This window comes from Humulus lupulus, chromosome 7 (assembly GCF_963169125.1).
Source record: "Humulus lupulus chromosome 7, drHumLupu1.1, whole genome shotgun sequence".
Taxonomy (NCBI): domain Eukaryota; kingdom Viridiplantae; phylum Streptophyta; class Magnoliopsida; order Rosales; family Cannabaceae; genus Humulus; species Humulus lupulus.
The window spans coordinates 120,189,436-120,261,524 of record NC_084799.1 but is presented as its reverse complement, the minus strand read 5'-3'; the positions used below and the strand labels follow the sequence as shown (position 1 = coordinate 120,261,524).

The 72,089-nt window shown below is 39.8% G+C and overlaps 2 protein-coding genes across 2 annotated transcripts; one reads left to right on the top strand and one right to left on the bottom strand.

The window, feature by feature from the left end:
* The first annotated feature begins 28,745 nt into the window (after positions 1–28,745).
* LOC133788586 (auxin response factor 18-like) lies at positions 28,746–33,076 on the top strand. The gene is made up of 5 exons (XM_062226109.1): positions 28,746–29,308; positions 29,574–30,711; positions 31,476–32,383; positions 32,546–32,611; positions 32,704–33,076. The coding sequence occupies exons 2-5, from the start codon at positions 29,641–29,643 to the stop codon at positions 32,783–32,785; spliced, it is 2,127 nt and encodes a 708-aa protein (XP_062082093.1). The 5' UTR covers positions 28,746–29,308; positions 29,574–29,640; the 3' UTR covers positions 32,786–33,076.
* Positions 33,077–61,834: 28,758 nt separating this feature from the next.
* On the bottom strand, positions 61,835–63,117 carry LOC133792122 (uncharacterized). The gene is made up of 4 exons (XM_062230044.1): positions 62,861–63,117; positions 62,639–62,747; positions 62,417–62,483; positions 61,835–62,229 (listed from the first exon to the last, which is right to left on the bottom strand). Exons 1-4 carry the CDS (start codon positions 63,115–63,117, stop codon positions 61,835–61,837), a joined length of 828 nt encoding a protein of 275 aa, XP_062086028.1.
* Between the last annotated feature and the right edge of the window lie 8,972 nt (positions 63,118–72,089).

The window sequence follows — 72,089 nt, the reverse complement described above, 5'->3', positions numbered from 1 at the left end:
TCCAGAGTCTATTTAGTTCACAACGATCGCTTCATTGACTTATTCTCGATACCAGAAACACATATGAGTCATCACCCCTATCAGGGTGAGATCAGCTTATAGGCCCTCGGCCTAATCCTTGGTACAACCTCTGAATTCCTGTTGAATCGGGAGTCAGAACTCCCCTTTCTTTCCCTAAATAATATACTTTTCCTTGTCTGCACTTACTTGGAGCGATACAAATCTCTCATCTAGGAACTTTGTATTTCAAAGTTAACAATTTACAAGTTCCTATGTCCTTCAGAGAGGCAGGCACTCATGCCTTAAGAATTCCAACAACCTCTTGGTTTTCCCCCTGAACTAATACTGAACCGCAGTATCCACTATCTTTCCCTTCTCTACTTTCTATAGCACTCCTTGCTTTTTATCTTACCTTATCCTATGCTGTGTCACCTTAGCTGTACTCCAGCATCCATTATCGTGACTGTCTCATCAAAGAGTACACTTTCCTTAATATCCCAAACGTTTACACATTCAACACCTAATCCCTTAACATAACTATTAAGCCATCCCACTCTGTTCTCTTTGCTCTCTGGTCCTTTTCCAAAACTTGGAAAACTATAGGGTCTCAATTTAGCGTTAGCAATGCTCTGCCCCATTACCAGTTCAAACGAACCAAATTACGCTAACTCGTTCAACTGAGTTATAATTTTCTCTATCCAACCACCTTACATCTAATAATGTGGTCCATTACTATGATCTACCATCATATCACTTTACCTTTCAACATTTGAGCTTACTAGATTCTGTTACTCGCTCAAACTTCCCGGTACAACATACCCTAGAAGGTGGAACGATATCCATTTAGAATTCCCATCTCCATGCCAAATTTTCATCGGATCGTTCATCCGATCCTGGTACCCTAACTCATAATACCTTGACAAGATTCTTCCCTGTTTCCACCTAACCATCACTTTGGATTCCATTGCCCAAAGGAACACGTTCCCGTCCATCACCACACACTAAGGTTATACCAACTCAATCGTTACCTTGTCCAGTCCATTATAATCCATGACGTTCTTTTTAACTGACACACACCTCCTAAGTAAGAGATCCGCCTCCAATCAAACCTTCCCCTCGTACAGTCGAGGATTTCCAACACCAACCACCCATCCATTACATTTCACTAAATCTTGGTGTCAACGTTATCTTTCTTACAAATGACCAAACGCTCAATACCTTACGCTATGCATACACTGCTTACTTATCATTCCATATATATCAACCATGTTCCCATTCTTTTACCCTCCCCCCCCCCCCCACGGGGCTCGATCCATCCTCTCGTCATTCTAAGCCTGGCGCGTCTCAATCGGTGATGTACCACTCACAGTTTCACATATTTATCAGAAGTTAGGTCCTTTATGCTACCCTTCTATATCCAACCATAACACGTGTATTCCTGCATCACCAAGTGCTAATCAATTCTTACCCTGTCTTCTGAACTTCTGATCTGACACTATCCATTCAGTCTAACTTCAAGTTTTATTGTTCCTTTAATCTCTAGTGTAGCTGTAGACGAAGATACTAATGTGGTAGATGACGCGCTTGCCAGTCTTGTTATGCTTCTTGTCCTTCAGACATTCTTCAGTAGCTTCTTTGTGGCTTCAAATCAAATTTCTTCATACCTGACCCCTCTTATTCTTGTAGCACTATTCTAAATACCCCTGGCGAGACCAAACTGACACTTCATGGAGCCTTACCTGTGACCCTTCTTCCTTAGTACTAACATCATCAGCGCAATAGTCGCTCGCTTCCCACTTCTGACTGGAGAGTAATCCAACATACCGCCCAAAAACCTGAAGGAGACTTGTCCATACCGTTCTTATATTTTCTGCTTGAAGAACTTCCCTGTGTTGCTGAAGCTTGAACCAGTTAAGAACCTTTGTTACCGATTCATCACACCCTACTCGGTATAAGTAGTAACTCCTAAAATGTCTCTTTCCTTGATCTCCAGTTGGTAATAACCAGATCGTAGATCAATTCCCACAATACGATGCTATATCTGATTCACCCCGAGATCAACCTTCTTCAACTGCTTCAGTAATTCTTTCTATGAACAATTACCCTCTTCCACGATGTCCCTGACACTGAACCTACCTGTAGCCCGACCCTGAAGCATACCCAATCTTCCTTGTATACCCATCTGAATCCTTACAAATCAGCTTCGTTTTCATTCAGTCCAACTAAAGTCCTCCAAATAATATCCCCTACAATCCATGGTTGTCTCTTAATAGATTAACTCCCACTCTGACTCATGTCAAGGCTTCCATATGGCAAGTTCTATTATTCTCTCCATGAACCTCTCTATTACTTGTATTCCAATTCCTCTCCCATAAGTGTCTAATTCCTCCTCAACAAATACTAATACCCTTAGCCCCTCGCACAGTACCCTTGAGGCATATTCTCTATATCTGAATCTCTCTTGGGACATTCTCAACTCCGAACTCCTCCAGCTCATCATATAACCAAAAACATGAACCATCCAGTCAACTAATCATCTTCGAGGAACTAGCTTTGGGCTTCGAATGTAACAAGGCATTCCAGCTTTCCGTTCCCTAACCATGGGAAATCCATCCCAACATAACAAATCATTCCATGTAGAAGTTGTGCCCTCACCTAGCATCCCTCCAGGTGGCGTTTCCTGCCTTAGGTGCATACTAAATAACCTCACTGGTTCCCATCACTGTCCTGATGGCTATCTTGTAAATCAGACCCCTTCCTGCCAAAACTAGAAGCCAGAGAACTATCTGGGGTTCTTCTACCTCGACTACCAATGATCTGTCCTTACTGAATTCCACTAATGGAAGTACTGTCTTTTTCATCCCTTGCCCTATGGCATTCTTCTCTATAACTCGTTCCACAGATCTTAAATAACATGGCCCTCTTTGATGTCAAAATACAGACAAAGATCTCATGCATTGGAGCAGCCTTGATGCCCTAGACCATTCCAAGGTTTAATCCTTTCATGGGTTATCATTCCCAGCTACACCCGCCTATACCAATTTCCCAAAATGAATTACCCAACTCACAAAACTCCTTGACATACACTGTCATTATCTTATCATTCCAAATTAAGCTTATAAGCCTATTAGTCTCCGCAACTCAAACTATATCTTCATGACCTCTTTTATCAAATCACCATCTGAGTTCTTTCCAACCTATCATGTCAATATCTCAGTCTGAATACCATTTCTTGGCATCCTTCTGCCTCAAATACTTAGCGCAACTCCTTATTTATGACCTTTCATCTTCATATAACCAAGGATGGAATGCCCATCCACTGACCAATTCTTAGGCAACCTGAACTTTCCTCAAAACTAGAGGATAACGCCTTTTAAGCCTTCCATTTAATACCCTTTATCTGTATGTATCCTTATATTAAACCAACACCGTTTACTCACATGCTAGCGAACATCTCTGCGACTTTCAGGGGCAGATGGAGGTTTCCAAGCCTGACTATCATCTGCAACCCCCTATAATACAATGCCAAGTCTACTTAACCATTCTGGATGCAACGCAATTTGAATTCATCCGCCACTGCTAACTAAACTCCTCAGCCCTGAGGTTCACACTCCGAACCAAACCAAAACCAGATTCAAATAACCACAATATTCATGCACACATAAAGCATAATAAACACTAGTCCACAATTCTATGCATTTAGCTACCAAATTTATTTCTACCACATATATTCACACTCTATCATGCTTCCTGCAAGCCAATAAACAAGTATAACACATAATTTCAACTCAAGCAGTTAATCACATACAATCAGTATGCAAACCATTATTCAAATATTCATTCACATGCAAAAGCAATGCTGATCAGCACGCCTCAATCTCATCACACAATAGTCAAGGACCAGGCCCTATCAGTTTTCATCCTCCCTATAGTCATACAGCATAATACATTCATAATTCAATCAAAATCTTAAGCATATAGTCTCATATATTCAATTATAGAACCTTGAGTCGAGCTTGTCATTATCGGCGAGTGTACACGTCCAGCCTATCTTCAGGAACCCTTAAACCTAGGACGCTCTAATACCAAGTTGCAACACCCTGGATAACAAAGACTGTTACACTGTGTGTTTGAAATAGTGAGAGACTTGCTAACCAAGTCAATTAAATAAAATGTGAACCTAACGACACAAACATGTTAGGTTTAAAAGATTTTGGTTATAAAAGAATAATTTTCATTAAAATAAATGTTTGGTACATGGGATCCCAAACTAGGGTTTAAATAACGTAATTACTGAATTTCCAAATCAAATAAATAATCAAGCCACTCTAATGGCGAAATACACGTTTTAGGATTTTGTTCCTGTACAATCCCTCGACCGTAGCGGCCGAGCAGCTGACAATGTACACCTCGCCCCCATAGCTCTCCAACCCATGGTTAAACCGTCTTACCCTTGCCTTTACCAGCACCACGTAGCACCCGTGAGCCATGGCCCAGCAAGAAAACATATTATCACAATATAATCATTATTAACAACTAAGTAGTTTACAGAGCATAACCAAATGATTTACAAGTCATTAATCAATTACCCAGCAAGCCATAGCATTTATTCAATACAGCACATCAGTCAGTAACCAATGATCTAGTTCTAGATATTCAACATATCATACACAACAATTAACAATAGAATACATGTTAAGCAACAACTAGGGTTAACGCCCGTAGGCCGCACCCTCTATTTAACCCACTGTCTTTGGCTCGCTTAGGCCAAGCCCAGTGTTCACCCCATTGACTCCGACCCGCTTAAACCGAGCTCCGTGATTATTAAGTTGTCCTCAGCTACCAGTGGCCGAGCCGCGCCCTGTGCGCAAGTATTGATACCGGCACTCTCAGGTCGTTTATTAGATGTCCCCATGGCATAATACAACCTCATGACATGCATACAAGTGTAGGGAACACTTAGTCCCAACATGCTCACATGGTTTATCACAATCATATAACAGTGCATACAAACTTAGGGAACACTTAGTCCCATCCTATCCACATAAACGGGTGCAGTTCTCTTACCTTTAATTCCAAGTGCTTTAATTAGGAAACACGACCCCCGAGCACGATCCTGCCCCAAGCCCAAGCATACACCTAGTCACAACCATGATAAAGGATTCCATCAATAATTGTATAAGGATTTCTGGATAGAGTTCTAGCCTCTGGGACATCGAATTCCACCAAAAACGATAGTGGGATCGATCACGAGCACCCTAGGTTAAGTTCCCATGCTTTAAAACCCAAAAACACAAATATCCTTAAGGGTCGCAGCTCAAGCCTCCCCATGTCGCGGCATGGCCCCAAACAGAAACTCAACCTCTCCCAGAAATAGACATGGCCCGCGGCTCACCCTTCCCCATCCCACGACCCGCCCTCCTTCTCCAGTACCCAACTGCCTCAGAGGGCCGCGGCACACCAAGAACTATGTCGCGGCTCAACCCATTTGAACCCAGAAAAACCACCATTTTTTACACTCAAACCTCACTCAAAACCACCCATAACCATCCCAATAACTTAATCCAATTATCCCAACATTTTAACATGATTTCAACAACATAACCCTACAGAAACCCAGTCTAGAAACTCATCAAAACAACATTTCAATCTTTGAAACCCACAAGCTCAAGAACACCAAAACCAGTCCGAAAATCCCAGAATTCAAACACTATATCATTAATTGAAGCTTACCTTCACTGAAGACTCAATCCTCCAAGTAATTACTGAGCTAACTCCCAAGCTTTCTGCCTTAATTCAACCTTTAATTTCAGAACCCAAAAACTCTTAGAATTCAGCCCCAAAGCTGCATAATAAAATGGTCAAAACTATAATTCAATGCTTACCTCAGTTCCTGGTTTGATTCCTTAGCTCCTACTGGGTTAATCTTCCAAAATCTCTACTCAATCCATTGAGTTCCAACCAATTTCCCTTAGCTTTTCTGTAGTTTCCCTTGAGAGAGTAAAAGAAGAGAGAGGAGGGTCGGTTCTAGGTGTTTCTGCTGCCTTCCTTTGTTTTGTTTTACCTTATTTACTTCACTTAAGTTAATCTCAAAGCTCGGGGTGCCAAAAACATCCCCGAGGGAAAAATGGTAAAACTCCCCGGTATTCCCACCTAGGCTTCCTAACCTCAAATATATCTCTAATTATTTATTTCCATAACCTGATAACCCAAATAACTGTCTAATACCCCAAATACCCCTTGACTCGCCCCGAGTCGAGTATCGGGTCCCGTTGTGACTTTCCCGCTACTTGCTCCCTAGGATCGCCTCGTGCTGAAAGCTGCAAACACATATATCCACAAAATGATGTGGTCTCTATAGTTTATCACAAATAATCACGTTTATGCCCTAACGGGCCAAAATTACAATTATGCCCTTACCAACCAAACAGGGCCCGCATGCTTAGCCGCTACGCATAAACATGCATCTCACACCATTTATTCACATAACCTCCAATTATTCCCTCCCGGAACACTAATCAAGGCCCTTAAGCCTTATTAGTAATTTTGGGTCGTTACATTTTGCTTAAAAGAGAAAATCTGGGATCCCTACTACAGTGCACAAATAGCCTTATTTATAAGCAGCCAAGCGCATTGGGTCGGACTAATCCGAGCCCAAAAGGGATGTAATTATAGTTTGCACGCTAATGGATCCATAATACAAAGAATGTAACATAATAAAATGTAGTTAATCTGGGCCCATTTGTTCGGCTTAGGCGTGGCACGAACTGGATCGCGTGGGCTTCTAAGGGGATCCTGGGGACAGGATGTGTCAGAGTAGTGGCAGTACTGTTTCCTAGGAATAGTGTACGTTCTGTGCGTACCCTCTTCTGCAGGTTAGTTGAGGAGACCAACTACCAAATTTCATGGGGACAGGTCAACATCGGGGAAACCTAGGCTTGCCCTACCCAGATGTCTGGTCCAGGTTCATTTACTAATGTCCCGGTTCACTTATAGGAGTCCTAGTTTGTTCACCAGGTCCCGAGTTCATTTTCCAAGATGGACACCGTGACACTGAGTATCTCCCTTGGATTCTTAATAAGGCCTGCCTCCATCGACCAGTTTGTCCGCCACTTCAATTGGCATCTGGAGGATGTAGGTTGGTCGGGTCTGGGAAGATGAGTCGAGCCTGGATCTTAGTCTCAGTTCCTTCATTATGCTCACCCCCATTGAATGTTGTTGGACTCGATGGTGCTTAGGATATCTGGGGTTTCCTCCTTCCCAGTTCACCAGGTTCAGGATGGGCCCAGACCTCTTAAAAGGACCCACGGACCCATTGGGTCATGCCACATGTCACGGGTGGAAAATAGGGAAAATATTTACCCCCCAAGTCTTCATCCATGTTCACATGGTGAACACTTGCCTCACTCGCCCGGATCAATCTCAAATATCTCGGTTCGTTTACCAAGAGCCGAGTTCATTTACTTGGGGGCCATTTGGGTGATCCCCATCTTTTAAAATTCCCAATGTCTCAGACACGTGTCTCCAAGTTGATGGTGTGTCTGCACCACTCGCACCCTAAATATCTGGAAGAATCTTTTGATTGCCTAGGTGACCGATGGGTGTCAGCGCAATTCTCGAGACGTCCCGTCTGTATGAAAAAGGTTTATTGGGTACTCAAGTGGGCTGTTTAATGCTTATGCACTATCCGGAACCATTGGATGGGTGTAGTTCTGAGATCTTTAACATGGCCCATTTGATGAGGTAGCTGCGGATCATGGATTGACAAATCCACGATTTAGTATTCGATTAGGCCAATTAATGCCCATGCATCGTCCGGGACCGTCGGATGGGGATAATCCTAGGATCCCCACTGTGGACCGTTGGATTAGATAATGGATTTTTACTCTATAAATACCTTGATGGGCTCATTTCCAAACTTTACTCATCGCATATATTCAAACTAGAGAGCAAAGAAAGCTTCGTATGTCCAACATTGCCGACGAGATTCTCCGGCGACTGATACACCTTCGTGTCCACTTATTTCCGACGAAACCTCTTTCCATTCAACCAACAGACAATCCTGCCCAGTTCACACATTTGGGAGCGCTGACGAACTGCTGCATCATCTTCTCAAGTTCAAGACTGAGATTCTGCCGGCGTTGTCGCTTGAGATTCTAGAATTTTCAATTCAAATACCTCACAGTAAGTTTTCTAGTCATTTTCTCATCTTTTTATTCCTCTTTAGTTGTTTTTATTGTCACGCTATTTCTGCGACCATAAAACTTTTAGGGTCATGACCACCGTGTAGGGTGGTTCTAGGTAAGATAGTGGTGGACATGAACTGTAGATTTTCTAGATGATAACTCATACTAGTCTGGTTGTCTCGGATCAATTCAGATGCCTCAAGACTGTTTGGGGTGAGTTAGAAAAACCTTTGGCTTTTAGTTCCCGACTTAAGATCCTGGGATCTCTATTGGTCCCAGATCTAGGTCCGGAGGGGACCTCTCCAAGCAGTTTTAGGAGAACCCCCGTACCTTAACCATTTTTCTTCGGTTTTGGCGCTAACTTCTTGGTTCTCATTTTCTTTGTAACTTCCAGGTCCCTGATCATGAGTCGTAGCGTGACTTTATATGCGAAGGATGTTGTCCAGGTAGGCCCTGTAGTCCTGGAGGGGACCAAACTTCCCACTGGAAACACATGGGAAATGGACGAGGAGTAGAATGAGCTCCAGAATACCAGATGTTACACCAGCTAGAGAAAGCACTCGGAGTGGAGTCGATTCCGAGACTTTTCTAAAACCGACTGGCCCAGAAGGAGGAGAAGACCCATACCGGCGTGGGCATGTTCGGGGCTTGGAGCATAGGCCATATCAGCGTGGGAACTACTCTCCCTCTCATAAATATTTTGCACAGTTACTCAAGTTTGTGGGGATCGCGCCCTTCCACCCTCTCCCCCAAGCGTACAAACTGCTAGTGGGATGGCGCATATTCAACGCGTCGAAGGAGATCCCAGCGCCCACTCCTGTAGAAGTGTTGTATTTTTACAAGCTGGAGCCACAATTGAACTCAAAAGACAAGACACAGGATGGATTTACAAACTAAAAGCTCGCGATATCAGTCTGACTCCATTCAGCACATGGAAGCACCCTCTGGATGTCTAGCACTATTGGTTCATGACATCCGTGTTCCTCCTAGAGAAGAACCCCACTTTGGTGCTGGCTTCTAGCTTCTCAGTAAGTCATTCTTCTTCACTTTCCTATCCAACCTATAGTTTTGTTTATTGGACACTCATAATCCTGGAAAACAGGTCCATATGCTCAGACCCAGCTCAGCAAATCGATCTTGGAGTGAAAAAAATTCTATGCCACTCTGAGTGTCAAGGAGCTGGATGTGGGGGGCTTCTTAACTACGAAGAACCTTTGGTTGGTCAGGTTGATTGTCGTGAACCAGTCAATTGATGCACCTAGCTTCCAGGGGTTGCAGTGCAAGAGAGGTCGCAGCCAAGGCAAAAAAAGGAGCAAGCTCGTGAAGTGGAGAGGGCCGAGTCCAAAGAACTGGATGCCCTTCTCGAGGGTAGGCTGCCTAACATCGGAGCTCTTGGGGCTAGCATTTTGGGGCAAGGTAAATCGCCTTCAATTTTAACTTATGCCCCTCATTTTGAGGACTTAGTTAGGAATAGGGAACATTACCGGGCTTATTTGACTGGGACTGTTAGCAACATGGGGCTTCCTTGCCCCATTGCTATAAACACGATGACCCTCATGCACTCGTCCTGGTTCCTCCAATACGGTATCTTTTTGGACCGGGATGACATGGGGGAACGAATACATTATTTCACCCTACGAGAGTTGGGTCGTGCCATTCCATAGATGAGGGCTCATCCCGGAGGACTTTAGACTTAAATGTTCCTTTTATTTTTTACTATTATCCCCATTCATTTACTTTACTAATCAATTTTCTTTTTCTATCTATCTCAGGTGATCCGGAGATGTCCAATCCTGTGGCCAAGATGAAGGAGATGATTGAGGCCAGGGCAGCCGCAGCCAAGGCTTCGGTGAAGATGGCCGCTAAGGGCCCAGCCAAAAAGAAGATCATGGAGCTGATAATCGAGGACTCAGAGCCAGTCTTGGAGGCTTCTGAAAGATATCCAACTGTGGGCTCCATTCCGATGGCGCTCGTCAAACCAATTCCGCCCCAATCTGCTCCTCTCCAGGTTATTAACTTAGAGCAAGAGCCTTTTGAAGGAGGAGGGGTTGATAAAAGGAAAGCGGACTCGGTCGCCACCGAGTCCTCGAAGCGGGCCAAGAAGGCCAGGACCAAGGATCCTACCCTAGCCGATGAACATTCCTCTAGGGAAAGCCTCATTTCCACGTAGGAGGTTCCAGAGGCTCCCAGGCTTCCCATCAACCCAGCCCTTCCTGAGGAGGGGCACTTGATCCTCCTGGAAGAGAGGATGAAGATGGTGTCCCGGGCTTGGGATGAAGGTCGGGACCAATGAGACAAGGTGGCCCAGGCCCTGCTTATCCGACGGAAGGTGGAGTTTTCTGATCATCCAAAGACCTTCCATGCTCCCCAATCGATCGTGGACCGATTGGTAGCCGAGATCAGGTTTCGGCCTAAGTTGAGGCAGGATATAGCCCCGCTTGCTGCGGACCTATTAGCCCAGGTGGGGACTACCATGTCCACCCTCCAGCTCAGGCAGTATGCCACCTTGGCTAGCCAAGATGCCCTTTTTGTCTCCCAGGCCATTCGTCATCAGGCCACTGCGATAAGCCATATGTATGTTTTGTCTTTTATTTTACCTTCGTTATTCCTTATAAATTTTCTAACGTTGATTTGTTCTGGGATGCTTTGTTAACCCATAGGAACGTGGATCTGGTGGTCGAGATGGCGGTGAAGCTGAAGATGGCCCAGATGGAGCTGGAGGGGGTCGTTAATCAACGGGAAGCTGCCAGGGAAAATCTTGCCAAGGAGACTGCTCGGATTAAGACTGAGTGTGAGGAGGCTACCTGAGTTCGGGCTCACCTCGAGGAAGCTTTGTCTATCATAAGAAGTGGCTGGACAACCTTGAGGTGGAGCTATCTCATGTTCGTGGCTCGGAGACCAAAGCCCTTCTGGAGGCAGCTGAGGCCCAACTTCGCCAGGAACAGGAGAAGGTAGAAAACCTTGAGTCCTGGAACCAAGCTTCGGAAGGCATGGTCCAGCTGGAAATGAAGCAAAGCGAGGGAGCAGGCTGACGAGATGTTGGCAATCACTTTGGACGAGGCCATTTACATGGCCTGGCTCCAAGACAAGAACATGAATCTCCTCCTTTATCCGGATCTGGCTGTAAAGAGGGCAGAAAAAGCTGATGGGATGCTTCTAGTTGAGGACCAACAGGGTGAGAATGCTCCTGATGTCCCGGATCAAAACGAAGCCTAGGCCTCGGCCTTTGTATTTTAGTTAGGGCTTCCTTTCTATTTTTGTATTTGTATTAATTTTTATGGATGCGGATGCATCCAAGACAATTTTTATTATCCATATTGTTATATATTGGTTTTCCTCTGCATAATAGTTCCCACTTTGTATTCGTTTATTTTTTTTCCTCCAAATTCACCAAGTGTTTTATCATTCTACATGAATCCGGGTTGAATATTGGGTTCTAGTTCCGACGGTCAAAACCATTAGGGGAAATAATGTAGAAGGTATTTAACCTGTCCCGAGATCCACATTCGGGTCTTGACGGTCTGGACCATCTTGGACTTAACCATTACAACTTAACTAATTTATCTCAACTTTATGGTTTAGGTTCCAACAGCCTGGGCCATTATGGATTTTTTAGATATGACTTAGTTAATTAACTCGTTCTGAACCCGAGGTTTAGTTTCCAATGGCCTGGATTGTTAAGGAGTTATAAATTGTCATATGATTTATCTGTCCTGATTCTAGTGTTCAGGTTCCAACGGTCTAGACCATCAAAGATTAGTTGATTAGCTTATTTCAAACCTGAGTTTCAGGTTCCAACGCCCTATGTTGTTTATAAGACTAACTTTAATCAATTTAAACCTAAGATTCATGTTCCAATGGTTATGGATTATTATAAGGAAAACATGAATAGAGATTTGGTTATCCGAAACCACGTTAGGTTTGGACCAATTTTTAGGAGTTGGGTTTTGAACGCCTGGACCATATAGGTCCAACTTAGGATTAGGCTTTGGGCCTTGCATCCTATTTGTTGGGAGTTAGGTTTTGAACCCCCCCCCCCCCCCCCTCCCCGTACCATGTGGGTCCGGGTTAGGACTGGGCTTTGATCAGTTAGGTGGTTTTGACCCCCCAGAGCATGTGGGTCTGGGATAGGACTGGGCTTTGAGCCTTGCATCCTATTGGGTTTTGAACCCCCAGTCTATATGAATCCGGATATGGACTAAGCCCAGAGCTTTGCATCATTTTTTTGTTTTTAATTCTGGACTTGTATAGATGGCCTTACCCTCTAAGTGACCAAAGAGTGTAGTCTTAGGTCACTTGTGTTGTGTAAACATTGAAGACGGGCGCGAACTTTTTCTTTCCTTACAACATTTCTTATGGTGTTTTGTGAACACCATTTCCATTAAAAAGAAATCGCCCTAGGGTATACATTGCTAGAAATAAAAAATGTTAGAAAGAAATAGAATTACATCCTCCCGACTACTGATAATACCAGCAGAGGTGTTCTGCGTTCCAGGCCCTGGGGACCTCCGTTCCGTCTAGTCTCCTTAAGCGATACGTTCTCGAAAAATACTTCGTTTTGGATTTCATAGGGTCCTTTCAAATTTGGTCCCAGAACCCCTACTCCTGGATCTTGAGATGCAGGGAAGACCCTTTTGCGGACTAGATCGCTGGTATCGAACCTCCAGCTCTTGACTTTAGAGTTAAAGTGCTTGGCGATCTTTCCCTGATACATCTTCAGTTGCACCTATGATTCCTCCTGGATCTCTTCAATGAGATCTAGAGATTCTTAGAGTACGGTGTGGTTCCGGACAGGATCGTATGTGTTCTGTCTGTGAGACGGGACCACCGTTTCTACTGGGATGACTGCTTCACATCCGTACCCCATTGAGTATGGAGTATGTCTGGTTGATGTTCTTTCTGTGGTTCGGTAGGCCCATAGGACGTGGGGCAACACTTTCGGCCACTTGCTCTTGTACACTTGTAGCTTTTTCTTTAATTTTCCCTTCAAAATCTTATTCACAGCCTCTGTTTGCCCATTTTCTTAAGGCCTTGCGACTGTGGAGAAGTTTTTGACGATGCCATGTATTTCACAGAAGTTGGTGAAGTGGATGCTATCAAATTGATTCCCGTTGTCGGACACGATTTTGTGAGGGAGGCTGTATGGCACACAATGTTGTTGATGATGAACTCCAGGACCTTTTTGGAGGTGATGGTGCTCATTAGTTCCACTTTGACCCACTTGGTGTAATAGTCAATGGCTACAATGGCATATTTTACCCCACCTTTCCCGGTCGGGAGGGATCCTACTAAATCGATTCCCCAAACTGGAAAAGCCCAAGGACTGGTCATTAGAGTTATTTCTGTTGGAAGGGCTCGCAGGATCTTTGTATACCTTTGGCACTGTTCACATTTGCGAACGTAATCAACACAATCTTTCTTCATCGTTGGCAAGAAATATCCTTGCCTTAGGATTTTCTTGAACAAGCTGAGTCTGGCTGTGTGATCTCTGCAAAAGCCTTCGTGCACTTCATGCATGATTGCACTCATTTCTGTCCCGGATACACATCGATGATAGGGCATGGAAAACCCCCTGCGATAGAGTTTTCCATCCATCATGACGTATCTTGGAGCATGGTACTGAAGTTTCTTGGCAGCAGCCCTATCCGCGGGAAATTCCCCAGTGGTTAGGTGCTAAATGAGAGGGCCCATCTAGGATGTAGAGTAATCAATGGAATTGATGATTGTGGGGGCTTGAATACTAGGCGCGGGTAGATGTTCAATCGAGACCACCCCAGAGAATTCTGCTTCAACATCAGTGGCCAATTTTGCCAATGTGTCTGCAAACACATTCTATTCCTTGGGGATTTGGCGGATGAAGTATTTCTAGAAGGATTAGAGTAAATCTCCCCCTTCATTTAGTATTCCCCCGAAATCTTCCTGACCACCAGTTGGGAGTTGCTATGGATTCTATATTTGCTGCTCCTACCTCCCATGCTAAGCGTAGTCCGGCCAACATGGTCTCGTGCTCAGCCTCGTTGTTTGATGCTTCGAACTAGAAGCATAGGGAACTTTGCAACTGGTGACCTTGAGGGGATATCAAGATGATCCCAGCCCCCGACCCCATTTCATTTAATGCTCCATCTAAGAAGATTTTCCACAAAGGCATTATGGGGTCGACGGGCTCTTCATCTTCAGTTATCCCAGTGCATTCTAAGATGAAGTCGGCAAGGGCCTGTCACTTGATAGAAATCTTGGGGACATACGTTATGTCAAACTAGCTAAGCTCCATGTCCCACTTTAAAAGTCTCCCCGATGATTTGCGTTTCTGTAGCACTTTTCGTAGGGGATGGTTCGTTAGTACCTTAATGGTGTGGGCATGAAAGTAAGGTCTCAGCTTCCTGAAGGCGGCCAGTAAGCAAAATATCAGCTTCTTGATTAATGGATATCTGGACTCCACGCCCAGCAACCTTTTTCTTACGTAATAAACCAGGAGCTAGACCTTTCCCTCTTCTCACACTAAAGTGACGCTGATGGCGTGTTTTGACACTGCCAAATACAGGTACAATGGCTCCCCATCCACTAGTTTCGACAAGATTGGGAATTGGGCCAAATGTTCCTTCAATTTTTGGAAAACCTCTTCACACTCGGTCGTCCATTTAAACCTTTGGCTTTTGTGAAGTATATTGAAGAATGGGATGCACTTGTCTGTGGACTTTGAGACGAAGTGGCTCAAAGCTGCTATTCTTCCCATCAAGCTTTGAATGTCTTTGTGCTTCTGGGGCAAGGGAATCTTGATCAATTCTTTCATCTTGTATGGGTTGGCTTCTATTCCTCTCGAGCTTACTATGAAGCCCAAAAACTTCTTGAAGGGCACGCCAAAAGTGCACTTTTTTAGGTTCAGCTTCATCCCATACTTTCGTATAATGGAAAATGTTTCTGCCAGGTCATCCGCATGTTCAACTGAGGTCTTAGACTTGACCAACATGTCATATATATAGACTTCCATGTTCTTCCCCAGTTGGTTCCGGAATATCCTATTGACCAGCCTCTGATAGGTTCCCCAACATTCTTAAGCCCGAAGGGCATGGCAATGTAGTAGTATACACCATTGTCTGTCTGGAAGCTGGTGTGTTCCTGGTCTATTACATGCATTGAGATCTGGTTGTAGCTGGAGTAGGCATCCATGAAGCTCAACAACTCATACCCGGATGTAGCATCCACCATCTGGTCAATCCGGGGCAGAGGGAAGCAATCTTTTGGGCAGGCCTTATTAAGATTGATGAAGTCGATGCAAGTCCTCCACGTCTCATTTGGTTTTGGTACCAATGCCAAATTAGCCAGCCAAAAGGGATACAGGGCCTCCCGAATGAAGATGATCGAGGACAACTTCTCAACTTTTAACTTGAGGGCCTCTGCCCTCTCCGCCCCTAGGGCCCTCTGCTTCTGTCGGACGAGAGTTGCATTTTCGTCAATGTTTAGGGTGTGACATATGACATTGTGGTCAATCCCGATCATATCTAAATGAGACCAGGCCAGGACATCCTGGTTCTCCTTCACCCGGGCGATTATGGCTGCCTTGACCTCCGAGTTCAGGTTTCTCCTGACTCGGATTACTTTTGTCAGGTCAGAGTCATCGATGCATACCTCTTCCACCTCCTCCATGGGTTCTAAGTCCCTATCTACTTCTATTCATGGATCCAATTCATCCTCCTCCCAGAGCACCCTTCGTACTGGCTATGGTGGTGGGATGGGATCAACATTTTCCTCTTCAAGAGGCTCTTCGCAGACCATGAAGATTGGTCGAGCAGAGACGTGATTGCACTTTTAGGCACTCTTTTGATCTCCCCGTACAGTTCCCACTCCTCCATTATCGCATGGGAACTTCATGCAGAGGTGTCGAATGGAGGTGATGGAGCTGAAATCGACTAAAGTAAGATGACCAAAAATTATGTTGTACGCAGTGGGGCAGTCCACCACTATGAAAGTGCAATATTTGAATGATCCATGAACCTCGTTCCCCAATGTTACAGATACTTGAATCTTACCCATCGGGAGCAATGAATCCCCATTGAATTCGTAGATCTATGTTGGGAAATAAGCCAAATCTGCCTCTGTCAGGCCAATTGTTGTGAAGGCGGGCTTGAACAGTACGTTGACGGAGTTCCCATCATCCACCAACACTCAGGATACCCTTTTGTTGGCGATTTGGGCATCAATGACCAAGGGGTCATGATGCAGGAAATGAACGTTCCAAGCATCCTATTCCGTGAACGTGATGGGTAGGTTCATCAATTTCGAGCGTTGGGCCGAAGTTTGGAACAAGGAACATAACTCATGGTCATGATCGAGCTCGCTAGGGTATCTTCTTTTATCATTCCGGGATGGGCCTCCCAGATGCTGGCCTCACGATATGGTGGTCACGTGGCCATCTACCCGTGGAGGCGTAGTTCTGGGAGGATATGGAATTCCGCGCCCAGGTGCTTGCACTATTGGGGCCCCTTGGGGTGCTTGTTCTCTCGAACCTGGAGTGTACCCTCCCTGAGGAGGTCAGTACGATCTAGGTGCACCTGGGGCCATAGGTTGTCTGGGAGCTGCTGGCAGTCTTGGAATTCTTGTTGGCATCTTAACCCATTGGTGGAAATGCCCCAGTTTGATCAGGTTCTCGATCTCATCCTTCAGCTGACGACACTCTTCGATCGTGTGACCCACGTCCTGATGAAATCAACGTGGTCTCCTGATGAATTATTCAAGAGTGGCCACCTTGCTGCGCTGCATGTCATCCCAGAAAGGGGACCCAGCTCTAATCCCAGACTGGAGAGCCACTAAGCGCTGTCCGTCATCCACCTTAGTTTTTTAGGCTTCCTCCGTAAAGCACTGGATGTAAGCCCTAAGGGTTTCTGTGGGATGTTGCTTGACATTAGCCAGCGCACTAACTTTCATTTCTAGCTTTACGACGGCCACGAACTGTGTTATGGAATGCTAATTGCAATTCAGACCAATACTGGATCGATCCCGCCTTAAGTCTTTTCCCCCACTCTTCTGCGGGTCCAGCTAGAGTGATTGAGAAACATAGGCACTTGTCGTTGTCGCAAACGTGAGCTATAGTCATCAGGCGATTGTAGCAGGACAAGTGATCTCTCGGGTCTGTGTTCTCGGTATAGGCGGGTAGGTCCAACATCTTGAACCCCTTTGGTAGCACAACATCCAGTATGTGCTTGGCGCATGGCTCATTTTCCTCTTCTTCGGAATCGGAACCTCTGCCTTCTTGTTTCCAGACCAGGCGGTCCGTGACTATTTTAAGTGCAGCCAGTTGTTCCATGAACTGTCTGGTCATTCCATCGTCCACGGGGACTCTTTCGTTCCTCTTGTCGTTGAGGTTATTCCTCAAGTCGCCTCCTCAAGGGCGAATATTTTCCTTGCGGGCCCACTCCTTCAAGCGTTGAGGCCGTCATGCAAGTCTACTCAGGAAGTATCATCTCCCAAATTGATTGTTTTTGGCTTTTCTTCGCTTTTGCGCCCTCCGTGATCCTTGTTCACGGAGGTGTTGGGATAAAAGCGTCGCTCCTGTTCGTCCTATCTAGGGACGTTCTGGGGCTTAATACCCTACGGGCACTTCCCTGCGGATAGTTCGGATGATCCTGTCCTGGGACAGGATTTGTCTGTTCTTTCCTAGGGAATTACCTTGGGTTAGCCTTGGTTCTTGGAATGGGGTGAGCTTTCTTCTGGGGGTTTATGTTTTCAATAGGATTGACCATTTTGGCTTTCTCCGGGATGTGGGGATGGTCCCAGAGGAGGAATATGGCTAGCATTGTTGGGTACGCTAGTCCTGATAGGTGGGATAGGCGGCTGCGTTCCTGGAGGAGGAACGACTAAAGGATTGGCTACCAATCCTTGGGCAGCAATAAAGGCCTAAAGAGCCAAGAGGGACTCTTGCATTTGGTGGGTAGCTTCTTTTTGTTCAGCTATCCTGGCTTCTTGATCCAGGACCTGTTGTCTTAGGCAGACCACCTCTGGATCCTCTTGTTCAGGATCCATATCTTTCTCGTTAGGATCAACGGGGTTTTTGGCCTCGAGATCCTCATATTCCCCTTCATCTTCCTCATAATAGCCTTTGTCGTAGTCATCCCCATCTCCAAAGTTCTGCGAATCATCGGGCAGAGGCCCCTGATAAGGCGTGTCCTCGGGTTGGTCCTAAGGAAACGGTTGGTTGGGCAATGGTTCTCCATTGTCTTGTTATTGGTGGTGAGCAGGATCAAACATGATATGCCTAGTGTTCACCATTTTCGCAGATGATCGAGATTGACTCAAGCTTCCTTCAGCTCTCAATGAAATGTAGAGTCCAAGAACTTTACTTAGCTAATTATTTAGTAGTATTATAGTATGTATAGTATTATCTTTGTAACTGTGGATTTTTGGTTCAGACCGGGAATTATTCGGACACTCATAGTAGTACTTATAGATTTTCTAAGTTTAACCTATAGTTTAAGAATATTAATGTTAACCTAAGGTTTGATTATATGACTAATATTAAGAATAATATTTATTATACTATAAGGTTTAGATGAGGACCAATAGGATTTTAAGCACATGTTATGAATGGGTAATTAAGGATTAAGTATTTTGAGAATTAAATTTAATAAGGAGTAAAGTTTGAATGCAATAGGGTCAGTCAGCAGCTTTGAATACGTTGAGGGCTTAGTCAAGGCTGTTTACTCCATTCAAACTTAGCTAAAAATGTGTAATTTCGTGTTTAATTAATTAGCATGTGCCGATATATCGCAGCTATAGGGGGCGATATATCGCAGCACGTAGATATGGAAAACACGAGACGATGCACGACAGCCTCGGGCATACTGGCCCAGGCGATATATCGCCTCCTTCAGTGTATTTTCAAAAGTTTTTGAATTCTTTTCCTTTCAGCCATCCAACCTCTTGATAAGTCCAGCATCTTTTTGAACGAGTCTTCAGCCTCTGCTGAACGATTATTCAAATTATTTTCACCTAAAAAGCTATTATTTTTATTCAAGTAAAATCAAGATCCTTTCATTCCTAAACTCTATAAATAGGACCTAGTACCCAGCCATTATTCATCTTTTGCTCTAAGTTCAGAGGCTGCAAGTGCTAAGTGAGTGTGAGAGTGTAAACACCTGGTTTGGGGAAATCATAAGCTTATCAAACACTTTGGGAAGTAAGGTTCTATAGTATTTCGGTTGTGGTGTAGATTAGTCTTACAAGTCTTTGAGGTAAACCAAAACTCTAGTTCATTTGTTTTATGTTATTTTCTTTCTCATAGCCTTCTACTCAGTCTCCTAACCTCATTCTTATTTTGGTTAGGAAATCTAAGTTCTTGAGCACATAAGTTTTGGTAAGCATGTTTTTCAATGGTTTAGTCTTCCCCTTCCTTTTCATCTCTTTTTCTTCATTAGACTCACTCTTTTTCATAATGGTTATTAGGAGTGTTCCAAAGTCCCAACGCTGTCCACATATCCCGGTAACTTTGGTAAGGAAAATAGGATAGAATCTATATGTTTTATGCTTATGTTTTATGTTATGAAATATGATATAAAATATATTATGAATATGTATGTTTGTAGGCTTGGGCATATGACCCATATGACTAACAAGACCCCAAATAGATTATGGGCATATGACCTACTTAGCTAGTAGGACCCCACTAATCTCATGGGCATATGACTTGTTTAGTCTATGGGACCCCAAGTAATAATGGCCATTATAGTATGTGTATGATAAAGTGTTATGAAATGTCTTTATGTTTATTATGAAATTTTATGTTTATGACTATGTGTTAGATTTTCCTTGCTGGGCATTAGGCTCATTCCTTTTTGTTTTATGTGCAGGAAAATAGCTTTAGAGGCGGTAAGATTCGTGGACGCTTAGAAAATGTGTATTGATGGTGAATGGAGGCAAGGAGTCGAGAGTTCGATTTCTCGAGGATGTAGTTTTGTTTTACTTTTTATGGTTTTGCATGTATTTTCCGCACTTTCTATGTAACTCCTTTTTACTTTAAGTTATGTTTTGTTTTAAAGACAATGGGTACCCATATCCTACTTATTTTATGAAAGTAACTTTTGTTTCTACAAGTTTCTAATAAATTTATGGTATTTTCGCAAATGTAAGTCTTATTAAGGTTTGTATGTATAGTTTCATTAATGGTCCTAAAGTCTAGAGTAGTGGGTCATTACATGAAAGCACCAAAATGTTTACCGAGTTTTTCAAAAAACTAGAAATATATTAAGAAGTAAGAGCTGAAAACAAAAAATTAGAGATGAACAGTCACAATTTTCACGTGGTTGGGGCGTTAATGAGCCTAATTCCACGAGTCAAAAGTATTAGGCTTTAGAGAGTTTTCTACAAGTTTTTAGCATAACTTTTGCTTACAAGAGAAAATATGGGATCCCTGCTACAGTGCACAATTGGCCATATTTATAGGCAGTCAAGCACATTGGGTCAGACTAATCCAAGCCCAATAGGGATGTAATTATAGTTTTCTTGCTAATGGAGCAATAGTACAAAGAATGTCTCATAATAAAATGTAGTTAATATGGGCCCATTGGGTCGGCTTAGGTGTGGCCAAGCCTTACAGCTGCCCAGTGTACGTTGGCACGGACTGTTCCATGTGGGCTTCTAAGGGGATCATAGGGGCAGGATTTGTCAAAGTAGTGGCAGTACTGTTTCCTAGGAACAGTGTACGTTCCGTGCATACCCTGTTCTGCAGGTTAGTTGAGGAGACCAACTGCCAGATTTCATGGGGACATGTCAACATCGGGGAAAGTTAGGCTTGCCCTACCCGGACGTCTGGTCCGGGTTCGTTTACTAATGTCCTAGTTCACTTATCGAAGTCCTGGTTTGTTCACTAGGACCCCGGTTCATTTGCCAAGATGGACATCGTGACACTGAGTGTCTCCCTTGGATTCTTGATAAGGTCCGTCTCCATCGACCAGTTAGTCTGCCACCTCAATTGGCATCCCGAAGGATGTAGGTTGGTCGGGTCCGGGAAGATGAGTTGGGCCTGCATCTTAGTTCTGGTTCCTTCGTTATGCTCACACTCATTAAATGTTATTGGGCTTGATGGTGCTATATGGGGTTTCCTCCTTCCCCGTTCACCAGGTTCAGTATGGGCCCAGACCTCTTAAGAAGGCCCACAGACCCATTAGGTCATGCCACGTCTCACGGGTGGAAAATAGGGATAACGATTAGTATTAATGACCCCAACCTCTATAAATAGGGCTGGGAGTCTTATTGTAAAGGATTCGGTTTTTCAGAGAGAAAACACCTTGTACTCAGAGCAATCTAAATGCTGCCTGAGAATACACCATTGGAACTTGCCACAACAAGCTTCTAATCCTCTTAATACCAGAGACTCGTGGACTATGACTATTTTATAACCCGAAACACGTAAAAACTTTTGTGTTCACGTTATTTATTTCTTTGATATCTCGTTTTAAGGTTGATAGCGAAAAAGAAAGTCAACATATAGTTTTAATAAATAAAACTAAATAGTTAAAATTAATTAATTCACAATGAATTAAATAATAATAATTATCTCATAATTACCATTTTTCCCTCAAGAATAAAATCTCTCACAAAATAGTTCTTTCTCCCACTAATCTTTCCTTAGTCAATCTTACCCTAGACATGGTAGTACAAATGTGACTTGGGGACCATGGACCTATAATTCTAAGCTCCAATAAATCAGATTATTGATTGAAATCATCAATGTAATAACCTTATTTATTAATTCAATTATTACTCCACTATAAATATTGAATTGCACTCTTAGAAGATAGGGAATTTACTCTTTTGGTACCATTTGTTTTTGCAAAGTATCATTCTGGTACCCTCTATTTTCAATAATACTCATATGGTACCCTGTATTTTGAAAACATAGATATTTTGTATCCTAATTCATAAAATTTTGTCAATATGATCAAACTGTCAACAGTTATATATAATTTATAACTCGTATGATTGAGAATAATTTGATTAAATTGGTAAAATTTTATTAATTAAATTTGAGTTTAGGGTACTAAATATGTACAATTTTAAAATACAGGGTACCAAATATGTACGATTTTAAAAAATAGGGTACCAAATATGTACGATTTCAAAATGCAGGGCACCAAATGAGCATTATTAGTAAACACAGGGTACCAAGATAATACTTTGCAAAAACACAGGGTACCAAATCGTTACGTACCCTAGAAAAATATAGAATTATATTTGCCGAGTTCTAACTAGTAGTCCATTGATATAATCAATATAAGTAGTTCTGTCCTCCAATTTATTAGTTCATAATTAGAGATGGTCAAAATTATCTTTTTACCCTTCTAATTATCTCTTGAATCCTTAAGTACCATTAATTCATAATGAATAGTTAATTTGTAATTCAATTATAGATTTGAGCTCAATAACTAAATTTACTTCCAGAATTAACCCTCAAGGGAACTAATATTCGATCATTTATGGAAAACTTGGATTCCACTGTTGTATAACATGTTCCCAGCCATTCATGTTATTAAGTTCCCAAAACAAAAGTTATTCAGTATCATTATATATAAGATACTTGAACGAGTGAATAAAAAAACCTAATAAACACAAACAAGAGTTCATGAATACTTAGGATTTAGATTGATCTACTAATGATCATCTTTGTGATATAAATTAAATCTTTTATGATAAATGACATGTTAATAAAGTATATTAATTTACATTGCTGACTATGAATTTAGCCAACGACGTGAGAACGTCAACTACGACAACCTTCAAGAGAATTATAAACGACAACAGACAGTTTTTTATGAACGAAAGTAAATAACACGAGGTTTTTATAGTGGTTCAGCCCCGATGATCGGTAATAGCCTAATCCACTTAGAGATTTTATTACTGTATCCGCACTCAAGATCAGATGAACCGTGTCAACTGAGTTTCTTCAGTGTGAGATATTCCAGAACATAAAAATGGGTTTTTCTCAAGAACAACACACTTTCTCTCTCTAGAATATAGATTCACTCTCGATTTTGCCCAAAAGTCCCTTTACGATCCTCCCAAGTCCCTATTTATAGACCTGGGTTCTCAACTGATATCCCCTTTTGATAGGGATATTCTATTATTTACCTAATATTTATATTACAAAATAAACATTCAAAATATAACTGATCCCTGATTTCGAGTGAGGATTGAGTGATTCCCGGATGCTTGGACCAATTCTCACTGAAGTAGTTTCGGGCAGTTTGACGTAGCTTCTCATGCATGTTGACTATTCTTCAAGCTTTACGTAGGTCAAAGGTGGCATACGCATGGCTATCCTTGGACCAAAGGCCAACTACACTCGAGGTATACTCCTCCATTGTGTCCGATCGGACACAATGGTTGTCTTCTTTGGCTTAAGGTGGTTCAAACCATCTTATTTGACTCCTTCAATCAAGGTCCAATATGACCTTACACTTTGCTCCTCGGACCAAGATGGTCCGAGCCCTCTTCTTCCTAGCATATCCTCGGACCAACATGGTCCAAGCGCTCCTGCAGGCGTCCTGCGCGATCGGGGGAGGTCATGTGTGATCGGGGGAGGTCTTGTGCGATCGGGCATAATGCCCCTTGGACCTAAATGGTCCAAGCTTCCTTTGCTTAACCAAGGTCCGATCGGACCTTGGTCCTCTCTCTTCGGACCTAGGTGGTCTGAGCCACCACCTCTCCTTGGATCAAAATGGTCCAAGGTACTCATAAGTACCACGTCCGATCGGGCACACATCCTTCTCCTTGGGCCAACAAGGTTCGAACCTCTTCGCTCAACCAAACGCTCGATCGGGCATTAGGCTTTTCTCCTCGGACCAAGGTGGTCCGAGCCACCATCTACTTCTCCTTGACCTGAATGGTCCAAGGTACCTCCTAGGTGTATGTTCGATCGGTCATAGTCATCCCTTTGGACCAAAATGGTCCAAAGTATCCACACGCATCATGTCCGATCGGACACCTCCATTTCTACTCCTCATTTCATTCAAGCCCAAGTTCACTTCTTCCATATCATACCCGATCGGCCACTATGTGGCTTTCCCCTTGAGTAAAACTTGAGCCTTATTCTTTTTGAACTTATTCGAACCAAGCTTAACAAGAGGTCTCCTAAGCTTAGGTCCGATCGAACCTACTGTTTTTATATCCTGAACTAAAATTCATACCTCCCCTTCACTTTATTGGTCTTGGCACCAATTTAATTATATGGGTCTTTAAACTGAGGTCTGAGCCAAGCAACCCCCAGTCTAAATACTCTCTTCGATTGGGCGTATTTGGCTTGACCCTCTGTCCCATTCCTTAACTAATGTATTAGGCCACTACTAAGCCAGATCACCCTACTAACTCATGCCACGTGTCCATTTCACCGCCACGTCATTCTTTTCAAATTTTTGGGATAACATACATCGATTCAGTCATGTATAATCACTATTATATACAATACATTTACTAAAATGTCTATCCACATTAGTGATCCGAATCAAAATCACATGCACTACTAAGTAGTGCTTAGTAAACCGTACTAGCAACTCTTAATTAAATATTTCATACTTTAATATGTTGCTTATTTATTTTATTTATATTTTATTATCTTAACTCTCATGTACTCTTAGAAGATCATGCATTAGAATATGAATAAAGAATAAAAAAATTTCTTATATTTATTAATTATTATAAATATAAATAATTTATTCATTTTAATATATATATATTTCATATATTTCACAATATATTATCTTTTAACTTGTTTTTAGGACCTAAACTCTAACATATTCTTGTCAAAGATTGCTTGTGGAAGAAACATCTCCCATAAGTAGATTAAGTCAATAACGAGGCAGAGATAAAGGATGGAAGAGTGAAAGCATAGAGAGAGAACCACATTTTTTAGATTTTATTTTAGGAAATTCCACATCAGGAAAATCGACCCGAACAATATTTCAAAGAGTCGTGGATATAAATGGGGTAGTGAGGAGTGACGGACCGCTTATCTACTCCAAAATTTAACCCCATCCTCGTCCAAAGAGATAAAAAAGTATAGAATACAAATAACATTTACTGTGTTTTACAAAAAATAAAAAATAAAACAAATAAAAGAGAATAACATTTACTACAAATATTCTTCATCTTTATTTACATCTACATAGGAATGAGATAGGTTAGGTACCCTAAAGAGAGACTAGAAAAGGTCCATGTGACTTGGAAAAAGAAACGTCAAAGCATTTCATTTTCTCAACCCTTTAATTATTTTCTTCTTAACAGTAAGAGCCTTCAAAGAGTCGTAAATGTCAGAGCGGCCCATAATGTTCAGCTGTGGCGCCTGTTTTCCACGCACCAATAATTCTGCGCGTCAGAAACACGTCAGCTTTTGTACCCAAATCTTATGGCCTACAAAACAAGAAAGTTTGACGTAAAAGAGGATTTCTTTTATTTTATTTTTATTTAACAAAATACTTAGGTTTGTCTCTTTCTACTAATGACTGCTCCGATTTCAGAGCTGCACATAAGCTGCTGTTGTATTATTATTATTAATATTTTTACTGAAAAGTCCAAAAAGTATTATTTGTCGCCTACATTCTTCTTCAATATATCGCGATACGATGTCCAAATGAAAGATTCTATTTATCGCCTCACATGAACTGACAATACTGTGAACTCTCATTTAATATATTTAGTCACAAGTCCATCCTAACTTCATTTTAAATTTATTTTAATGATTTAGTATTTAGTATTAATTTCACTCTTGCCATCCAATCATATATGTGTAGGCTCAGTTTGGGATTTTAAACTCTTTACAATTAAATATATTCACACCAATAAATTAGTAAAATAATTCAATGACCAAGTTTGAAACAAAAACTAATTTAAGAATCAAATGAGACACATCCGGAAATTAGTTGATCTAACTTATGATTAAATTTTGTAATTTTAACCCTAAAGTGAAACTAATAATTTTAATTGCTGCCTGTCTAGAAGAGTGGTGAAGTTAGTGTTTTCTTGGCTGGGTTTCAGAGGGTGGCCGGTGGAGTATGATGGCTGGTTATTGTGGTTATCATTGAAAGCTTCTGGTATGGTGAGACAAATTAGTATAGTCGTTAGTGCAGCAACGTGCTATGGTCTTTGGCTGAACAGGAATAGATGTGTATTTGATGGTTGTTCCAAATCTGATACTCTGATTGCATTAGATGTAAAAAGTATAGTGAGCTACAGATTATTAGTTATTAAAAATAGAAATTTGTTTAGACAAGAGAGAGACCTTATACATAGATTAACATGTAATTAGTGCCTTTATTTTTCGGTTTTGGAGGTTCAGATTGTTGTTCCTCTTGGGTTGGTTTTTTTGAATTGAGGGTGTAATTTGATGGTTGATTAATGAAGTTTTATTCTTGATCAAAAAAAAAAAAAATTTATGTAAATATATATTACATTTTTTAAATATTAATTCTTTGGTTAATTAGAAGTAGATACTTTAAACATTTGATACCAATCGATTAATTAGTAATTCCAAATGTTTAATTATATGATTAAGCTTATTTCAAAAAATTATGTGATTGAATATAATATATAAGTAGTTATAAAAAATATAAGAAAAATAAATAAACTTAAAATGGGAAAAAAAATATAATTCGGTAAAAAAGTTGGTAGACTTTTATTTTTTTAGGATTTATACATTTTTAAACCTTGTGTTTTGATTTATTACTTGTTTAGACCCTGTGTTTTGATAAATTATTTTTTGGACCCTGTGTTTTGTAAAATTGTTCAAATAGGCCCCTAAACCTAATTTTGATGAACAAAAAATTGAATATAACAACACAATTTTTAGGCAGAATGACTGTATTTTTGTTCTAAATTATTAATTTGATGAATTATTTGTAATTTTAGTTCAAAAAACTTTGATCAAAATTGAGTTTAGGGGTCTTTTTGAACTATTTTAGAAAACACAGGGTCCAAAAAGTAATTTGTCAAAATACAGTATCCAAACAGGTAATGAGCCAAAACAAAGGGTCTAAAAAAAAGCATAAACCTATATTTTAAGTTGTGTTTTGTGTTAATGATTCAATATTTTGATGTTATGATATAAGGCGCTATTTTGTTAAATGAGAGTTATGCCATGTTTTTTTTTTCTTAAAGCAAGGCGACACCAGATTAATATTAAGAAAAACAACAGGTACATCAATAGGGGTACTGCTATACAAGCAACCCCAATAAAACAACAACCACATGAAAGAAATGACAGAGAGCAAGCTAACAAAACCTGCAACAACGCTTGCTAAGTGAGTAGCATCAGAGAAAAACAAACAAACAGGAGATAAACAATCATCACAAACAAAGCCAACAAGGCAACACAAGACGAACAACAGATAAACAAGAGTAAAAACACCGAACCTTCTAAACATAACCAACAAGGTAAGGTAATTAACACATAAAGGCATAAACAAATAAGACTACACTAGTCGACCGAACCACAAGTAGAAGAAGAAGAACCCCTTTAAGGTGGATGCCATGCCTTATAGTTGTTGAGCAAAGATTGGTCACAACTTTTCAAGTCGATTTTGCTCTCAATATGAGAGGAGATAACATATTTTGCAAAATTGTGGGCTAAAAAATTGCTCTCAGGGAGTACCTTAGCAATTTCCCAGTGATGCAATTTAGTACAAAGTTGACACACAATTCACCATTGTTGCACATAATTTAGTTATTTAATTAGTTTTTGTACTAATTTTGGTTTTCTTTTAAAATAGTCTTTCAAATATAATTACTGTTTATTGACTGTTGGTTATTTTTTTGGTGTATATTTGACATTTGCATTTTCTTCATGAATGGTTGTGGTATTGCAAATACTACAATCAAACCACCTATTCATCGACATGTTTGAGACACATGTTAAAATGTCAAACTCTCTACTATCAATACTTGATGTATTATTACTCAAGTTGAATGTTGACCTTGTTACGTTGTTCAAAGAACATATAGAGTTAAGAGTCATTTGTTGGGTGTTTTGATAGCTCCTCTTAACATGTTTGGCTAAGTATATTCCTAGTTACTTTACACCAAGTGATGCAGAAGCCTTGGCTCTTTCTCCTGTTTTGGGTTTTTGATCTTGGTTTTATGGTTTCCACAGTAGACACTAGACAGTTGTGATGAATTTGGGCATGTTTCAACACTTTTTTTTTTCTTTCTTTGTGGGGATTTACTCTTAGAGATATTAGAATCTTATTAACTATTTTTTTTCAGGTATTGCTCTTATTAATGTGTTGCAATATTATAATAATGATGTTCATAGACTAGCCAACCCATCCACTTTTAATTGAAAACAAATTAACATGGTTCATTGTATTTTCATTACTGTACTTGACAATTTATATCAATGAAAGTGTCTTTAAAAAATAAAAAGTCCCCCGGTTAAAGTTATAAATATATTATAAAAAGTAATTTAATTACTTTAATTTTTTTTTATTTTTAATCTTTTTTAAAAAGAGAAATGTTGTACTCTGTGAAAGCCATAAAAGTTATAAAGAAAAACACCTCAACCATCGCACTCCTTAAAAAATATTTTTTAACAAAACAGAAAGGAAAGGAAAAAGGAAAAAGGAAAAAGGAAAAAGGAAAATTAATTGAGATCTGAACTAAGAGAGACAGAGAGAGAGATAAGAACAAAAGTTCAGGTAAGAGAGAGATACCTCTGATATTGAAAGTGAAAGCTTGGGTTGTTTTAACTTTTGGAGGTTACTGATGGAAACAGAACCAGCAACTATCTGATTAACTGAAACCCTCTCTCTCCTTCTTCTTCTTCTTCTTCTGCTGTCTTTGCATGTTAAAACCTCGCTGATACCTTCAAACACTGAACCTCAAACTCAATTGATCCTTTTCTTCTTCTGATTGGCTTTTTTCGGGGAGGGTTGCGTCGGACGGTTCTGATTTTTCCTCTTTTCTTGTCTTGGAGATCAATCGTCTGATTTTTCCTGCTTGGGTTCTTATTAGATTCTTCCAATTCTGGGTTTTTCTTCGATTCTGGTTTTGGGTTTCAAGTTTTTGAATCTGGGTGTGAGTCAGGAAGACGGAGGAGGGCATTTTTAATGTTAATGAAAGGAAAGATTTATTTCGGACTCTGAAAAGTGAGCAATTTTTTTAAAAAACAAATTCTTATAATTGATTCTTTTTTTTTTTCAAAAAAATAAAAATAAATTGTGTGATAAATAAGAATTGAAGCGTTTAATGGTTTGTACCAGTTAATTTTTTTTTTTTTTTTTCTTTTCTTGTTTATGTTTCGGTAGGTTTGTTTTTGTAGAGCATTAAATTGAGCATCAAAACCTTGTTTTGATCAGTAATGGATTTGTGGTAGAAAGTGGAAGCCCTTACCTTTGTTGCTATTTATTACAGCTTCGAAACACAGAAGCGCCGTTATTTCCACCATTATTGTGGGCATTCATAGGAGTAGTAGCCCCAAATGAAGGACGTTGAGAAAAGCTTAGATCCTCAGCTATGGCAGGCATGCGCCGGAGGCATGGTCAATATACCTCCCGTGCACTCTAAAGTTTTTTACTTCCCTCAAGGCCACGCCGAGCACGCCCAGGCGCATGTCGACTTTGCTGCTGCCTCGCTCAGGATCCCGGCTTTCGTTCTCTGCCGAGTTTCCGCCGTGAAATTCATGGCAGACCCCGAGAGTGATGAGGTTTTTGCTAAGATAAGGCTGGCGCCACTGGGGATGAGCGAGCTTAGGTCAGAGGATGATGAGGTTGTGGGGTCTGATGGGTCTGAAAATCCTGAGAAACCCACTTCTTTTGCCAAGACACTAACTCAATCTGACGCCAACAACGGCGGGGGCTTTTCTGTTCCGAGGTACTGTGCAGAGACGATCTTTCCAGGTTTGGATTACTCCGCCGATCCACCGGTTCAAACTGTGATCGCCAAGGATGTTCATGGTGAGATGTGGAAGTTTAGACACATATTTAGAGGGACGCCTCGTCGCCATCTGTTGACAACAGGGTGGAGCAATTTTGTGAACCAGAAGAAGTTGGTTGCTGGCGATTCAATTGTGTTCCTGAGGACTAAAACTGGAGATATTTGTGTTGGGATTAGGCGAGCCAAGAGAAGCATTGGTGGATCAGACACCACTTCTGGATGGAACAATGGTTCATCATATGGGGGCTTCTCGGTGTTCATGAGGGAGGATGAGAACAAAATGGCTCGAAACGGCTGTGGGAATTCTGGTCCTGGTGGCAATTTCAGAGGGACAAGAAGAGTAAGGCCGGAAGCAGTCATTGAAGCTGCTACTCGTGCAGCCAACGGGGAGCCATTCGAGATAATTTACTACCCTCGTGTAAGCACTCCTGAGTTCTGTGTTAAGGCCTCATCTGTGAAAGCCGCTATGAGGATTCAATGGAGCTCTGGAATGAGGTTCAAGATGGCATTTGAAACTGAGGACTCTTCTCGAATAAGCTGGTTCATGGGAACTATAGCCTCTGTTAAAGTTGCTGACCCAATCCGCTGGCCTCATTCCCCTTGGCGGCTTCTCCAGGTACCAATTTATATCTCCTGGACTCTAATTCTTTGATTGTTTTGCTATATGCTATATTCATGTTTCTTTTTCTTTTAGTAAACATTTTGTCAGAATTTCTAGTAAGATTGAGTTGTTAACTAACACTCAGCTTCCAATCAAATTTGTGTTTTTGTTATGTTGAGAGCATTGTGGTAGTCGAATGTTGTCTAGTATGACATGTTATAACTTATTGGTATGGCCTAACCCATCTCAGTTTGTATAATTACTTGGATTCTTCCAATTAAGTTACGTTGAATTTCCAAGTGCAGTAAATATGATGGAGTTATTGAACATTGTATCATTTGGCACGTTAACTATTCTTTATTATGTCAAGGAAGTAGTCATTCTTTCAGCTAAGAACCCCATTATTTCGTCTTAGTTTCCTTGTTTGCTTTTATATTTTCATCTCGCCCATTTATATTGAAAATCATTCATCAAATCTTCACTAATTCACCTTGCAACAATACAAGCTTTTGTCACTACTAACGCAGATGCTTGTCTTGTTTCTTCTCTTTTTCTCCTATAGATTTTTGTAAGAAATAGTCCGGATAAAGAAACGTAGAAGGGATACTAGCACAACGCATTTTTCTTGGATAATATTATGAACAGTCAACTCTGTATTTCATCCTGTATATCTGTTTGCAGATGATTTTGTTAGAATGAATATAAGTGTTTTGCTTGATTTTTTGTTTTCCACTTTACATTTTTATTTTTGAAATAATAATCAATTCATTACATTGCAGGTGACATGGGATGAACCAGATTTGCTTCAGAATGTGAAGTGTGTTAGTCCATGGTTGATTGAATCAGTAGCTAATATGCCCATCATCCACATGTCATCCTTCTCACCACCAAGAAAGAAGTTGCGATTTCCGCAACACCCTGACTTTACTTTCGATGGACATTTTCCAGTGTCGTCATTTTTAGGTAACCCCTTAGGGCCCAGCAGCCCCATGTGTTGTCTTCCCGATAACACTCCTGCAGGCATACAGGGAGCCAGGCATGCTCTATTTGGACTATCTTTATCAGATCTCCAACTTAACAACAAGCTGCAGCCAGGGCTGTTGTCTTCCAGTTTCCAGCAGTTGAATCAGCACTCTGGAATTTCTAGTGGACTCAAAAGAGGCTGCTCTGACAGCAACGAAAGCTTATCTTGCTTACTCACAATGGGAAATTCTAGTCCGAGTGCGGAGAAATCTGATAGTGTAAAGAGACATCAATTTGTTCTCTTTGGTCAACGAATACTCACTGAGCAGCAAATTTCCCAGGTCAGCTCTAGTGACCCAGTCTCACAGGAGTCTGTTGGGAACATTTCAGCAGATGGGAATTCGGACAAAGCAAAGTTTCTCTCCAATGATTCAGGATCCACTCTTCAACAGCATGTTTCATCAGAAAAATCATCTAGCATTGGGTTTTCATGGCATCAAGGTCGCCAAGCTACCGAATTTGGTACGGATACTGGCCACTGTAAGGTGTTTATGGAGTCTGAGGATGTTGGACGGACTCTAGACCTTTCTGTTCTTGGCTCCTATGAGGAGCTGTACAGGAAGCTGGCCAACATGTTTGAAATAGAAAGATCTGAGATGCCGACCCGTGTTTTTTACCATGATGCTACTGGAGCTCTTAAACAAACTGGAGATGAACCATTCAGGTGGTATTTCATAATTGTTAACCTTTCTTTTAGTTCTTGCTCATCTACTGTTCTTTGCCATGCAAATTTACATGGTATCTTGTTTGCAAATGGGGTGCATTTGGCTTCATTGTCTTTGTATTTATCAGAATTTGTATTTTCTCAACCATATGCACATTGCAGTGATTTTATGAAGACAGCGAAGAGGCTGACCATTATAGCAGATTCCAGCAGCAAAAATATGGGAAGGTAAGGCTAAATGAACAAATATTAGTTGATGCATTCCTTTCCTCAGTGTGATGGTGCTAACTAGGTAAAATTGAACATCCCGTGTCTTGCAGGACATGGATTACAGGAATGCGAAATACCGAAAATGGACTTGGTGCATCAAACAAGACAGGTCCTTTGAGCATATTCGCTTGATACTGTGTGGGCACTTGTGACTAGTTAAGAAGACTAAACGAGTGTTTGAACATTTCTTAGTTACTGTAATTTGTAAGGAGGAATAGAATATCGAACTCCAATACTCCATCTTTATTTATGATTCTAAGACTGAACAAGTGTTTGAACATTTCTTAGTTACTGTAATTTGTAAGGAGGAATAGTATATCGAACTCCAAGACTCCATCTTTATTTCTAATGCTAAGATTGAACGAGTGTTTGAACATCTACTAGTTATTTATTTTGTAAGGAGGAATAGAATATTGAACTCCATCTCTATTCAAGATGCTCTCCTTAATTTCCTTTCATGGCTTCTTGTACATGTTTAAAATGATTATCATCCTTTAGTAAAGTGAATTCCCAGTACTTACTAAGTTCTATTTAACTTTTATATCTGCTATTGAGCTTTTAGAACTATACCATTCAGGTTATTTATGAAATTGAGGGCTAGCTGAATGTGTTTTTGAGAGGAGAGCAAGAAAACAAGCTTTATTTTACAATTTTAATATGGTAAAGGCACATTTAAAATTTGCAATTCTGAAATATATGGTAAAAAAGAAAAAGTAAAACTAAAACAATTGATATTAGCGGCTTTGAAAGTTCACCTTGTATAATTTTATCCAAGAATTCAATGCAGGGCTAATTCAAAGAACCTCTCGAAGCCTATACTGTTTTTGTTTGTTATTGTTGGCCACACCTTGTTAGCTTGGTCTTTCTTTTTGGGTGGTTAGAGGGTAGTAATTATTTCATTGTGTAGTCTTGTTAGGGTGCTTTTTGTTCCTTGTATTGTCTTCCTACCCCGCCCGCATATATACATAAATTCTCTTTGTTCCCATACAACCGGTCAAAATGTTTGGGAGATACATTCTTCTGTGTGTACGTACACATCATCTAATGATATAAATGTATAAATAAATTAATTGATCCATTTTGGCCGATGGATCTTTTTTAATTGGGATTGGGACAAAAAGCAATTTAATCATTCTTACATTTGGGAGCAAGGTCACTGAAAAAGTTAGAAAAGCCTCTCTGCATTGGCATTTACTAGTTGACTTTATTCACTTAGACACTGGCTTCTACTCAATTGTCAACCAACCCAGATGCTTTGTTTCCAAGTGTCTTTAAAGCTTTGCATTTAAAGACCAAACATAGGAAAATACAGTCAAAACAAATAAATAATATTAAAAAACTAACAAACAACAAAGAAAAAGTCACCCTTTCACAGCTTTTGCTTCACAAGAGAAATTTGTCACTATCTTATGGAATTTATGAATCTCAGAATCTGTACATTAGCATTTGACCAATTAGCTCTCATCCAAAAAAACTTGAAATTTTGACTCGTGCTTTGCTTTGCTTTCAATATAAATTTCAATTAACACAATTTGATGCTTAGTTTTGATTGTTTGACTTAGTTATGAAAAGGGTTAACTTTTTCTATCACAACAGTGCTGTGTTAGAGGTCAATTTGACAAAAGGAGTTGTCTAATCTTTCAATGTTTGTAATCTAAATTATAATTAAAATATAATTGTGACAGCTAGATTTTGTTCTAGAAAAATGGAGTTTGATTTGAATGTACGTGTCTTATAATATTACATATTAAGAAGTAATATAAAATCATTGATGGACCACCTGGGGATCTGAAACCCCAGAAAACATGATCTTAATTGGCTTTAATGTCCCGGCACTTTGACAGCCAAGTTGGGTCGGGTCTGGTCTGGTCTAGTCCCTCAGGTCCAGGCTCTGAACATTGTGAATGAATACAAAAATATTTTAAATCCCAAAAGAAAAAAAAAGAAGAAAAAAAAATTGGCAAGTTGAGATGAGAGACAAGGCACACGTGGGAGTGGAGTCCATGACATGACAATTAGTGAAGAGGGGTTTGATTGGATCCAAGCTGCACGTGCGATCTAGCACATGTGCTGCCGTTTTGATGGTCGGGCCTTTTGGTTGTGCTTGCGTTGCGTTTATTAAGACTTGACTCTTTTTAATTACTTGTTAATTTGTAATGTTATGTTGGTTATATTTCTCACTGAAATCTATGCAATTTTTGGATTAGAAATAATGTAATTTTGAGATCATCAACACTTCTTAGCTTTATAATTTATTTTATTACAAATTTAATTTGTTTGATATTCTCTGAATCCAAACTTTGTTTTAACTCCAAATCCAATATTGAATGCACTTTAATTTTGAAGAACATATCCAGTATTCTTTTTATTTTATTTTATGTATGTATGTTATTGCTTCACACATTGGAATTTACTCTAAATGATGCTAATTATGGTATGATTTTGGATTCACTGTTAGAAGAAAGTGAACTTAAATCAAGTAAAAATATCTCAAACTGTATAGAATTAAGAATAATAGATTGTTAGTACACAGTCAAATAGTCAATATTTTGAAGTGAGGGTCAGATTAAACTATTTTATAATAAATATCACTATTACAACAACACCAATAATAATCATGTTAATGTCTTAATAATTGTTATTATTATATTAAAGAAAAGAAATGGAGGCAGAAACATGTTTCTAAGCACATTCATTTTTCCTCCCTCTTTTTAATGCCCAAATTTCTCATCCATAATGCAATGGGATTTGGGATTTGATTCATTGGGATGGAGATTGGGTTTTCTTGCTCATCCACATTTGAAAGCTTTATATTGAAACTTGTTTGTTTATTGTCATATTTATATATATATATATATATATAAATGTGTATATTTATTTCTCAATATGGCTAAAGTAAGAGGTGCATTAAATAGTCAAAACGCACATTATGATCATCAACATAAACTAGCCTATCGATATACTTAACCATTATATCTATACAGCATGCAAACTTCTGTACAAATACAAAATATAATACTAATTTTGTGAATTAAATTTATTATTTTTTTTCCAAGTGAGCTTAGACTTGAAAGTTGGAAGTAATACATGAACACCGTAAGTTCATTTGAGAGCCCTAATAACTAGTGAAGAAGTCATGATTTACAAATAGGGGGAGCCAAAAAAATATTTCAATAAAAATTATATAATATGATCTATGTTTTCATACTCTATAATCTATAGTTTTTCATCTTGAAAATTCAAGTACACATAATCTAATATATATTTGTACGAAAGTGAAATGTAATAATAGAATGAATATACACTTGTTCAATGACATTATTCTTTTAATGGAAAAAATGATAATCATGTTAAATTCATGTACCTCAAAATATCAAAAAAATTTCTTCATAAATGTAAGTTGTGCTCGCGGATCTTTCATAGATTCAAACTCATCTATAATTGATTTGCTACTAATTTTTGTATCACAAGCAACTCTAGGATATAAAGCAGAGTTCAAAATAAGCAACTCCACTGAATGTTCATATAATATATAATGTAATTCTTGCAATTGATAATCAAGTGTAGTAGTAAATAAATTTACTCGATGATAATGCTCCATACTAATACCATCTTGTTAATTTTGAGATGTTTATTGCGGAAAAGATTGAATCAAGAATGATGAAAAAAATTATTGAATGGAAAGATTGAATTGAATCAATGAAGAGAGCTAAGGAAACTCTCTATTGCACTCTCTTTTACACCCTCCTTCATCCATGCATGACATGTGGGTATTATTCAATTTTTTATATTTTAATATTTTTTCAAAATCATTAGTGGAATCCACATATCATTTATTGATTTAAGAGAGTACAAAAGAGAATGTAACATATAATGTATTTAGCATTTCTCTTGAATCAATTTACAACAAAGGGTCTGGTACAATATATAGGCAACTGACATAGAACTCAGACCACTCACTAACTCGACATAATATAGTAAAAATACAGATTAGCAAATAAAATAGAATTAACTATATCTAAAACCAATTCTAACTAAAAATAGTAAAATGTAATAACCCCCCCCCGGTAGAGGTTTGGTGAAAACATTTGCAAGTTGGTGCTGACTACTGACTGAAATTAATATGATTTTGGATGCTTTGATCTTATCTCGAATGAAGTGGCAATCGAGTTCTATGTGCTTTGTCCTCTCATGGAAAGTGGGGTTGTTGGCAATGTGGACAGCAAAGTTATTGTCACAGTAAATAAAGGCAGGAAAAGGTTGAGCAATCTGGAAGGCATATAATAGATATTGTAGCCATGTTAACTCACTTGCAGTAGCTGCCAAAGCTCTGTACTCTGCTTCAGTAGAGCTTTTGGAGATTTTGGGTTGTTTCTTTAAACACCAAGAGATTAAGCATTCTCCTAAGAAGACACAGAAACCAGTTGTAGAACGCCTTGTGAGAGAGCAAGAAGCCCAATCTGAGTCTGAATATGCCCGGAGGTTGAGTATAGAGGTTGAAGGGTAGGGTAGCCCTTGTCCTGGTTTTGCTTTGAGATATCGAAGATGTTGACGGTGAGAACTCGTCAACGAATTTAAGTTAGAAAAAATCAAAGTCTATTGCTTATCAATGAAAAACTTCAACAATGTAATCAGAGACTTAGAAACTTAGAAAATAGTTGCAGAAGAAAATTGGGGAAAAGAACTTGTATTCCTTGGTTATCTCAAGCTATAGTGTTTTTTCCAACCCCCTTCAATGTTGAAGTGGGATTCCCTTTATAGTGGGCTCTAATGGCCCTTGATACATTGTGGTCCAGGGGACTAGATTGTACACAAGTACATTGTTAGGAGAGTGGTATCAGGTGTAGTGGTGTTGGCCCCAGTACATAGTCAGGGTCCGTTGGGTTGTCTCCGCTACTTATTTAGCATGAGTGTCAGAGGAGTGGCGCCAGGCGTAGTGGTGCAGGTGGTGGTGGTGTCGACTCTGACATCTGGCCAGAGACATACAGGCCACGTCCCCTCTCCCCGTACTCCCACTACTTGTCTGACATGAGTATTCGGACCAGACATACGGGATCTTAAAGGTCGTACCCCGTACAAGATTGTACCGGTATGATCCTTTTAAATTGTACTTGGGCTTTTACCTCTAAATGTTGGAGTCTCTATAGGTCTTCAATAGGAGACACCCACTTGAGGTGCAGGGAGCGAGACACCTGGTGCATGCAGGGGTCGTGGCACGAAACGGGGCTCTTGGGCCCTTGGTGCAAGGCTGGGACCTTGGCGCGAGACGCCCGAAGCACCTCAAGGCCACCCACTAGACGTGGGTGATAGGTGCGCGAGACGCCACTCCTGGCGAGACACATGTTGGTGCGTGAGACGATCATGGGTGTTCGAGGTGACGTGGCCTCACAAAATGCCTGGGCGCGCAAGGCGAGGTACTCCCTCGTGAGGCCCTGGTGGCGCGAGACGCTCGTGGGTGCCCGAGGCAACGTGGCCTCGCAAGATGCCTGGGCGTACGAGGCGAGGCGCTCCCTCGCGAGGCCCTGGTGGTGCAAGACGCTCCCCCGCGAGGCCCTGGTGGTTATGTTGTTTTGAGTGTTTTTTAGCTTGGGTTTTGTAGTTAGATTGGTGGTTATGCTGTATTAATAATTGGTTTTGATATTGGGATTCGTTTGATGAGTTTTGGCTGAGTTTGGATTGAGGAATATGTAGGGGAGCTGGGTTCGCGGGGTCAAGTTGCAACCGAGTTCATGCAAGTCGCGACTTGAGTGAACCCCAGAGCCTTCACTAGGCTTTGTCTAGCAGGCGCGCTGCGACCCTCAAGGGCTAGTCGTGGCCCGCCTTTGGCACCTAGACAGGGGGCTATCTGTCTGGGGGGCGCGCCACGGCCCTTGGGGGCAGGTCACGGCCCACCTATCTCTTTTGGGCCAAGCATGGTTTTAGTCAGTTTTGAGCGCGGGTTTTTGAACCTTATGGCTCAGGATCGAATCTACTAATCGTTTTAGTAGGACTCAAGGTCCTGGGGGATGGTTTTTTTAGTCCATGAATCTTTTATTACTCATTTTATTTATGGGATTTCATATTTGGTTATGATTAGGTGACCGCTAAGGGCCTAAGGATAGGATTGTTGTCAAGGGTCGTTCTTTATTTATTTTATGCTCAAGTCTAAGGTAAGAAAATTGCACCCAATATGTGACATACATGATTATTGATGAGGCATATTGAGTGTTCTATATATGGACATTGGTTGCATTCTAAATGCCTGGTAGCATTGCTTACTTGTGAATGACACTGACTTATTAGTCAGAAATGACAATGGTGTTTAGTACTGGTCGTGAAGCTCTGATTTATCAGTCATGAGTGTCAATAGTACTGAGCGCTGGTCGTATGCAATTGACTTATGAGTCAAGAGCGGAAATAGCGTATTAAATGCGGGCCGAAATGATAATATCTAATCAACATGAGCATTAAATGCTTGACCGACCTCATGGTCGAAGAAAACTAAAGTGCTTGGCTAGTTTAAAGCTAGTTACTTAGAGCCAGGGCTAAAAGGCTCAAGTGACTTGATAGCACATGGCTTAGGGCACAAGACCCTAGAAAGACTTATTAGTTATCTATTCAGGGCGCAGGACCCCAGGATGCCTCATTAGTTATCTATTCAGGGCGCAGGACCCCAGGATGTCTCATTAGTCATCTTTTCAGGGCATGGGACCCTAGAAAGGCTTAATAGTCATCTATCAAAGGCGCATGACCCCAGATTGACTTACTAGTCATCACTTAATTAGGGCTGCGAGCCCCAAAATGATTCCATGATCATTTATTAATACTTGTATACATGCAGTAATAAGTTTTCTTGCCGAGCCTTGGCTCACGGGTGCTATGTGGTGCAGGTAAAGGGAAATAGAAGCTTACCTAGCCTTGAGTGGAGAGCTTAGGTGGCGAGGTGTACATATGCAGCTGCTTGACCACCATGGCCAAGGTGTTTCTCAGAGGAACTAGGGTTTAACCCTATTTTTGCCGCTTAGGTTGGCATATGTAACTTTTGAACTGTAATGACCATTTTGGATTGTAAACAACTTTGTAAACACTTTTATGGGATCCCATGTACAGTTTACTATATTTTTTTTAATAAAATATATTCATTCCTTTTGACCGAGATTTTCACCCTGGCCTATTAATAACACTTAGATACACGTTTATGGCCTAATAACTTGGTTAGCGAGTTAAGCACTATTTAAAGTACACAGTGTGACGGTCTTGGCTAACCAGGGCGTTACACTAACATCTCTATGTAAACTTTCTACGACAGTGTATACATGTGCATGTGCATGTCTCTATACTAACATACATTACACTAGTTGTTTCATGTTGTAGCCACACAATAGAAGTTGACTTACTTAGAGTCCTTAGGTCTTAACAAGATTTCACCCTCCAATGTACAATCTAGTTATGCTTAGCCAATACTGTAATTATTCATACAGTATACTCAGATTAATTATGACACTCATAATTCATTATCATTATTATTATTATGGGCAGTTTGGTCATTTCCAAAATCATTTGTAAGGATTAAAGATCCTTATTTGGTTTTAACCCCATTCAAGAAATTCATACGCAAAAATTTGAGACTAAACCCTAATTCTCATGGAGACCTATCCTATGTTCTCGATACCTAGGCTCAGGTATCGCAATATTATTTCCCATAATTCGCTAAAAATCTTATTCTTTAAAAGTTCCGCCATTAACCCGTACTTTCAACAAGTCCGTTAAATATATAAAAGATTTTAGCCGGTATTATATCCAGAAAATACTAATTAAATTCCTCAATTATTTTCAAGAAAATAATCTCTTAATTTTCCTTTTATTTTTCTTAAGGTTTTAATCTCTAAAAACCATTTTAAGAAAATAGCCTAATTTTAACTTAATTAAGAAAACCGTTAATAATTGCTTATATTGACTAGTTAATTTTTCGAAGTCAATTAATCAATTTTACTTACTAAAAATAATTTACTTAATTATTTTATCAAAATATATGGTTTTAAACCCTCTTTTAATTTATTAAGTTGGTAATAAAATACTGAATGATTTGAGAGTTATTAAGTGCCAAAGTTTGGAAAATATAATGACTTTAAAATAAGGTCATTTTTACCTCAATATTTGAAAAATGTTTTCACAAATAAAAAATGCTCATTTTTACCTAAGATTTTACAGAGACCTAAATGGCATACCAAATATTGAATTGAGAAATTTTGGTGACAATTGGGTACGTAAGTTTTAAGTTAGGACCTAACAAAGTATGTAGTTAAAAATGTGAAAAATGAGACTTAGTGAGAATTATTTTTAGAAAGATACTAGGGTATGCCAAGAACATCTCCACAAAATTTTAGAAAAAACTGAGTTCATTTGCTCTATACAGTTGCTGTCCAATCTTTTCCTCGAAATTAATAATATGAAAAAACAGTTTTTTTACCTAAACTTTGAAATAACATAACTCACTCATTTCTAAACGTTTTTTAGTGTTTAAAAAGCTCAAATTCATGTACTCCATCTCAAAAATATCATTGTACAATTTATTTTTAGAAAATCAGTTATATAGGAGATGCTTGACCCCTTGGAAGTCAAAGCTCAAAACTTTTTTTTTTTTTTTTTTTTAGGGTTTTCAACAAAACCCTTAGGGATTTTGGGTCCCTATTTTCACAATCAATATTCAAACATCATAAAGATTATCAAGCAACTACCATAGCCTTATTACACCAATATGAAACTTTAAGCATTAAATACACAAAATAATGCTTAAAAATAAAAACCATATAAAAACAACCATAAAAAGTAAACTTTTTACCTCTTGTTGTTCTTGCTTTAGATGTTGATGTTTCTACTAGCTTTAGAACCTTCAAAACTCTTTCAAAACCTTAAACCAACTCCCCCAACAACTTATATAGTTAGTTATTGAAAGATCTATCGTTAAAAACTTTATAAAAGTAAGGTTTTTGAAACTTTTACCTTAGGGAAACTCTTCCAAGATCAAGGCTCAAGCTTCCAAGGTTTCTTAGTATCTTTGGTAGTTGAAAATGATGAGAAATCTTGAGAGAAATTTTTTGGACAAGATGAGAGTGAGGGAAGAGAGGAGAGGGTCGGTTGGAAGGATGGAAGAGCATAGACAACTCTAAAAAATATCTAAAACACTTGAGTGTTTTTACTTTATGTTACTTTGTGTCATTAACATTAATTAAATGTGATTAAAAGTTTAAATCAATTTCTATAACCTTTTTCACTCTTATAATTTTTTTTTAACAGATAATAATTAAATTAAACGTCTCTCACATTTAATTTAAGTAATTACACAATATAGTTTAACCTAAGGTCTATTTATGGAATAAAATTCCGCAATTAGGCAAAAATTTAAGCATTTAACACAAAATGCCCTAAAATTTCCATTTCCTCTTAGGTTTATTAATTTTGACCAAACTTTAATTTTTATGAATGTATTTTATGCCCAAAATATATTTGCAATAGTTTATCATTTTATTTTTTGAGATTTTTATCCGATTAGGGTTTTTTTGTCAGTCCAAGACCGAAAGTCTTATCTTGAATTTTAATCACACAATTCATAATTTGGCTATCAATAACTCATGGAAATAAATTCCAAACACATATGCTATTATTTAAAATAATATTCTTAACTCGGGGAAAACAATTCCGACCCAAGTCGTCTAAAGGTACCTGAAACGCAGGGCATTACATATAACATGAGTATTAGAAATAGAAGTAGATGGTAATATAAGATTTGGAAAAGGATCAGAAATGACAGATGTGTTATTGAGCTTAGAAAATGGAAATATAGATTCATTAAAAACAACATTTCTTGAAATGAAAAACTGTTTTGAGTTAATATCATACAATTTCTAGCCTTTAATACCTGGTGGATAACCAAGTAGAATGCAAGGTCTAGCACAGGACTGGAATTTGGTTCTATGGGAAACAAGTGTAGAAGCAAAAACAAGACATCCAAATACATGAAAAATACTATAGTCTGGTGGTTTACCATATAATAAATCATAATGGGTTTTCATGAAAAACAACATTTCTTGAAATGAAAAACTGTTTTGAGTTAATGTCATACAATTTGTAGCCTTTAATACCTCATGGATAAATTAGGTGTAGGAGTCTTGTTTATGATAAATGTAGCAGTAAGAGCACAATCAGAACAAAAAGAGATTGGGGTGTGAGCTTGAAAATGAAGAGCACGAGCAACATTTAATAGATGTTGGTGCTTATGCTCAACTATGGCATTTTGTTGTGGGGTTTCTACATAAGAAAATTGAAGTAGAATTCCTTTAGTAGCAAACAACTAAGTAAAGGTAAGCTCAGGAGCATTATCATATCTAAATTGTTTGATAACAGTTTTAAATTGAGTTTCAATCATTGAAATGAAATTAGGAACAATAGATAAAACATCAGATTTATCTTTGAGAAGATAAATCCAAGTAAAATGAGATTTATCATCCACTAAGGTGAGAAAGAATTGGTGATTAGAGTGGGATGGTTTGTGATGTGGTCCCCAAATATCACAATGTATAATGTCAAAAATAGAATTAACAAACTGATTATGATTGGGAAATGGAAATCGTCTTTGTTTTGCCTTTGGACATATGAAACAAGTAGAATTTGTATGTAAATTTGCAGTATTACATTCTAATGTATTACTGATAAGATCTAGACATTTGGAGGATAAATGGCCTAATTTAGAGTGCCATATATCAGCAGTGATAGAATTGACTATAGAACTTTGAAGCTTCATGTCCAAATTGTACAAGCCATTAATAGAGTTACCCTTGCCAATCACCCTATTGGTTAGAGTTTCCTGTAATAGAAAAGAGTGATTATAGAAAGTAATAGATAGGTGTTGAGAAAGAACAAGTGAGCTGACAGTTATGATGTGATATTGAAATTGCGGAACATATTTGTTGACCATGATTTTGGCCAACGATGAATAGACGTCAAAACTACAGTAAACCTTCAAGAGAAAATACGACACTGATAATTTTATAGTGGTTCAGCCCCAATTTATTGGTAATAGCCTAATCCACTTGGAGTTATGATATATAGATCCTACACTTAAGATCAGATGAACTTGAGCCAACTGAGTTTCTTAAGTGTAAGTAGAAAAATACAGAGTTTCTCTCTCTAGAGAATACAAGCTTTCTCTCTCTAAGCTCTCTCAGAAAATGCCCTAAGTAACAATCCCAAAGTCTAAAAACTAGAGAGTTCTTTCAGTCTCCAAAAAGATCAGATCCCCCTAAATGATGCCATGAGCCATTTATTTATAGGCTCATGGATCGTACATCAGATATATCCTTTTGTCCGGGTCCTTGGTTCTTCCAACAGAATTTAATTAATAAAATATAAATGAATTTAAATTACAATAATACAGCTATTATTCAGGGATATCTGAGAGATTCCCGCGACAGTTGAGAATGGTTCGGGTTGAAGCTGTTACTGAGGCTTTTTTGAAGAGTCACTAGACAGTAACTTCTGAGATTCTGATCCATGGACCAACCAAATCCATCCCCGAAGTGACTGATCAGCCAAGACAACTCACCGGTCGATATAGGCAAGCACCTCTCGTCGGCATAGGCAAAGCACACCTCTAGCACACCTCTGGTCGGTATAGGAAAAGCACTCCTCTAGGACACATGTGGTCTAGCATGACACATCTTTGGTCTAGCAAAACACTTTACTGGTCGGGCAAAACAAATGACTGGTCGGACAAAATACTCCACTGGTCAGCCAGAACATTTTACTGGTCAGTTAAGAATCTTTACCGGTTGGACAAAAATTCTACCTGATCGGTCAAATCACTTCCAAACCAGATAAATAATTTTCATGACCAGTAATATCACAACTTCGAAGAGCCAATATATTTATTGACAATTAATGTGCCATTTACTGACCATGCATTGCCACTTGTCACTTCTGATTGCCACGTCATCGAACTGAAATTTTGGGGATAACATTTGCCCCCCAAGTTTATTATATGATTTACACGTATGATAAACTTTTTCTCTAGAATTTTGTTTTGAGGTCATCCAAAAGCTTCCATCTGGTCAGTAACTTTCACTTTTGTAGTAAACCGACGATTGAACTTTTCTTTTGAGTTCTTCAAATTCCATTTTTTTGATCTTGTTGTAGTACCCCATGAGTAAGAAAAACATGTTTGTGTCCCATGCCCTTGAGATTTGTTGTCCCCTCGAAAATAATTTATTAGGAAAGCATGTATACGGTCGATCGGTCATCTTCTTTTAGAATCACCAAGGGCACCATAAACATGCCCCCCCCAAGCCGCTCGGGTATGCCACCGTCCATTCGGATGTAATGGCACCATCACTCGGACACCACGCATCCGCTCAGACACCACACCATCTGCTTGGATGTGCACCTAAGCCGCTCGGTCATGCCCAATCCACTTGGACACACTTGACACCATCCGCTCGGACGTGCGCACGACTGCTCGGACGCTCGGACATCTGCTCGGACACGCCTGACACCTTCCGTTCGAAAGCGCGCATGACTGCTCGAACGCTCGGACATCCGCTTGGACGCAGCTCCATCCCTCTTGGACACGCACTCCACCCGCTCGGACGCAACGCCCAGCTGCTCGGACACACGCAGCCGCTCAGACGCACGCAGATGCTCGGACATGGAGCTCCTCGGATGCGCGCACACCAGCAACTCCTCGGCATGTCTGCTGAGTCATTCGGACATGCAACCTCGGACATGCGGCACAGCTGCTCGGGCATATGGCATAGCTACTTGTGCCTAAAACTTATCCCCCCGAAGACCATTAAAACACCTTGTTCGAATCTCTCAAAAGTATTTTGAGAGATTGATTTCTCTCAATCAATCTTGGGGAAAATTGATTTCTCTTCTCAAATAAAAATTTTCACTGTGTAGTAAATATTTTTACTTTGCATTCATTTGTTCATGTTTGTTTGGTTCACTCCAGGGACTCATCGCTGTTAGTCATGCTCAACAACAGAGTTTCCTACTCGACCAGTGATATATGCTTAGCCGACCAGGGAAGTTGTATCTGCTCTCTCGACCAGGAAAACTTTGCACCTTATCAGCTAAACTTTGTACCTGACCAGTAGTTTACTCTTTTTTCTTGTGAAGATAATTGTTGCTTAGCTGCTTTGATATTTTTCTCGTACAGCCGAGCTGTTGGCATTTATACTTTACTTTTCTTTGCTAACTTGAAACATTCTAAGTCTTTTTAGACTTAAAACATTATAAGTTTTTTTTAAATAGTAAAATCACTCTAATGTATGCCTTATATTTTCGCATGAGTGCTTAGTTTTCTAACTTAGAAATTCTAGATATTTCATAAGTCCCTACTAAGTATGCTTTCTCACACTCTTATTGCTCTAACATTTTATGAGCATAATGTTTATTGTCACACGAATATCTGCTTCTAACTTGAATTTTTTTTTTTTAAAAAAAAATTCCAAGTTACTTAAGCTTTGTCAAACAAGTTAGCTTAATGGCCTTTTTTGACTTCAAAAATTTACAAGTCAGCCTAAAAATAGATATCTTAACTCGTGCTCTTATTGCTTGTGTTAAATTATATACCAGTGTACCTCATGTGCCCCCCAAGTGATCGAGGGTTGAAAGATCCTTAGTCACTTGCTACTTGATCGAATCTGTTCGAGCAGTTAATTGCTTGTGAAACACATAAAATATATTGAAAATATTCGAGCAGTTGAACACTGTTTGATCGTACCGACTAGTTGAACACTGTCCGATTTTATCGACCAGTTGAACACTGTTCGGATAATTAACACACATGCACATCTGTAGCAAGAATCGACCACGCTGCGCGTAATCTCTTTTTTTACTCGTAAAAAAAAAAGGACAAAACGTGTCTAATAACGAGTCTTAAACAACAAAAATTGTTCAAAAATAAATAAATGACTGGTTAGCAAATAACTAGCTCATAAACCAAACTCAAATAGCAAGTTAAACAACTTGAAATTAAGCTACCACTCTTAAAAGCGGTATTTTAGTGATAATATATCCTCAAATGCTCGCCATTCCAGTGGTTCCTGATCAGGCTCCGTTCACCAAATCTGATCCTAGCACTCCCGCTCATGTCGAAGTGTCTGGGCATACCTCTCCCTTGCTTTGTTGCTATCCTCAACCAAGTGTGGACCTCCACATATAGTGTCTAAGGTAAAGTCCACAGGCCCGGGTTGCAAGGGTGGAGATCTTTGTCGTTTGAACCCAAGATTGCTACTGCCTCCTTCTCCTTTGGGTGTCTCTGCCCGGTACTTTTTCAACTGGCCCGACCAGAGAAGAAATTCTATCTCGTCTTTGAGGTGATTGCATTCATTCGTGTCGTGACCATAATTTCCATGGAAACGACAAAACTTATTCATGTCTTTCTTACTCATCTCTTTGCTGATGGGTGGAGGTTTCTTGTTGGGAATCTCTTCATGAATAGCAAGATATATTTCCGCCCGGATGGCCGAGAGAGTGGTGTAATTAGTGAAATGAGGCTCATACTTGGTTGGCCTTTCGTTTGAACTCGACTTAGCCTTTCTTGACCACGAAGTCGAGGACTCTTTTTGAGGTGATTGTTGCCAGGGGCTCCGCTTCCGCCCACTTCGTGAAATAATCAATGGCCACCACCGCATAGCGAACTCCTCCTTTCCCTGTGGGCAGGGCTCCAATTAAATCGATTCCCCACACCGTGAATGGCCATGGGGATGAAATCATTTTCAGGTCGACTTGTGGAGTTCAGGTGACTATGGAAAATCGCTGGCGCTTGTCACACTTTTGGACATAGGAGATGGAGTCCTTTGATAATGTTGGCCAAAAGTACCCCTGCCTTAATATCTTTAAGGTCAGGTTTTGCCCCCCAACGTGATCCCCACAGAAGCCTTCATGCATCTCTTGCAAAATAGTTTTGGCTTCCTCTGGTAGAACACACTACAGAAGGGACAAGGAATGGCCACGTCGGTACAACGCCCCGTCCATGATTGTATACCTTGGAGCTTGATAGAGTATTCTCCTCGCGTCTTTTCGTTCATCATGCAATTTCCCTGTCATAAGATACTCTATTATGGGAGTCATCTAGGTCGGCTTAATATCAATCATCTCAACCTCCATCGCACTTTCTTCCATGCTCGGACTTTCCAAGAATTCCACTGGTACTATGCTCAAAGTCTCGGCATCTTTGGAGGTAGCGAGTGTAGCCAAAGCGTCGGTGTTGGAGTTCTGCTCGTGAGGGATCTGCTCGACTAGGCCATATTCAAACTCAGACAGCTCCTTCTTTACCTTGGCCAAGTAAGCCGCCATCTTGGTCCCTCATGCTTGATATTCCCCAGACACTTGGTTTACCACGAGTTGGGAATCGCTGTAGCATCGGACAACCCTGGTTTTCAATTCCTTCGCCAAGCTAAGCCCGGCCAATAAGGCTTTGTACTCGGCTTCGTTGTTGGACGCCACGAATGTGAACTGTAGCGCGGAGCAGAAACGATGCCCTTCTGGGGATGTTAAGATGAACCCAGCTCCGGACCCGTTCTCGTTAGATGACCCATCCACGAAGATTCTCCATAATTCCTGCACTGGTTCTCTCAAGGGCTCCTCCTGGAATCCAGTGCATTCAGCCATGAAATCAGCCAGGCTTGGCTTTTGATCGCAGTTCGGGATACGTACAGTATCTCGAACTGGCTGAGCTCGACCGCCCATTTCAACAGACTTCCCGATGTCTCAGGTTTCTGCAGCACTTACCTTAAAGGCTGATCGGTCATGATGTGGATTGAATGGGATTGGAAATACGGCCTAAGCTTCTTGGAGGCCGTAATAAGCCATAACGCCATCTTTTCCATTAGAGGATACCGAGATTCTGCTCCGAGAATTCTTTTGCTTATATAATATACTGGCTTTTGAACTCGGTCCTCCTCCTGGACCAGCATGGCGCTGGCCGCACTTTCCATCACAGCTAAATAAAGGAAAAGGGGCTCCCCTGCCGTTGGCTTAGACAAAACTGGTGGCTCGGCCAAATGTGTCTTTAGATCGAGGAAAGCCTGCTCGTAATCATCAGTCCATTCAAAATTTTTGTTTCCTCGGAGCAAGTTATAGAATGGTAAACACTTATCGGTGGACTTAGAGATAAACTGATTAAGGGTTGCCACTCTTCCTGTCAGACTTTAAACATCTTTGTGCGACCTAGGCGACACTACAACAATTTTGAGTATATATTACAGTAAAAAATAACACTTATTAAAAAACATTATTAATACACGTTTAATTTTTTTTCACAGCCAATTTAGGCGCCAAATAAAAAAGAAAGAAGCGCCTAATGAAAATTTTGTCTAACCCATTTGCCTCCTCTGCCCCTCTCTTTCAGACTCGACTATCTTTCCTTCTCTCACTCTCTCTCACACTATGTCTCTAATCCATTCAGCCGCTGGATCACCACGATCTGTACGATTCTTGATGCTCCTTCTCCCTCATGCGATTTTTGCTGCTCAGTCTCCCCCTTCTCCCTCATGCAAGTCTTGCTGCTCCTTCTTTAACTCCTCCTTCTCCCTCATGACATTTCTCCTGCTGGAAGCAAAAACCCAGGCAAGAGCACTCTAACCTCGTTTGTCTATAATATAGTCCTCCTCAGTGGCCGCTTGAACCTCTGGTCCTTCATATTGCTCATCAAAGTCTTCATAATCAATAGCATCTTCAGCCTTCTCATCATAATCCATGTGTGAGAGAAACACAATGAACATAATCAGAAAGTTTGACAAAATGAAATGAGCTAAACCATAGACTTTAGAAAACATATTATTTATACATTATTTTATTTTATTTAATAAGAACTAGACCCTACTATTGTCAAAGACAAAATATAAAGGAGATGAAAAGTCCACTGAAATCCAAATAACAAAAAATGCTCAATCTCTTGAAAAACCAAAAATACAATTCCTGAATTCTTTTTAAACAAATCACTGAGATGCCTACTTTAGCCCAAATAATATCAATCTCTTTTTCAATATTAAAAAATTTATCTTGTCCCTTTCTAAGCACAATGACCAACAAATAGCCATCACAGAAGAATCCCACAGTTACTTTCTATTTTCGTTACCCACTCCTAAAAATTGAAACTTAACAAATTTACAGAGTACTGTAAAGTAATCCAAAAAGCCTCAAACTATAAATAGTTTTACATTTATCCACAATCTTTCAGAAAAAGGCAATGAATAAATAAATGATTGACTGTCTTATTGCTGGTTTTGTGCGAAACACCAGCTTTGAGACAGAGCAGAATGATCCTTTCCAATAGACATAGTGAGTTCCATTCATGTAGAAAGTAAACAGCTAAAATCTTAGAATTTAAAGTTGTCCTTTAAAAGTACTTCCTCAATTTCACAATCGTCCCAAAATCCAAGTCTTTCTTCTATTTCTATCTTAACCCTCACCTGAATATGCAAATATTGTACAGTGAAGAATCATGTTGCTTCTAGGTTCTCCAAGCAAGAGTTTTCTATGACAGCTATTGTGATGTAATACTAGTGATCTACTTATGGGTTCAAATCAAACCATTACACTAAAGAAACTGAGAAATGCCAGGGTCCTCCAAAAGTATAAAGAAACTCTTCCAGAGGAGTATAGCAATTCATTCTATACTTGTCAGATATACACATATAGGAACCAAAAATTCTACAAAGAAGTACATAGGATATGTAAAGCTACCTCACATATATATTCTCTTAGTCACTAAGTAGACTAAGTGCTGGCACTAAGAATATTCTCTTAGTCAACATATGTCTTTTATTTATTTATTTTTTGTTGGCAGTGGCTACTAAAACAGTCGTATGTAATGTAAAAATTCTACATTTTTATGGAGTGGAAAAAGTAAATATAAAATAATATGAGGATAATAGTGGCAAAAATGGACCATGAGATGCTTATCCGCTCTATGAATTTTTATTTCTTTGATGCTAAGAATGACTGTTTATTTCTTTCTTTCTGACTTTTATTATATGTTTTTTTTTATGATAATTGATAATATGTTGTTATATATGATTTTTGTAACTCATCAAAATTCGTACTAATTATAGAAACGGTTGATCAGAAACTAGTCAAAGAGTTTGCCAAGTACAAGATATGTCACCTCCATCTACAAAAGGAAAGAGGCCAAAACACATACCTACAGGAAAATTAGTTAAACTCCTCAATGAAAAGAGGAAGAGCTTTAGACTAAATTTGGAAATGGATAAGGTTGTTGAAGAGAGATATGGAGCAAGTGCACAAAGGATGATGAATTGAAGGATGGAGCAAGTTTCACACATGGTTTACTTTTGTGTATCTTGTAATGTTTCTATTTTTCATTTTTGAAGTAAAAATTTTTCAAGATTATAAAACTTTATTATGTTATGCATTCAAACTTAAGTTAGAACTAAGATCTCATGAAGTAGACACATTCATGGTTTGAATTAGTTATTGTTTAATGTAATACTTATGGTTTATCACTCTATTGAGAATTACATTTTATGATTAATTTTGAATTTTTTTTATCAAAATACAATAATGAAAATCTTTTAATAAAAAAAAAACCATATAAGTATACTTATCAAAATAAAATTTAAAATTTTATTACTATATGTTATGATTTAAAAACATATTATAAGCGTAAAAAATCGTTATGGTTTATATAATATAACAAACTAAAAATGTTATCAAAACAATCAAATGGAAATGCTATAGCATTCCCTGGCAGTGAGCTGATCGCCTCTGACAGTACATATTTTTGTAGATGAGGGGAACTTGATCACAAGGTGGCAAACAGAAGTTATGGCTTCAAATGCCATCAGCATGGGCCTATCCAAGATTGCATTGTATGCAGTCGGACAATCGATGACCACAAACTCAAGCAGCTTGGAAATAGTTCGTGGTCCCTCCCCCAAGGTTATCACCAACTCGATTGTCCCGATAGCTACCGATCCCTCGCCGAAAAATCCATATAGCATCATGGAGGTTGCCTTCAGCTCGGTCATGGAAAATCCCATTTTCTTCAGTGTGGACCTGAATAGTAGGTTCACAGAACTCTCGTTATCAACCAGTGTCCGCCTAACTCTCCGATTGGTGAGCTGGCTGGTTATGACTAAAGGGTCGTTATGCGGGAATTGGACATGACTGGCGTCTTCTTCAGTAAAACTGATTGGTTGCTTCTCCAATCGTTGTTGCTTAGATAAACGTTTCTCCAGGACGAACTCGACCCCATTGTGAGACCTCAGCTCATTGACATACCTCTTCTGGGCGTTTTTGCTCGTTCCTGCCAAATGAGGTTCTCCGGAGATGGTTGTTATCTCTCCCCCTGTTATCGGAGGAGGGGTATTCTGATTCACCAGAGCTTCAATATGATATGCGGGGCTTTCTGGAGCTGATTGAATGTTTTTCCTAGCAAGCTGATTAGGGGAGATTCGATTCCGGGCATACTGAGCTAGGGGCCCGACCCTGATGAGCGTCTTGATCTCATCCTTCAAATTCCTGTAGTCATCGGTGTTATGACCAATTTCATTGTGGAATCGACAAAATTTTGAAGGGTCTCTCTTCGCCCTTTGATTTTTTACAGGCTCCGGCTTCTTCGACGGAAGGCAGGCAGAATTTTCCAAGAAGATGCGCTCTCTGGTATCCGTGAGGTCGGCGTATGTTGCATAGATTGGTTTGAACTTCTCCATGGGTTTATTTTTCTTTGAACCATTCTGGCCGCCTTCTTCATTTCCCTTCCTCTTGCTTCCTCCCCTTTGGTTATTCTGTGTAACGATTTGAGTCGTAGCTGCAATGTCCGTTACCTCTCCAATGAGCTGGGCAGGGACTTGGCTGGTTCCTTCGACTGAAGCTCGCGCCTCTTCCAGGTTGATCCACCTTTGAGCCCTATTCAAGAACTCATCCACTGTGTTGACACCCTTTCTCTGGATCTCATTCCACAGGTCGCCTCCAACAAAGATTCCTGTTCTCATCGCCATAAGCCTAGAGCTTTCATCCGCGTCTCTAGCTCGCGCAGCGATGCTGGCGAACCTACTCAAGTAAGCTTTCAGAGGCTCTCCGGGCTGCTGCTTTATGTTTGCAAGGGAGTCTGCCTTTATTCGAGCTACTTGGGAAGCCCGGAACGCCCTCTTGAAGTCAGCGGAGAAGCTCTTCCACGAGCTGATAGAATGCCTTTTGTATTTCATAAACTATTGCCTAGCCGGTCCGACCAGAGTCGAAGGGAATACTAAGCACCTTAATTTGGGTCCGATGTTATGGGCCATCATCAGGGTATTGAACATCCCCAAGTGGTCGGATGGATCTCCATCTCCGTCGAATTTTGATAAATGGGGCATCCTGAAACCTGGCGGGTATGGTGTTGCTGCGATGTTGGGGGAGAAAATCTCGAGCTCGTCCCCTGAGTCATACTCGTCCTTTTCCTTCTCTGATAGGATTCTTTTCATCAGTTCCACCATCTGGGCCAACCTCTCAAGGGTTGGGTCCTTGGTTCTCTGGGGCTGTTTAACATCTCCCATTCGCCCATACGCATTTGATGGGTTATTGTCCCTCCAAGTTCGAGCTCGGTTTGGCGGGACATTCCCGTTATCGCGTACTTCGGAAGGACTTCCCTCGTGGTGAGTGCCGCTGACTCCATCGCGAGCTGGATTGGTTATTTGTGAGTTTAGGCGATCTCGCAGATCGGTATGTGGATCAACTTGAGGGTTTTGAGCCGAACTCAGCTGATTCCTCAAATTTGCGCTGGTCCTATCACTTTGACGACCCTCCGTCTAATAGCTTCCATTAGACAAGCTCAGAGCTTGCGGCCAAGGATGAGGATCTGGGATATTTCCGCATGCTCGCAGGACATGAGCAGGGGCAGCGGGAGGAGGATTCCTCCTGCTGTTTCCATAGGTAGGAACATCTAGAGCTGAACGAGGTGGGGTCGGATGCCTTATCGGCGATGGGGGATGTCTGATTGGTGAGGCGATTCTCGTCCCATCAGGTCGGACCAAGTTAGCCCGCGGTCGATCTGCTCCACCATTTCTGGTTCCTTGTGCCTGGAAATCTGATCGCAGTACTGGGAAGTCGGTTGGGACATGTCTTCTTTGCAAGTTCATCATTGACCGTCTGTGTTGGTTGCCATGGGCATTTGACGGTGGCGTTGAACTCGGAGTTGAGGTTCTGACCAATCGACTGACTCGACGATGATCTCTGGGAAAGCCACAAAACGAGGTTTCTTGGTGATTGTGCGAAATGGGCGTAGAACTTGGAGTTGAGGTTCTAACCGACTGACTCGGCCTGGGTCGACTATCCTGGCGGGACTGCAGGGGTAGCCGAGCCAAGACTTCCTCGATTTGCTTGTTTGCTTTGGCTAGATGGCTGCTCAACTACATGTTCTCCAACTCCACCGCAGTCAAGTAATCCGGGTTCGGATTCGGCGGTAGAGGTGCTGAACTTTCGGTGTCGTCGTGGCCCATTGGTTGCTTTCCCGACCGCTGCTGAATCTCCTGGTTTTGTTTGTTGGAAATAGCGGCATGGTGAGCCTCCTGCCCACCATGCTGATCCATTTTGTTACTGTGCCTTGAACGAGTGACCACCATGATTAACTTTGTTCTGAACCTTTTTCAATGGCACTAATTTGCAGCTCTCAATGAAAGCACCAAACTGTTGATACGGTTTTTCGCCAACAGTGTATTACGTAATTAGCTAGAATAAACTAGTGCTTAAGGATAAACCGTAATAAGAATAATAACTCTTAAGGAAGCTTAGAATGATATAATAAGAACACTTGTTCCTTTTTACGCGGTTCGGAGGCTAAAATCTCCCTAGTCCACGAGTCGATATTATTACTATATATCTCTCTATATTTCGACAGAGTATTTGCATTACACCAAGAAAACCCCCAATCCCTTCTCTATCCAAGGTCTTGGTATTTATAGAAGAACCATCCCAGGATAGGGGCATGGGTCATCACGTGGATACCTATCCTATATGTGGCATGTCTTGCACAAATGATGAACATTACAATATATATTAAGGTATGGTCTAATCATTAGGTAAAATTGATCATGGGTCGTCTAGCATAATCGGACATGTGATGTTCGATCATGCACATTTATGTTACGTGTCCGAGAATTCAGGGATGATGGACATGTAATGTCTGACCACGCACGTTCCTAAATAACGTGTCCAAGTTTATAAAGACTCCTGGACATGGCAGGTTGTCAGAGTACCACGACCTAAACATAACGCCAGCTCGCGCCCAGATTGCTATGTTTTATATCCATCTCCAGCTCATGCCTTAATACTTTGTATTCCTCAGCTTGTGTTATTACCTGGGGAGTCGCACTGCCTTCGCAGAGGAAATATCAACTTGTGGGTCCTTTAGTACTGTTCTTAGCTAGCCAGCTATACTCGAGCTACATAAAAGACCTGGGCTGAATATCAGGGCGTACAACATCAATATAGTGTACGTATTAATTTATAACTAATGCCAATTAATTTGAAAAGTATATTAATAAAAATTACAATCTCGCATTGTAATGCGTAATGTCTTAAGTCCCAAATCTTAACATGAACATAAAATACATCCAATGTCTAAAACAACATATCTGAAAGTCTTGACATTTAATAATATCAAAATTATAGAATCTAAGTCAATTAAAACAGTTAGTACACATAAAAACAATACCGAAATCACAAAATTAACATAAAATAGAGAGAATGGATCTCTTTCTTCTTTACAATAACCACAAAAAAAATATCCACAACCGAGACAGAAACAAACATGTGAAGAGGAAGACACCTGTCATGGGCTTTCTCACGTGCTTAGATTGCCTGGATAGGGTGTGAGTTCCTCGCCAAACCATTCACCCCCACTGACATGAAAAAACAAAGAGGGAGAGTGAGAGTGCGATACACAAGCGCTTCGCCGAATTTTCCACCCCAATTGCATCCACAACTCGTAGCAACACCTCAGTCGAGCCCTACCACTATCGTCATCACTGGCCTACAAAGACAAAAGAGATAGAGATTTAGAGAGTATAGAGAAAGAGATAAAAGGGATCGGAGATAGAGCTTAGAAACATGTAATAATTTCTTAAGGTCTCATTTTTAAAGAAGTGAATGCTATAATTTAAAGAGGATTGCTTAATCCTATTAATGCCATAATATATAAGTTAAAGTTTGCTATAATAATAAATAGTCTGTTTTTGTGAAAATAGACTGACTAAGAGGTTGGGGCTAACCTTCAACAGGAAGCTTTCTAACGCCTTGTGACTTACGAGGTAAGTTGAGTTGCTTGTCTACAACACATATAAACTTTATGTTTTATGCTTACTGTTTGTACATGAGCATATAGATACGATGGAAAGTCTAAGTAAGAGATCAATGTTGTCTAGCGGATGCTAGTTGTGAGTGCATTCCAACTGTGCACAAAACCTGTTAGTTTGTTGTACCCACGTGGATGCTAGTTATGATTGTATACCAATTGAGGAATTTAAATTGCTAGGTTTAAAGGTAAGTGATTCCTTTGAGATTGTGGCTTGGGTACCAATTCCTCTTTAGGCAGCTTTGTTTGCCCAATGTTCACTTGTGTGAATGGCACTAAGGAATTTCATTTTACTAGTGTACTAAGTTTGTAAACTCTATGGTCGTGGTAAATGATACTTGCATGTATTATATAATATTGTTATATTGATTGAATGTATGAAATTATTTTCTAATGTTGTGATTCAGAGTTAGAAACTCTACTATATCATTGAAGCAAAGATGTGGAAGTGACTGACTTATATCACTAACAAGAGTCGAGGACTCTTTTGTTTGATAGCTGAGAAGTATAGTAAAGTTTTCTCTGTTGAGGAAATTGGTTATGTTGATTAAGAATTTGAGATTCTTTTCGTTTGATAACTAGAAGATGCTAGAGACACTGATGTAGTTTCATTATCGTTGAGACTTATGTGTCGTTTGGTTGGAGGGAACGAAAATGGAAGAATAAGAATGAGAAAAGGAATAGGTATGGAATGAAATAAAAATTAATATGAATAAAAAAATTATTAAATTTTTTTCAAACTTGCATTAGAATGGTTTCTCCTCCCATTTTCAAATAGAACAGTCATTCCACCAAAATAGTAGAATTGATCACACAATATTCTGATATCTCAATTTTGACCAAAATGATTTGCTAATTAAAATCAATATGAATAAATCACACAATATTCTAATATTGTCTTCTTTAATCAAAGTGATTTGTTGAATCATTACCATTTTATGCATCAATTTCTCATTCACTCAATTTTTCCAAGAATCCCCCACATGAATGAAATTGATCAACATTAAGAAAGTATGACTCGGCACAAGTCGACGCAATAAGGAGATAAAGTTCTATGATTGATACTTGCGTAGGATAGGTGGATGTTAGCCTTTGAACCTTCCCTTGTGAGAATATATTTACTTTACTAACTGCTCAGTAGACGCGATGTCTTTGAATTGTTCCATCATTTGTGTAAACGATGATATATTTCACACAGATTTCTTTCCAGCATAGTTTCGGTTCTCATGGTTATGTTCATTTTTCACCATGAACATCTGCCTGTTTCTGCGAGAAGCTTTAGAGAATTGAGCCCCCAAAATTCTCCTTTGAAGCGACCCTACTTCTCTCTCACATATGTGACATCTTATCTATGAGCAATCTCACATTACTCGGCTTGGACTTCTGATGCGTAAGAGTCATTAGAAGCTTAAGCTTAACCTCTTTTACAACAGGCATCAATGTTTCACCATTGGAACGGGTAGGGGTAATCCCCCACAGTGATCTTACTCAGTCTCCATAACTAGGTTGTCCCATTGAACCTAGATCTTGGGATCTCCAGTTAACTAGTTTAGGTTTCCCTTATATCGACCTTAATTTCCTTTGGGGTTAAGTCCCATTCCTTCTGATGTCGTTTCAACTTGATCTCTGTTTAATGCTTTGGTGAGTCTATCCGCAATGTTATCTTTTGACTTCACATAATCAATCGAGATAACTCTAGTTGAGATCAGTTGTCTAATAGTGTTATGTCGTCGAAGTATGTGTCTAGACTTATTGTTATACAAAACATTTTGTGCCTGGCCAGTTGTTGCTTGGTTATCACAATATATGCATTTTGCAGGCACAGGTTTAGATATCCTCCAAGAAATTACGCAGCCATTCTGCTTCTTCACTACATTTATCCAAAGCTACCAACTTGGATTCCAGTGTAGATATAGTGATTACATTTTGTTTCGAGGATTTCCATGAAACAGTTGCGCCACCTAGAGTGAACACATATTTACCAGTACTTTTTGAGTCTTGGATGTCGATATCCAACTTGCGTCAGTGTATCCTTCAAGAATAGTTGGATCTTTGGTATAGTTCAACCCATAGTCATGAGTATACCGCAAGTACCTAAGTACTCTTATAATTTTCTTCCAGTGCTCAACACCTGGAATACTCACGAATTGACTTAAAGTACTTATAGTGTAGGTAATATCTGGTCTTGTACAACCCATCAAGTACGTTAGACTGCCTATCACTCTAGCATACTCAATTTGAGTGACACTGTCGCCTTTATTCTTGGACAAATGATGACTTATTTCAATTGGTGTTCTGGATACACCAGAATCATTTGTTCCAAATTTGTCAAGAGTCTTGTCCACATAGTGTGACTGACTCAAACTAAGTCCAACTGACGTCCTTGTAATTTTATTTCTAAAATTACATCAACCTGTCCCATGTCCTTCATGTCAAACCTTGAGTTCAACATATCTTTTGTAGATTTTACCATTCATTGGTTGCTTCCAACAATGATTATATCATTGAAATAACTCGCCAAAAAGTTGTTGTGTAAATTTAAGCTAAGTGCAAGTGTACACTGTCAACAACAAGTAATATAGTAACAAGTACTCGATATCGTATCCACAAGGACTGTTTCTTAAGTTTTTAATTGAGAAACTAAGTTCTAACAAAATGATTTAAAGGCACTAACATTAATTAAAAAGGTTGTGGTCTAAGAACTAAGTAATTAAATGCTAATTAAATGCAGAAAAATAAAAGAAACAACTCAGGAAACTTGATTCAAGGAGTAACAAATGGTATGATGGCAACTAGAATAATTATCCCCATAATATGCAACTCTGACACTGATGCTGCAGCAACTGGAAGTCTATTAGCCCAGAATTTTAGTTAATTTTCATAGGCTTTCGTCAAAGCACTATGATTCTAATCTTTTAATTAAATCACATATGTCTATGCTAATTCAATTTCAATTTAATTCAAGCATCAATTCCATAAGACTATGCATGGTAATAATATATGTCTATATCACTACAATCTTGAATCCAATGAGTTCAAGCATGCACCATTCAAATTGTGTGTCCATTAATTTCAACCTTTTCAGAATTAAAAATTAACCCAATTACCTACTAAAGGTGATCAATCAATAACAAGCATTAAACATGATAAATATTTGAATGAATAAACATCAAGTTGCATAAACATCAATATAAAAGTGTCAATACAATCACATATTAAGGTTCTAATTATCCTAGCTATTTAGAGTTTAGCTCATGCTCATAATAAAAAAAATACCCAAATAAATACAATACATAATCTGAAGTTTTAGAGAATAAACTGAAAGGAAATAGAAATAAAGGTAAGAATTCAAGCCAAAGTGATGTCTCAAGTGGCTTTGTCCTTTTGCTTTTCCCTATTTTCTCCTTCCTCTCTCCTCTTTCCTTCACATTAATGGTTGCCAAAACTAAATTGGGTCTCCTCCAAATGCACCAGGCGGCTGGGTCTTGTTTTTTTTCTCTGCCAGCCGTGTGTCTTCCAAATTGGAAAAGAAGACTACTTTTCCCTTAGGTCATTCCTCTTCCCTCGGGTCACGTGGGCCTCCTCTTTGTTTTAACTTTTAATTTCTTTTTGTCTTCTTTACCACAAATGGACTGGGTACAATAAAAGCCCAAATATTCTTTTATCAATTACTTTCAGCCCAATTAAGATAATTACAACAAAATGAGTTAAAGACCATAAATTTGAAACTTCACACGTGGACCCTCAAAATAAAGCATCTGCCAGGATGCGACGATGCAGCAATGCCACAACATTCCTCAAATTCTAATTCCACTTCACACTTCAATTCTTTCTCAAATTGCTCCAAACTCAAAGACCACCTATCAAGATAATGAACCAACATTTTTTTTAGAGATTTTCCCAGCATTGCTATACTATTTAATATTATCCTACTTTAATTAGTATTTAATGAAAACACAATAAAACTACTACAAAACATCACAAATCACTCTTCCTAGATAAAAAAATATAAGTTTAAAAGCATAAAAATAACTATAATTCCCAGAGTTATCAATCATCTACATACGAACAAAGAATAATATATCCATCATTTGTATTTTCGATATAAACACATTTGTCACACTCATTGATTTTGAAGCCACTTGTCATCACGACACTATCAAATTTTTCATGCCATTGCTTTGGAGTTTGCTTAAGTCCGTATAAGGACTTTACCAATTTGCACACTTTCCTTTCTTTTCCTGGAGCTACAAAACCCTTGGGTTGTTCCATGTAGATTTATTCCTCAAGATCTCCATTTAGAAAGGAAGTTTTTATGTCCATTAGGTGGAATTCAAGATTTTGAAATGCAGCAATTGTCAAAATCATCCTTATGGGATTTATTCTCATCACAGCATAATACGTGTCAAAGTAGTCATGGACTTTTAATTTTTTGAAACCTTTTATTACAAGTCTAGCCTTATACTTATCAATTGTTCCATCTGTTTTCATTTTTCGTTTGAAAATACACTTAGAACCTAGAGGTTTACATCCAAGAGGAAGGTCAAACAGTTCCCAAGTGTTGTACGATGAAATAAAATTCGCTTCGTATGACTTCCTTCCACAAAGGACCCTCAATAGAGCTCACATCTTCTTTATATGTTCGAGGTTTCGCCTCTACCATATAAGTTAGAAATTCTGGTCCAAAATAATTTTCTATCCTTGTTTTGCTTTATCTTGGCTCTACTTAGACTTCTTCACTCTCCTCTTCTATTTCTTGATCATGGATATTCTCATCCATAGTCTCAAATGTTTGTTTAGAAGAACTTGGTCCATCCCCATTAGGTTTGCAAGGAAATACATGTTCAAAGAATGATGTATTTTTGGATTCCATTATTGTATTCTTGTGGATGTCATGGTTTTTAGACTTATGTACAAGAAATCGATATGCGTTGCTATTTTGTGCATAGCCAATGAAAATACAGTCAACTATTTTAGGAGCAATTTTCATCTTCTTTGGCAATGGTATTTCCACCTTTGCAAGACACCCCCGCACTTTTAACTTTTTGTAAGAAGATAGCCTACCTTTCCAAAGTTTATAGGGCGCATTTTGTTCTTTGTTTTAGGGAATCTTATTTAAAAGATAGTCGAAAAAATGGCTTCACCCCACATGTTTTGTGGCAATCCAGAACTTATTAACATAACATCCATCATGTCCTTTAGAGTGCGATTTTTTCGTTCTGCCACTCCATTGGATTGAGGAGAATAAAATAGTGTGACCTCGTGAATAATTTCGTGTTGAGCGCAGAATTCACAAAAAGGTTGTACGTATTCACCACCTCGGTCACTTCTTATCATTTTCGTTTTCTTATTATGTTGATTTTCAATCTTTTGTTTATAGAGATTAAATTTCTTTATAACTTCATCCTTGTTTTTTTAGCAAGTATAAATAACAATACTTCGTACTATCATCAATGAAAGTAATAAAGTACTTGCTACCTCCTATTGGTTGAGCAAACTTTAAATCACAAATGTCACTGTGAATTAAATCAAGGGGTTCAGTGTTTTTTCAACTGTTTGGAACGATGATTTTGTTTGACCTCTACACAAGTTTTACACTTATGTTTGGAATCAATATAAAATGTGGGTATGTGATTCAGGTTAATAAGTCTACACAAAGTATCATAATTAACATGGGCTAGTCTACCATGGCATAAATTTGAAGACTCAAGCAAGTAAATGGAAGAAGTAGAAGCATTATTATTATTAATATTCTTTGGCTCAACAGACATTACATTCATCTTCCACATTACCTCTTTTACATAACCCTTCCCAATAGGAACACCAAATTTAGTCAGTACAATTTTCTAGGACTCAAAAACCATCTTGAATCCATGTATGCTCAGCAGCGTTCCAGAGATTAGATTCATGCGAATATCAGGCACATACAACACATTCTGCAGCTTGACACTCTTTCCAGACATCATCTTCAAGTACACAATACCTTGCCCCTTTATCTCAGAGATTGTCGAGTTGCCCATATAGTTCTTCTCCCCATTTTCCACTGAAGTAAGGTTGGAGAAGTTAGACTTGTTCACATAGATATGTCGAGTAGCTCCAGTATCGAGCCACCATTCCTTTGGATTAGCATCCACCAGGTTTAGTTCAGAGACCACAACACATAGGTCTAGGTCAACAACCTCTTGGGACATGGCTTCCACAACATTGACCTCATTGCCTTTCTTTTTTGGCAGTCTACAATCTGACGATTTATGTCCCGTCTTGTTGAAGTTAAAGCACTTCCCTCGAAATTTAAGCTTCTTTGAAACTCCACCTTTTGGTCCTAGTTTTGACTCTGGCTTGGTTATGGATTCTTCCCCATGGAGCCTTTGTCATGCTCCACCATATTAGCCTTGGCAACATTAGGTTTGAGGATCACTTCTCAGCACCTTTGTTATTCTCTTCAATGAGAAGTTTGCGAATGAGATCTTCAACACTCATTTCCTTTTGCTTATGCTTCAGATAATTTTTGAAGTCTAGCCATGCAGGGGTAGCTTCTCTATAATAGCAGCTACTTGGAAAGACTCAGTCAAGACCATCCCTTCAACATGTATTCCATGGATAATCAACTGAAGATCTTATACTTGGCTTATAACATCTTTGGAATATACCATCTTGAAGTTCAAGAATTGGCCAACCAAGAATTTCTTGGATCCAACATTTTCAGCTTTGTACTTGTGGTCCAAGGAGTCCCACAACTCTTTAGCTGTTTTCTTCACACTGCACACACTATACAAGGAGTCTAACAAGTCATTCAAAATATAATTCCTACAAAGAAATTCATCATGCTTCCATGCCTCAACTGCATGTTGAGTTTGCATATTTACTCATACTCTCCAATAGTGGGAGAATCCTCTTTCAAGAATCTCACAAGACTCAATGTTATTAAATAGAATAGCATTTTCTGTTGCCATGTCTTAAAATTCACACCATTGAATTTTTCCAGTTTCTCATTATGGCTCGCAGGAACCGTTGGAACCGAAACTTGCACAGGCTGGTCCCTTGAGGACTGGTTCTTTGTGGCCGAAGCTAGAGTTTGGGGAGACCAACCAGGGCTTTCAGTAGGAATAACATCTATATTTACAGCCATATCTGAACGATCACATAATACTTAGAGAAATAAGTACATATAAATTTATATTGTAAAATAATATAAATTTGCATACAGAAACTAAATACCCATTAATTGTTATATGTATTTATAGTATGCATAATATATTTAATACATAAGTAAATATAAATACATGGATGTGGCAATTTAAAAGAAGCAAATATATATATATATATATGTAACATATGTGTATAAACAAATATATGTATAGAGTAACCAAAATTAAGCTGACAATGAGTATAAAGATCGACTAGGAAGTTATTAATGCATATGCATTAAATAAAATGTTGAAAATAAACATGAGGCATTTATATACATATATATGATTTTATGCGTATCAATTTATATATATATATATATTTATAATGTATGCATGTAAGTATGCATATGTGATAGGTAGCATAGAATATGAACATAAGGCATGTCAATACATATATTATTTCCATGTATATATAAGTATATATATATGTATACCAAGAAAAAAATATATATCAACCGTATGTAAATATATATGAACATATGTATGAGTATGCAAAATAGGAATGTACCTATTTTCATTTGTATATTATTTTGTATATATGTGCTATACTATGTCATTAAAATATGTAACAAAGAAGATATTTCATATAGAAATATAGTAGAATATGGGAGTGAAAAAAATGAGTACATACAACTACGCAAATATATATATATTATCACTGAAATGATAAAGAGAAAAGAAATAGGCATAAACCTCATATATGCTTGAGTATAAATAACTTAATATAAAAAGTTGGAACAAAAGTAAAATGTTAGAATAATAAAAACTAACGTAAACAGAAGAAAAATGGTACAAAAAATAGATTAGTGCACATATAACATATATGTGTATAAGTTATTGGCACTGATTACATTGCAAAAAATTAGAATTCTAAAATTTCCTTCTGTTCTTCAACCTATTCTTCTTCTCAAAAGGAGTAAAAAAATCTGCTTTAAGGTTGTTAGAAATACTATAGTGAAGAAGAACGAAATATATATATATTATTATATTTAATTGAAGAATAGAAATACAAAAATACAATAAAATGAATAAACCAAAGCCGAGGCACGCAAAACACACTTTCCTTAAAGAAGATTTGCCCCCTCTACCTGAATGGTGCTAGAGGATTCGTGAGCAACCACTTCTCAGGATACAACAACTATCAAGCAGGACAAAAGCACCATTCTGTCTGCTTAGAAAAACTCGAAATAAACCATCTTTCTATCACCAGAAAATTCTAAAAAGACAAAAGAGAGAAGGAGACCAGGACTATTGTATGTGATACTCTATATCTGTGAGTTTTAGAATGAGAGGAGAAACCTCTTTTATAGGCTTTGTTGTACCCCAAAATAAATATGTACTGAATCACTCAGCCCGGGGTACAACTGACAGATAAGTGGATGGAGAAAGTGTACAGGTTGAACATTTAGCTGACTCTGGTGTGAGCAGCTTTAGTCAAACTTGACAGTACGACAACCATATAATCTCCATATCACCTCTTGCGCCAACAACCTAGTTCGAGATACGTGATGGCTAGATCGCCTTCTAGACAAAACTTGACCTGTGTTAGGTTAGGTTATCTCTCCGACATCCAGCTCGAAGGAAGTGTTCAGCTCGTGGAAACCCGATCATGAAGCATAGTGAAGGATCCCAAAAGACTCGGAGATTCTTTGTACTCTCATTAATTTCCAGATTTTATTACACATTTATTATCCGAGATAACGAATGTAAATTCTATAGGCAATCATATCCCTATGTAAATGGGAGGTTATTCTGATTTATTGTTTATAATATTTATGTACGCGGTTACCAAAAGATGTCCAAGAAAGCCCCTTATAAATATAAGGGGAATGGAAAGGATGACTTTTTAATATACAGAAACTATGCTGAAATTGTAAGAAACAATTTCACCCAGAGCCTAAAGGAGATTAATAAAATTCTCTCATGGACTAGGTGGATTTTAACCACTGAACCATGTTAAAGTGTTAGTGTCTGTGATAATGCTCACTTGTCTAATCCCAGTTTAGTAAGAAAGCCTAATATATCTTTTGTCAGATTTATTAATCTACTGTTGGCGAAAAACCGCATCAACAGATTGATGCTTTCGTTGAGATATTATTAATGCTTAATCCCCCACGCAAGTTTCACCCAATACTCACCAATATGGTCACCCGGTTTGTGCACAATAAAGAGATGGAACAACCAGGTGATCAGAAGATGCATCATACGACCTCTCCCGCTGGAAAAGGTCCAGATGCTTAGCACCATCCTGGAAAGCAACATATGGGCCAAGGCAATACTAGGAGCTCAACATCACGCCCACCATATCCAAATCCAGGGTATCTGACAATTATCGAGTATGAAAATGCCTAGTTAAGGAGCCATCTCGCTAAGGCTAATAAGCAGATTGATGAGATCTTGGCTCGATTACCCCCTCCTGCAAACTCTATTAATATAAGAAGGAGGCAAAGTGGGTCCCATAGGTCCCACATGAATATCTGACCCAATCTCAACTGCTCTGTCAGAACTGCAACTCCGAGCTCCATACCTTTAAAGTAGAATCAGCGGAATACTCAACCTGCCAACCCTCATATTAGCCATCGACCCCATGTCAGTCGATCTGTCAGAACTGGGACCCCGAGCTCCATGCCTTCTGAGAAGATTCCATAGAATGTTCAGAACAACCCAAGAGGGCAAGTTGTGACCAATTCAAGGAGGCAAAACTCCCTAGAAAATCCATCTGTGCCACAATCAAAGCCTTCGTCATAGAGCAATGAACCGGTTCTACCATCAACCAAGGAGATTGGGGTTGAACAGAGACGGGCTAACCTAGTGCGCCCCGATGGAACGAGGATAGCTTCACCGATAAGACATCCGCCATCACCGGTTCGACATCTGACGCCATCTTTCCCACAAAGGAACACTTCAGCTCGAGGGGATAGTAGGAGAAATCCTCCTCCCTCAGAAGACATCTATGTCCCACAACCTTGCGCTAATAATCCAGGTCCTCGATCCCAACCACGGGCTGTAAGTTTCGCTAATAGAAGTTACTGGATGAAGGGCTGATGTGGAGGCATGTCTAAGAGCGACCTCATGAATCATTTGAGCTCTGCACAAAGTCTTCATTCTGACCCACATCCTGGCCTGCATGATCATCTGAATTCACAAAGAAACTATCTAGTTCGCCATGATGATGTGAGTTATACTCAGCACAGGGGAGATCCTCTATCGTAAGCGACAATGGGAACGTCCCACCTAACCGAGCTCAAGCTTGGAGGGAAAACAACCCATATAACACATACAATAGGATGGGGGTTGGTGATTAGCTCCCAAATAACCTAGAGGCCAAGGATCCAACCTTTGAGCGACTGGCCTTGATGGAAGAACAGATGAAGAGACTCAAATCTGGAAAAGGAGTCGATTATTGTGATTCCTATGAGGAGCTCGAGCCTTTTGCTCCAAACATTGTGACAGCTCCGTACCGTGCTGGCTTCAGGATGTCGACCATGCTCGCATATGATAGAAACACTGACCCGTCCAACCACCTCGGAACATTCAATATATTAATGATGACCTTCAATGTCGGGTTCGACTTAAGATGTATCTTGTTCCCTGCAACTCTGAACGAACCTGCCAGATTGTGGTTCAACAAGTACAAAAAACATTAAATCATCTCGTCGAAGAATTTTTCTTCCGAATTTAAGAGACAGTTCTAAGCTTCGAAGGAAACTCTCATTGAGGCCGATTCACTGGCTAACATAAAACATCAACCTAGTGAGTCCGTGAAGGCATATCTGAACCAGTTCACCAATGCAGCAGCACGAGCTAGAGATGTTGATGATAGTTCCAAACTCATGGCAATGAGGATAGGGATCATGGTAGGGGGTGATTTATGGCAAGAACTCACGCAAAAAAGAGTAAAAAGTGTTGATGAATTCCTAGCATGGTCTCAGGAATGGATAAATCTTGAGGAGGCACAATCTACTATCGTAGGAACCAACCAGACCCATGTTCAGCTTGTTGGAGCGGTGGCAGATGTTGCAGCTACAGTTCAACCTACTACCCAGAATAACCAGGTGGAGAACAATAAGCGGAAGGGGACTGGTGATGGCGACCAGAACGGAATAAAAAAGAACAAGCCTGGAGAAAAGTTCAAGCCCATCTACGTGAGAGCATATTTTCTTGGTGAACTCTAATCACCTTCCATGGAAGAAGCTAGAGCCTTTGAGGCACCAGAGGGCAAAGACAGACCCTGCTATGTTTTACCGATATCACAACGATATTGACCATAATACTGATGATTTCTGACAATTAAAGGACGAGATCAAAACTCTCATCCGAGATGGAATGTTAGCCCAGTACACCCGAAACTGAATAGTTCCCAATCAGCCAACTGAACAAAATACTCATCTAGTTCTGGAAAATCCGGCCAGCCATTCTCGGGCTCAGACATACTAGGGGAACCAAGCCGTCCCCCCTCCAATAGTAGGAGGGGATATAACCAATATTTTCGAAGGACCCCATTTGGCGGGCACAAGTAATGGGGCCCAACAAAGGTACATACAGGAGCTGAAAACCCACAACGGTAGTGAATTTATTCTGGAGAAAAGGTTATCAAAACAACGACGGTTAGAGAAACAACCAATCATTTTCACAGAAGAGGACACTAGCCATATTCAGTTCCCGCATAATGATCCGCTGGTGGTAGCCATTCAGCTCGCCAATCGGAGGGTATGGAGGATATTGGTTGATAACAGGAGCTCAGTAAATGTGTTATTTAGATCTACCCTAGAAAAGATAAGATTGTCCGTAACCGATCTTAAGGCGACCTCATTGACCCTATACGGATTCTCATTGACCCTCATTGACCTCATTGTCCGTAACAGCCAAAGGGACGATAAGATTTGTAGTTATGCTAGGGGATGATACCCGAACTATTTCTAAAATGCTCGAGTTCGTCGTAATCAATTGTACAGCCGCATACAACACAATTTTGGGATGACCTGCATTGATGAATTTTGAGGCTATCACCTAGTAATGAAGTTCCCCTCAACCTTAGGTATATGTATCGTGAGATGAGACCACCTCGCTGCAAGAGAATGATATAGCATTTCCATGAAGGGAAAATCACAACCCAGGCAGCAAGCAATGGTCGTTATTGAGGGAGGAGAGGAGTCACAGGCAATGAAAATTTCCCATGTGGCGGAAGAACCTCAGGAAGGAAGTAACGAGGTCACCCAAGAAGACGACATTGATCCAAGATTAGGTGAAGACAGGTCTGAGCTCCAAGTGTTGGAAGTGCTCGGGGAAATCAGAATCGGCCCAGAAGTACCATCAAGGGTGGTAAACGTTGGAAACAAATCTTGGAACTGAAAGGAAGAAGGAGCTGGTTGAATTTTTAAGAAATAACCTGGACATCTTCACCTGATCGCATGAAGATATGGTGGGAATCAGTCTGAATGTAATAATGCATACTTTGAATTTGGATAGGAATGTGCCTACAAAGGCACAAAAATGAAGGCTTTTGGAGAAAGAGCACTCAGAAACTCTAGAAGAAGAAGTAGCTCGCCTACTTAATTGTGGATTCAGAAGGGAAGGAAAACATCTGACATGGGTTGCTAACCCTGTTTTGGTCCAAAAACCCAATGGAAAGTGGAGAAATTTCATTGAATTCTCCGACCTTAAAAAGGCATGTCGTAAGGAATGTTTTCAACTACTTTAAATTGATCAGTTGGTAGACGCAACAGCTGCTCATGAGCTCATGTCTTTCATGGATGTATATTCTAGATATAACCAGATCGCGATGAACCCTGCAAACCAAGAGCACACTAGCTTCATGATTGACCATAACGTATACTGCTACAAGGTTATGCCATTCGGGCTAAAAAATGCTAGTGCAACGTACCAACGGCTGGTCAACAAAATGTTTGTTAACTAGATCAGGAAAAACTTGGAAGTGCATGTCGATGATATGCTCATTAAATCAAAGACTGCTAGAAACCATGTATCCGACCTGGAAGAATGTTTTGGCATGCTAAGGAAATATGCATGAAGCTAAACCCCTAAAAGTGCACCTTTGGGGTTTCGTCTAGAAATTTTTTGGGCTTCGTAGTCAACACAAGGGGGATAGAGGTGAACTCATTGAAGATCAGGTCGTTATTAGAAATGCCCTTGCCTAGGTCACATAAAGAAGTACAGAACCTAACTAGGAAAGTAGAAGCCCTAAACCGCTTCGTTTCAAATTCAACTAACAAGTGTCTCCCATTTTACAACTTGCCTAGATGAAACAAAAAAGTTTGAGTGGACCAAAGAATGCGAGCATGCATTTCAAGATCTGAAAACTCACACAGTTGAGTGTCACGGGCCGCCAACTTGATTCCTCGAATTGATGGAATGTTCAACACTTGTTAGTACACTCAGCTAGCAAGTCAGCCTAAATTCACACCAGCGGCAAAAAAACCCAGTTAGCCATGATACAAGACTCGCACGTGTAAGGGCAATGATGAAGCATGAGCAAGCACAAAGCAAGCCATCCCAAGGAAACATCCCACACAAAAACTAGAGCATACAACATAGGAAAGTGACACACGATGGCCCAACGAAGGTAACAAACAAGCAACACATAGACCATAAAGAAAGCATACACAACGAGACATGGATAAACATCATTTTATTTCTATATGGCCTTGATAGGGCAAGGGAGTACATAGTTTAAGCCCCTATCTACTGGTGGCCATGGTGCTTCCCTAAGTCACCAGGCCACCTCCCCCTAAGGAGCATTATAAGGAAATAAAGTCTTCCCAGGAACATATATGATTTTCTAATGGGAGGCATACACATAATTACAAAAGTGCCATCCCTTATCCCTGAGGTTACTTGGTGCAAAACTTGACTAATGATCAAGCACCAAGGCATGCTCATACATAAAAAATGCCGCTGGAGGTGTGTCATGTCACATCACGTCACACTCTCCCCCACTTAAATCTTTGGCATCCTTGACGAACCTGCTCCTTACTGATCTTCAATCTTCTCCGTAAGCTTGTGCAAGTCCTCTGCCCTTTCCCAACAAATTTCTTCATCTCCGAGCTCTTTCCACTTCACCAAAAACGCTTTCTTCTTCTTTCTGTCCATGACCACGGTCCTCTCTGCTAGGATTTCTTCAGGTTGTCTGCTGCTTCATGGCTTGACGCTGACTCCTTCTCTGGTAGACTGGTTGTGAGTTGGATCTTCTGGATCTTCATGATACGGTTTGAGGTTACTAACATGCAAGACTGGGTGTACCTTCATCCATTCTAGTAAGCTGACTTTGTAGGAGGTTAGGCCCACTTTCGAAATGATTGGAACAGGACCCTCGTATTTGCGAACGAGTTTGATGTCCTTATTCCCTCAAAATCTCAATTGTTCGGGCCTCTGCTTGATCATCACTAAGTCGCTTGCTTTGAATTCCAGCGGACATCTTTTCTGATCGACCCACTTCTTCATTCTCTTTGAAGCCTTCTCCAGATAGGCTTGGGCAATCTTAGTTATTTTCTTCCAGTCTTTTGTGAAATTAAAGGCTCTTGTATTTCTTCCTCGACACTCATCCACTGTGTGTGTGTGGGGGGGGGGGGGGTAACAGTGGTTGCTGGCCGTTGACAGTTTCAAAAGCGCTCTTGTTTGATGAAGAGCTCTTTTGAGAGTTGGAGAAAAATTGAGCTACGTCCAGTAGTTGTGGCCAATTCTTTTGGTCGGCATTGACAAAATGCTGCAACTACTCTTCCAGCATCCAATTGAATCTTTCAGTTTGTCCATCTGTTTGAGGATGGTAGCTCGAGGAAATGTTTAGTTGTGACCCCAAAAGGTTGAATAACTCGGACCAAAAGGTCCCCATGAATCTCCCATCTCGTTCACTGACTATATTTTGGGGTACTCCCCAATACTTAACAATGTACTTAAAGAAAAGTCTTGTTGTCTCTTCTATCGACCAATACTTTGACATCGGTATGAATATTGCATACTTTGAAAATCTATCCACGATCACTAAGATCGCACTCAAGTCTCCTGTCTCCGGTAGACTAGTAATGAAGTCAAGTGACACACTCTCCCATGGTCAACTTGGGACTAACAAAGGTTATAACAATCCTGGCGTCTTGTATCTCTCCACTTTGTCTTGCTCGCAGGCGAGACAAGTCTTGGTATACTCCACTATCTCATCGTGCATTTGTGGCCAGTAGTATCCTTGTTTCAACAGGGCATGCGTTCTCTGCCACCCAGAATGACCCACCCACAAGGTGTCGTGACACTCACTCATTAGTGTCCTTCGCAAATGTCCTGTCATTGGAACATATAAGTGGCCACCCTTGGCCCACAAAAGATCGTCTTCCACCCAAAACTGGCGAGTTTTTCCTTCTTTTGTGAGATTCATGATAATCTTCACCACCGAGTCTTTCTCTAGGTTCTCCTTAATGCGCTCTCGGATGGGATTAGTTACTGAGCTAGCCGACATGTTTGCTAGAAATTTTAGAGCCGCTAACTCAGCTTTGCGACTCAGGGCATCAGCTGCCCGGTTTAGATAGCCCACCTTGTGTTCAAAATGAAAGTCGAATTCTGCTACGAACTCCTACCATCTTGCTTTCTTGGGGGTAAGCATTAGATGGGTGAGGAAATAACTCACCGCGACATTATCCATTTTCACCACAAACTTCGACCCTAACAAATAGTGCCTCCACACTCGCAGACAATGAATTATTGCAAGAAACTCCTTCTCTGGCATAGTGTACCATCTCTCTACCTCCAACAATTTGCGGCTTTCATAAGCTACGGGGTGGCCTTCTTGTACAAGTACTCCTCCAAAAGCATAATCAGACGCATCCGTCTGCACTTCAAAGGGTTGACTGAGATCTGTTAAGGCAAGGACAAGATCTCGCATCATGGCTTCCTTCAGATTCTCGAA

What these genes read in the sequence shown, in the direction of transcription:
- LOC133788586 (XM_062226109.1), top strand. Translation starts at nt 29,641, where the DNA reads ATGAAGGACGTTGAGAAAAGCTTAGATCCTCAGCTATGGCAGGCATGC. An exon ending in CCCCTTGGCGGCTTCTCCAG is followed by an intron (nt 30,712 to 31,475) that starts GTACCAATTTAT and finishes ATTACATTGCAG; the next exon opens with GTGACATGGGATGAACCAGA. An exon ending in ACTGGAGATGAACCATTCAG is followed by an intron (nt 32,384 to 32,545) that starts GTGGTATTTCAT and finishes TGCACATTGCAG; the next exon opens with TGATTTTATGAAGACAGCGA.
- LOC133792122 (XM_062230044.1), bottom strand. Translation starts at nt 63,117, where the DNA reads ATGGCTGTAAATATAGATGTTATTCCTACTGAAAGCCCTGGTTGGTCT. An exon ending in GATTCTCCCACTATTGGAGA is followed by an intron (nt 62,748 to 62,860) that starts GTATGAGTAAAT and finishes TAGTGTGTGCAG; the next exon opens with TGTGAAGAAAACAGCTAAAG. An exon ending in AATTCTTGAACTTCAAGATG is followed by an intron (nt 62,484 to 62,638) that starts GTATATTCCAAA and finishes AATTATCTGAAG; the next exon opens with CATAAGCAAAAGGAAATGAG.